The 72,089-nt window shown below is 43.6% G+C and overlaps 1 non-coding gene and 2 pseudogenes across 1 annotated transcript; all 3 read left to right on the top strand.

The window, feature by feature from the left end:
• The first annotated feature begins 26,756 nt into the window (after positions 1-26,756).
• On the top strand, positions 26,757-28,251 carry LOC149168390 (18S ribosomal RNA; annotated as a pseudogene).
• Positions 28,252-40,498: 12,247 nt separating this feature from the next.
• LOC149168389 (5.8S ribosomal RNA) lies at positions 40,499-40,652 on the top strand. Its single transcript, XR_016260033.1, has one exon. It is a non-coding gene; the product is annotated as a 5.8S ribosomal RNA (ribosomal RNA).
• A 246-nt stretch (positions 40,653-40,898) lies between these two features.
• Positions 40,899-43,833, top strand: LOC149168388 (25S ribosomal RNA; annotated as a pseudogene).
• The last annotated feature ends 28,256 nt before the right edge of the window (positions 43,834-72,089 follow it).

Here is a 72,089-nt window from a genome sequence, read left to right as displayed (position 1 = left end):
TATCAAGAAGGCTACTTTCCATGAAGGGAGCAATGACATGACAAACCAGGAGGGAAAGTGATCAATGGCCAGTACCCTGCCAAAAAGAAGTTAAAACAAAGACTTCATGACATCGAAGGAAAGAAGGAGATCAAGCAACTGAAGGACCTACAAAGAAGATGTTGTTGATGAATGGACAAGTCCCTAGCCAAGAGGGAGTTCTAACAAGTTCCCAACTACAAAGGAGCTTGGGCATGTTCCTCATCAGAAGAAACTTGGGCATGTATTCCTCAATCAAGGGGAAGAGATAGACACAACATTCTTGTCTTCACTTAGCAAGAAATAATGGGAGGATTGGGTGATCATCTGGCATATTATGCTCTTTGAGGATGTGTAGGGCATCCAAGACAAGAGTAGGCAAGAGAAGCGATATTCTTTGAGGTCTGGGAACCCATGACAAGAATTTTCCTAGAAGGTCATAGTCAGGGAACACTTGGGTGGGTATGTACCTTGAGAGACAATGACTAAGGTGTTTATAAGCCATTGGCCTTGCCAACATTGTGCTCTGATCTTATGAGAGATAAAGCTGTTATTCAAGGCCTTGCTATGAACAATGTTGGTTAATATGGTGCTATAACAAATGGGTTCCCAATCCGGTTTCTCTTATGTGAATTATTCAATATTGAAAAATAGCCAAACACCTAGTAATTATTTATGAATACCTCCCTATTTAAGAGGGGGTGTTGAAGAAATTATAATTGTGTTTGGTCTTCATAAATGTACTTTGGATATTTTTATTTATTCAAGAAAAGAATATATATATATATATATATATATATATATATATATATATATATATATATTATTTATCATTGAGTTTCTTGCTCATTGAAATGGGCCTAGCACATGTTAAAGTGTTATAGGTGAGTCGAAGAGTCAAAAGAAAACGTTGAAGACCTTAAGGGCATGTTACACCAGGTATATTTATGTATTAGAGTCAAATATATTCCTACCCTTGTGGCTTCGTTTGGGTCATGCACCCATTCAAACCCCAAATTTCATTCAGGAGGGCTGGGTCGTGCCGTTTGTGGGTGCCCGGGCACACGTGGCCATGCCGAAAATACTAAGTCATGACCGCTCATGTGTCTTTTGCATGTTCATGCGGCCCATTTGCCCAACGCTCCCTTGTGCCTTTGTTTGGGTCATGCACCCATGGAAACCCCAATTTTCATTCAGGCGGGTCGGGTCAGCTTTCCTAGGGCAGGTTGGGCAGTGCCGTGGCGTGTGTGGGAGCCCGAGCACATGTGGCCGTGCCAAAAATTCTAAGTCATCACCACCCGTGTGTCTTTTACACTTTCGTGTAGCCCGTTTTCCTGACACTCCCTCATTCCTTCATTCTGGTCATGCACCCATAGAAACCCCAAATTTTGTTCGAGCCATGCATACATGGAAACCCAAAATTTCATTTGGGCAGGTCAGGTCGTGTTGTGTGTGGATGCCTATGCAAATGCGTTTATGCGAGTCAGGTCAGGTCGTGTTGTGTGTGGATGCCTATGAAAATGCGTTTATGCGAGTCAGGTCAGGTCGTGTCGTGCCATGTGTGGGTGCTCGGGAACATGTGGCCATGTAAAAAATACGAAAACATGACTGCTTCTGTGCCTTCTGCACGTTCGTGCGACCTGTTTTCCTAGCTCTCCCTCGTGCCTTCGGTCGGGTTGTGCACCCATGGAAACCCCAAATTTTGTTCAAGTGGGTCGGGTCGAACCATGCGTGGGTGCTCGGGAATGCGTGGCAGTGCCAAAAATGCTAAGTCCTAACCCCATGTGTGCCTTCTACATGTTCGTGCGACCCGTTTTCCCGATGCTCCCTTGTGCCTTTGTTCGAGTCGTGCACCAATGGAAACCCCAAATTTCATTCGGGTTGTGCACCCATGGAAACCCTAAATTTTGTTCGGTTCGGGTCATGTCATGTCATGTCATGTGTGGGTGCCCATGCAAACGGGTTTGGGTAGGTCGGGTTGACTCGGCCAGGGCTGATCAGGTCATGTCGTGCTGTGTGTGGGTACCCGGGCACACATGGTCATGCCAAAAATGCTAAGTCGTGACCGCCTGTGTGCCTTTTGTACGTTCGTGTGGCCCATTTTCTCGATGCTCTCTCATGCCTTCATTTGGGTCGTGTGCCTAGGGAAACCCCAAATTTCATTCGGGTCGTGCACCCATGGAAACCCCAAATTTTGTTCAGGTAGGTCGGGACGTGTCGTGTGTGGGTGCCCTTGCAAATGCATTGGGGCGAGTCGTGTTGGGTCAGGTCGTGTTGTGTCGTGTGAGGGTGCCCAGGGCACATGTGGCTGTATCAAAAATGCTAAGTTGTGACTGGGGCTGGGCTTTGTGCACATTCATGTGGCTCGTTTTCCCGACTCTCCCTTGTGCCTCTGTTTCGGTTGTGTGTTGGAGCCCATGTAAACTCATTCGGGTGGGTTGTTTGCCATGTAAACTCATTCGGTCTAATCATTTGCCCATGTAAACTCATTTGGGTGGGTCTTTTTCCCATGTAAACTCATTCAGGCAGGTAATTTGCTATGTAAACTTGTTCAAGTGGGTTGTTTGAGGGCACCCATGTAAACTTGTGCGGGTGAGTCGATTTCCATGTAAAATCATTCGAGCAGGTTGATTGAGGGAACCCATGTAAACTCGTTCAAGAGGGTGGTTTTCCATGTAAAATCATTTGGGTGGGTCATTTGAGGGTTGTTTGCCATGTAATCTTGTTCGAGCGGGTCGTTTGCCATGTAAACTCGTTCAGGCGGGTCATTTCAGGGTGCCCATGTAAACTAGTTCGGGAAGCTCGTTTGCCATGTAAACTTGTTCGGGCGGGTCATTAGAGAACAGGCGTGTAAAATCGTTCAGGTGGGTCGTTTGAGGGTGCCCGTGTAAGCTCATTCAGGCAGGTCATTTAAGGGTGGCCGTGTAAACTCATTCGGGCGGGTCATTTGAGGGTGCCCGTGTAAACTCGTTCGGGTAAGTCGTTTGAGGGAGGTCGTGTAAACTCATTCGGGCGGGTCATTTAAGGGCGGCCATGTAAACTTGTTTGGGCAAGTCGTTTTCCATGTAAACTTGTTCAGGTGGGTCATTTGCCATGTAAAATCGTCCGGTAAGGTCGTTTGGGGTGCCTACATAAACTCGTTTAGTCGTGTCATTCAGTGTGAGGGGGCACTTGGCCACACGAGCCCGTATAAAAATGCTAAGTTGTGACCTAGGGTGGGCTTTCTGCATGTTCATGCAACTCGTTTTCCCCACTCTCCCTTGTGCCTTCGTTTTGGTAGTGTGGGCACCCATGTAAACTCGTTTGGGTGGGTCGCTTGAGGGCGTCCATGTAAACTCGTTCAGGCGGGTAATATGAGGGTGTCCGTGTAAACTCATTCGGGCAGGTCATTTGAGGGAGTTCGTTTAAACTCATTTGGGCGAGCCACTTCAGGGTGTCTGTGTAAAATCATTCGGGCGGGTCATTTGAGGGTGTCTGTGTCAACTCGTTTGGGCAGTTCGTTCAGGCAGGTCGTTTGAGGGCATCCGTGTGAACTCATTCAGGTGGGTCGTTTGAGGGCGTTCGGGCAGGTCATGCGAGGGCGTCCATGTAAACTTGTTCGGACAGGTCGGGCGAGGGTGTTCATGTAAACTCATTCGGGAGGGTCATTTAGTGTGAGGGCATGCCCAGGCACACGAGCCTATATAAAAAATGCTAATTTATGACCCGGGGTGGGCTTTGTGCACGTTTGTGCAACGCATTTTCCCAACTCTCCCTTCTGCCTTCATTTCAGTCGTGTGGGAACTCATGTAAACTCATTTACGCAAGTCATTTGAGGGCATCTATGTAAACTCATTTGGGCGGGTCATTTGAGGGTGTCTAGCTAAAGTCATTTGGGCGGGTCGTTTGGGCAGATTGTTTGAGGGCATCCATGTAAACTCATTCAAGCGAGTTGGGCTAGGGTGTCTATGTAAACTCATTCAGGTGGGTCGGGTGAGGGCTTCCATGTAAACTCATTCAGTCGGGTCGTTCAGTGTGAGGGCACGCACGGGCACACGAGCCTGTATAAAAAATACTAAGTTGTGACCTGGGGTGGGCTTTGTGCACCTTCGTGTAGCTCGTTTTCCTAACTCTCCCTTGTCCCTTCCTTTGGGTCATGTGGGTGCCCATGTAAACACGTTTGGGCAGGTTGTTTGAGGGCGTCCGTGTCAACTCGTTCGGGTGGGTCGTTTGAGGGCATCCATGTAAACTCGTTAGAGCGGGTCATTTGAGGGCGTCCATGTAAACTCGTTCAGGTGGGTTGTTTGAGGGCATCTGTGTAAATTCGTTAGGGTGGGTTGTTCGGGTTAGGAAAGGGTGTTCGTGTAAACTCGTTTAGGCAGGTTGGGCAAGGGCGTCCATGTAAACTTGTTCGGGCGGGTCGGGCAAGGGTGTCTGTGTAAACTTGTTAGGTCGGATCATTTAGTGTGAGGGTGTGCTCGGGCACACGAACCTGTATAAAAAATGCTAAGTTGTGACCCGGGATGGGCTTTGTGCACATTCGTGTAGCTCCTCTTCCCAGCTCTCCCTTGTCCCTTCGTTTTGGTCATGTGAGCGCCCATGTAAACTTGTTCGGGTGGGTCATTTGAGGGCGGTCGTGTCAACTCATTCAGGCGGGTCGTTCCGGTAGGTCATTCGAGGGTGTCCGTGTAAACGCGTTCGGGCAGGTTGTTTAGGCAGGTCAGGCGAGGGTGTCCATGTAAACTCGTTCGAGTGGGTTGGGTGAGGGTGTCCATGTAAACTCATTCGATTGGGTTGTTCATTGTGAGGGTGCACCCAGGCACACGAGCCTGTATAAAAAATGCTAAGTTTTGAGCCGGGGTGGGCTTTGTGCACATTTGTGCAGCTCGTTTGCCTAACTCTCCCTTGTCCCTTCCTTTCAGTCATGTGGGTGCCTATGTAAACATGTTTGGGAGGGTTGTTTGAGGGCGTCTGTGTCAACTTGTTCGGGTGGGTCATTTTGGTGGGTCATTTGAGGGAATCCATGTAAACTCGTTTGAGCGGGTCGTTTGAGGGCGTCCGTGTAAACTCGTTCGGGTGGGTTGTCTGAGGGCGTCTGTGTAAATTTTTTAGGGTGGGTTGTTTAGGTCAGGAAAGGGTGTTCATGTAAACTCGTTCGGGCGGGTCAGGCGAGGGCATCTGTGTAAACTTGTTTGGGTGGGTCGGGCAAGGGTGTCTATGTAAACTCGTTAGGTCGGGTCGTTCAGTGTGAGGTCGTGCTCAGGCACACGAACCTATATAAAAAATGCTAAGTTGTGACCTGGGATGGGCTTTGTGTACGTTCATGCAGCTCCTTTTCCCGGCTCTCCCTTGTCCCTTCGTTTCATTCATGTGAGCACCCATGTAAACTCGTTCGGGTGGGTCATTTGAGGGCATTCGTGTCAACTCATTCAGGCGGGTCGTTCCGGCAGGTCATTCAAGGGTGTCCATGTAAACTCGTTCGAGTAGGTTGTTTAGGCAGGTCGGGCAAGGGTGTCCATGTAAACTCGTTCAAGTGGGTCGGGCGAGGGTGTCCATGTAAACTCATTCGATTGGGTCGTTCATTGTGAGGGTGCACCCAGGCACACGAGCCTGTATCAAAAATGCTAAGTTGTGAGCCAGGGTGGGATTTGTGCACGTTTGTGCAGCTTGTTTGCCCAGCTCTCCCTTGTCACTTCATTTCGGTCGTGTGGGCACCCATGTAAACTTATTTAGGTGGGTTGTTTGAGGGCGTCCGTGTAAACTCTTTCAGGCGGGTCATTCGAGCGAGTCATTTGAGGGCATCCATGTAAACTCGTTCCGGCAGGTCAGGTGAGGGTGTTCATATAAACTCATTCAATTGGGTCATTTAGTGTGAGGGCACGCCCAAGCACATGAGCCTGTATCAAAAATGTGAAGTTGTGACCCGGGGTGGGTTTTGTGCACATTTGTGCAGATCGTTTGCCCAACTCTCCCTTTTCCCTTCGTTTCCGTCGTGTGGGCACCCATGTAAACTCATTCGGGTGGGTCGTTTGAGGTCATTCGTGTAAACTCATTCAAACAAGTCATTTGGGCGGGTCATTTGAATGTGTCCGTGTAATCTCATTTGGGCGCGTTAGGTGAGGGCGTCCATGTAAACTCGTTCAGGCGGGTCAGGCAAGGGTGTCCATGTAAACTCGTTTGGTCGGGTCGGGCGACGGCGTCCGTGTAAACTTGTTCGGTTGGGTCGTTGAGTGTGAGGGCGCACCCGGGCAGACGAGCCCATTTCAAAAATGCTAAGTTCTGACTTGGGGTGGGCTTTGTGCACATTCATGTAGCTTGTTTTCCCAACTCTCCCTTGTCCCTTCATTTCAGTTATGTGGGTGCCCATGTAAACTCATTCGAGCGAGTCATTTGAGGGTGTCCATGTCAACTCGTTTGGGTGGGTCATTCAAGCAGGTCATTTGATGGCGTCCATGTAAACTCATTCAGGCGGGTCAGGTAAGGGCATCAATGTAAAATCGTTCGGGCGGGTCAGGTGAGGGCATTCGTGTAAACTCGTTCGGGCGGGTCAGGTGAGGGTGTCCATGCAAACTCATTCGGTCAAATCATTCAGTGTGAGGGTGTGCCTGGGCACACAAGACCGTATCAAAAATGCTAAGTTTTGACCCGGGGTGGGCTTTATGCACATTCGTTCAAAGCATTTTCTAGGCTCTTCGTTGTGCCTTCATTTCGGTCGTGTGGGCGCCCATGTTAACTCATTTGGGTGGGTCATCTTAGGGCGTCTGTGTCAATTCATTCGGGTGGGTTGTTTGAGGGCATCCATGTCAACTTGTTCAGGCAATTCGTTCGGGCAGGTCATTTGAGGGCGTCCGTTTCAATTCGTTCGGGCGAGTCGTTTGAGGGTGTCTGTGTAAATTCATTTGGGTGGGTCGGGCGACGACGTCTGTGTAAACTTTTTCAGGCGAGGGTGTCCATGTAAACTCATTCGATTGGGTCATTTAGTGTAAGGGCACTCCCAGGCATGCGAGCCCATATAAAAAATGCTAAGTTGTGACCTGGGGTGGGCTTTGTGCACATTCGTGCAGCTCGTTTTCCCGACTCTCCCTTGTCCCTTCATTTTAGTCGTGTGGCTTCCCATGTAAACTCATTTGGGTGGGTCATTTGAGGGTGTTCATGTCAACTTGTTCAGGCGGGTCATTTGAGGGCATCTGTGTAAACTCTTTCGAGCAAGTAGTTCGGGTGGGTCGAGCGAGATCGTCCGTGTAAACTTGTTCGGGCGGGTCAGGCGAGGGTGTCTATGTAAACTTGTTCGATCGGGTCGTTCAGTGTGAGGGCATGCCTTGGCACACGAGCCCATATCAAAAATGCTGAGTTGTGACCCAGGGTGGGCTTTGTGCACGTTCATGTAGCTTGTTTTCCTGGCTCTCCCTTCTGCCTTTATTTTGGTCGTGTGGGTTCCCATGTTAACTCGTTTGGGTGGGTCGTTTGAGGGTGTTCATGTCAACTCATTTGGGCATGTCGTTTGGGCGGTTCATTTGAGGGCGTCCGTGTAAACTCATTTGGGCGGGTTGGGCGAGGGCGTCCGTGTAAACTCGATTGGGCGGGTCGGGCGAGGGTGTCTATGTAAACTCATTCGGTTGGAGCATTCAGTTTGAGGGTGTAACTGGGCACACAAGCCAGTATCAAAACTACTAAGTTGTCACCTACGGTGGGCTTTGTGCAATTTCGTGCAGCTCATTTTCCTGACTCTCCCTTGTACCTTGGTTTCGATCGTGTGGGCGCCCATGTAAACGCGTTCGGGCAGGTCGTTTGAGGGCATCCGTGTCAACTCGTTCGGGGGAGTCGTTTGAGTGGGTCATTTGAGGGCATCCATGTAAACTCAATTGGGCGGGTCGTTTATGCGAGTCGGGCAAGGGTTTCCATGTAAACTCATTCGGGTGGGTCGACTGAGGGTGCCCGTGTAAACTCGTTCGGTTTGGTCGTTCAATGTGAGGGCGTGCCCGCACACATGAGCTCATATAAAAAATGCTAAGTTGTGACCCGGGGTGGGCTTTGTGCACGTTCATGCAGCTCGTTTGCTTGGCTCTCTCTTGTGCCTTTGTTACGGTCGTGTGGGCACCCATGTAAACTTATTCAGGTAGTTCATTTGAGGGCATCCATGTCAACTCATTTAGGCTGGTCGTTTAAGGGTTGTCGTGTAAACTCCTTTGGGCAGGTCGTTCGGGCAGGTCGTTTAAGGGCATCCGTGTAAACTCGTTTAGGTGGGTCAGGAGAGGGCGTCCATGTAAACTTGTTAAGGTGGGTCAAGTGACAGCGTCTGTGTAAACTCATTCAGGTGGGTCAGGCGGGTCAGGCGAGGGCATTCATGTAAACTCGTTCGGTCAGGTCGTTCAGTGTGAGGGCGTGCCCAAGCACATGAGCCCGTATCAAAAAAGCAATGTTGTGACCTAGGGTGAGCTTTGTGCATGTTTGTGTAGCTCATTTACCCGATTCTACGTTGTGCCTTCATTTCGGTCGTGTGTGGGCATCCATGTAAACTTATTCGGGCCGGTCATTTGACGGTGCCCGTGTAAACTCATTCAGGCGGGTCGTTTGTGGGCATGTTATAGACATATTTGGGCACTGCAACCCCAATCACATATGTCCATAAACCAATGCCTTCTAAGCCCCTAAAAGTGTTGTTTCATACCCTAAAGGAGCAACGTCAGTTGATTACATCATCTCCCAGAAGTTCTCCATAAAAACTACTCAGAACTGGTCAAAGTAGGACCATACAAACTGCCTAGTGCTAAGGGTGTGATGCATCTCACCTGCCACATGCAAAAAGTGTGATGCGTACTGGAAAGCCCTTCTGTAGGGTGTGATGAGTGAGAGTAGACAAATGGCACAAGTAGTTTGCTATGTGGAAACCCTAAGAATCTTCTAGAAGCTGCTCATTTGACACTTGCCTCCCTGAATTTGCCCAAGGATGAGTAAGAGATCATGAAATATCCAAGTGGAACCAAGAACTATTAGAGAGATGACACTAATAAAAATCACAAAAGCTGACTCACCCCCTGCAAATATCTATATATGGATCCCTCATCCCAGAGATCCAGAGGTTGGAATTTCGTAATTTGCAAAGAAGTGTTGTTGGTTTCTCTTTGAAGACATTGTTGGGTGATCTTGCTTTTTATGAGGTGAAGAGGGCTTTCAAGCTGGAAGGATGGCGCTAGGTCAGACCAAGTGGTTGTAATCCTCCCTTCTACTACTTTTATCAATAAAGCTATTTGAGTTTTCCTCCATATTCTTGTGTATTTCTGAATATTGTGTCGATATACGCATTTGTATGGTCAATATATATATCTGATCCTATATTGTTTATAGTGATAGATCTCTATGCCTTGATGGTATTATGTTGCTATGATTCTACAGGTTCTCTATGAAGCGAGACAAGTAAGGGAGCAGTGGCGAGATTCTATCAAAGAGGAAAGGAAACAAGCAAGGAGCCAAGCGAAAGACTGAGGTTGGTACTCTCTACTTCTTTCTCATCTATCTCTCGTAGAGGAAAATACAAGTAACTTTAGTTTGTTTGTTTCTAAGATAGCTACCCATCTTAGTGGGTCTAGCAGTTCTGAATAGACACTAGATTTCCTGGTAACAAAATGGCGACTCTGTTGGGGAGTGATTAGTTTGATTGCTTGTCTCTATTTGTTTGATTCATAAACCATAGACGGAGCCTGAAGTTAAGCCAGCTAGCCTTTGAACTTCATTTTCTATCCAAGTGCAAAGTAGATCAATGTTGCTTCAGTCAATCTCCGGGTTTGCTTATGAACTGGACAATTGACTTGCAAACATCCTAAGTGCCCTAGAGGTAGCTCAAGTAACCTCATTAGATCAGCCCCTATACTTTGTATTTACTGACTATCATTAGCTCGGCCTAAATCCCTGAACTAAGCTGCAAACTATGACCAAAAACCAAGTTAAAGTATCATCCCTGGACCATCACACCTTCTCTTCTTGGCAATCTGGATGCCTCCCACCTCCCGTGTGCCGTAGGTGAGATGCATCCCTATTTCCCTGTGTTACAGGTGTGAAGATCAGATAAGACTATTTCTGCCTCGAGATTTTGGTTTTTCTTCACTCTCTTTAGCTTTATTCAGGAGTTTTGATGTCTGTGATCAGTAGACCACTATTGAAACCCCTTTTCTTTGCATCATCCAACCTCCATTGTACAAAGATTTGTGAATGTTTTTATGTATTTTTCGCCATTCACAGTTCTCATTCACAAAATAGTAGCTAAATAGAACTGTTGTCTTTTGATTTGAAAGTGTCGCAAGTGTCGTTTTCAATCAAAGAAAAGAATCCTTCTATTTTTGATAGTCTATTACACTGTTACTCTTGTATTTGACCTGAATTAATAGTATTTCAAGTGTCGAAAGTAGTTTTCAATTCAAAATCGCAAAGTGTCATCTTGTCTCCCTTTCATTTTTTGAAAAGAAAATCGTTAGTATTGTCGCTTTGAAAGAAGATATAATTTAGATTTTTACCAAACATTCTTTTTGTCATTCACACATTAAGAAAGCAGAAAACAAATACATGCATGTGCATTTGCATTTAGACTGCTTGTTGATTTTGATTTAGGACAATGCATCTAGTGTGTGCTCTCTGCTCTATGTTGAAAGGATTTCGTTACTCTTTCCTTAGTAACTAGGATTTTCATTGCAAAAAGGAGAGTAAAACAACTGTTTATCATCTTAGATTGCATATTTAGGACTTTTATATCTACATCACGCAGTGAACCTTAAAGGCAAACTTCTTAAGAAAGATAAAATATAAAATAAATTCAATGAACATAAAAATGCTTTGGAACCTAACGCACAACATCTAGAAGTCTAGGCTAGAGACGTATTCTGGCGTCGTAAAGCCTGGTAACTGTCGCTTTCATCATAGGTTGGGTGATTCCTCCTCTTTGAGACGACAAGTGCTAGTACATACTTGTGCTCCCACGTACCGTCGAGTATATATTGGGAGACCACAATAGGCTATATCCTTTATCGTTAGGAAGTCATGTCTGCCGCCCTATCGATCGCAATGCACTGAGCACAACATTCGCGAAGATTAACTGCCATACCGTAAAAATTATTCTACAGTTTTGCGATTGGTTTGGTAATCCCTCTATCTAGATTTCTAGAGAAGTCCCTTTCATTCCTTTTCAAACTCCTTAAATGAAAAGGTCCATCTGAGCACTTGTCACTTCAGGCTCATTAAAAATCGAAGGCGACTAGAGTCATCTTTAGCTTTTTCTCGACTCCTAAAAATTGAAAAAGTAAGTTGTGTCAAAGTGTCTAAAATTTATTTTAAACGGAATAAAATCATTGTTCCCTCGTTGATCTTAGGTTGAGAAAATGGAGTCCACCAACCAAGGATTTCAACTTGGGGAAAGTCCTAGTCCTTTCTCCTCTTGGGGAGATGTTGGTGCACCTCATATGGCCACATTGTCCCTTCCAGGACTGACAATTGGCCTGCAGGTATGGCTTTTCGTGACCTATATCGTTCAAAGCACCATGATTCCTGAGCAATCAAATCAACAACTAGATGATACTAAAGTTACCTCACGACCTTCTACTTCAATTTTTGCTCCCTCTCCTTCTTCCTCTTCGCTTGGTGAAGATAGTAAAACTAAAAACCAAGTAACTGAGAAGAAGAAGAAAGGGAAGGAGAATAAGAAGAAGGAGCCAATGGCAAAAAGGGGCAACCATACATTGTCTAGCGAAAATACACACACTGCACCATCCAAACCTAAATCTCCATGTGTCATCTCAAAGGGGGCCACTATCATCGAGATTGTCCTTACATCCCACGGATCTTAAGGGACTGGTCTCCCCCCTTGCACAATCTGGTGTCATCAACCTTTGACGATCATGTTCAGAGTACACCATCAACCAGTGAAAACGAAGTCACCAGACAGAAAGGAAAATCTAAATTTCCTTGCAGACTATGTGAAGGCGATCATGCCCTCCACCGTTGTCCCTTCCTAGATGAAGCTAAAAGAGTCTTGGATAACCGTCCTGCATCACCGCAGCGACTCCCTCCTGGATACAAGAAACTCTTGCCAAGTCCATTTCTGGTTGAAAATCCGATTGACACACCTTTGTTTTCAATCAAAGTGCCTATCATTGAAGATAAACCCTCTAAGTCCACATCAGACCAAAGTCAACAGCTCGAGACAACAGTCGACCCCATCTTATCTTCAGAGGATTCACCTTCAGATGATATAGTCACCAAAGAGAATGAGAACGGCACTGTTCAAATTCTTTTCGTAAACATAGACTTCGATGAACATAGGGGAAATCTACCCATTCGTTTACCGCAGGAAGGAAGTTCGTCAGAGATGTATCTAGCTGTTTATTCGGTCCAGCCTCCAAGAAACCTATTTGTCTCCTTCGATTGGAATCTACTAGGCAGACCCTGTTTACCATCTAATGTACCATTGCAAATCATAGTGCAAACTTACAAAATGGTCATGGTTGGTACCATCATAGATGAAGGGGCTTCTGTGAGTATCCTTTCCTCAACTGCTTGGAAAGCGCTTGGTTCGCCATCGCTTTTGCCTGAGATGTGATATCTGACAGGCTTCGACAAAGGAACTAGTCGACCATTAGGGATCCTTCCAAATTTTCCTATCACTTTGAGAAGGAAAACCATTTATCTGAATGTGATAGTAGTGCAAGGACCTTTAGATTACAATATTCTCCTTGGGCATGACTACATTTATAGCATCAGAGCTATTGTTTCCTCACTCTTTCAAGTGATGTGCTTTCCGCGTGAAGGAAGAGTGGTCCAGCTTGTAGACTAGCTTTCATTCCCTGGTTCACACATAACTAATAGTCAAATGCCATACCTAACAAGTCTTTTTGTGCAAGGAATGTCTCATCAATCTCCAGTCCGTCCACTTGACAAACGCGAGTGATTCGGTGGTTGTGACTGAAACCCAGGGGGAATGCACCCTGGTCTGCTTCGACAGGAAAACTTTAGGTATAGGGTAGGTTTCCACAGAGGATATATGACTAGTCTGACACACCCGTCCGTTTAGGAAAATACGATTAGACTAGAATAAGATACCTCCGTTAGAAGGTATGCCTTTCCCCACAGAGCAAGTGTTCTGTCTCCAAATTGAAGGGTAACTTGGGTATGCATTTCCTGAAAGAGCAAGTGTTTTGTCTGTGAATTGAAGGGTAATCTGGAAACTCTACTTCGCTATACCTAGGGGCATGCAAACCTTTTTGCATGAAAGTGAAAAGTGACCATCTATTTTTCTAGTTTTTTTTATTCTTAACCCTTTAAACTCGTAGGATTGGTCATTCCTAGCTTACGTAATAAAAGGAGTCGGAGCATAATTTCGAATCGTATAAGCTCCCTAAAAAATGAACCTATCGATGAGACATCCTTATTATGCGACTGGCACGAGCAGTTTTATGCGAAGTTCAAGCTCGTTAAAAATTAAACCTAGCAATAAGCATATGTTCCACCAAAGTTTAAGCTCATTAAAAAATGAACCCACTTCCGGTAAATAACCATTGTGAACGCATTATCATCAGCTTTTGAGCCTTGGTCGTGTTCTTACTATCACATCCACTCTGTTCTAGCTGATCATTTGCCTCCATTTGATTGTTTACCCCTTTTGAGGAACAGATACGACGAGTTATTCTGTTAGCCATCTTCTTAACACTATCGTGATTGGAAAGTTCCAACCCTCACCTGGAACCAGCTGGTACCCGAAATATCACTCGTTCCTCAAAAATTGAGTCTCCTTTAAGCTCTTTTCATCTGACTCGTAAAATATGAAAATATTGCCGAGAAATTGGCCTCTCCAGCTTGTTAAAGTGATTGGGAGTGCCATCCATCCTCTAGAATTTAATATTTTTGAATGTGAGGGATTATTACACAAAAATATCAAGCGTTTGTCTTGTTCAGCTCGTTAAAACTATCAAAAAGTCATCCCTTTCGCATTGTTTTATACTTTTTCAGACTTAAGGGATTATACTACAAAAAAAGGGAATATTGGAGTTTCCTTTCTATCTCTTTTCAGATTCTCTAAAATTGAAAAGGACTGAGTTATCCTTGTCATTAACACGTTAAAACAATAGCGACAAGCATGTCCATTCAGACAAGAGCAAGTTTCACTGTCGCTATGCTCATTAAAACATAGCGATGGGTTTGCCCGAAGGGAAAATTATAGAACAAGCATATGTTATTCTCCTCAAGTTTTGCAAAAATAAAGATGTACTGGTCAGAAATGACTGGGGAAAATTAGGAAGAAAACTTGAAGAAACTTTATTGGTAGCAGGTCGCTCTTGAACATGACATATTCACTCCATCACCATGATTGAGTCGGGTTGGGTTATTCCGTTCAACAGTCACATCACCATTGGTCCATCGTACCATCCACTTTTTGGGTTAACGCTACCAATCTATTTCAGTGTTGCCGATATGTTCAAGAGAAGTTGCTCATAGAACTCACCTACCCAGCTTGTGTCTCATCTGCTGCAATACCTTCACTCTTCATTATTTCATGACTGCCACCATGAACCTTATATCATCAGACCATTTTCACCTCTACAAAATCATTTGCTCCATTCCATGTCATATATGTGGGACCAATCAATTCCCTCCTATGATGGGTCACTTCCTATCGACATCAGCTCATTATCCAAGAAGTTTACCTAGGAACAACCCTTTCAATACTTTGAAGCTTGCATGCCTCAATGGCAAGTTTCTCACTTCCAGCGACAAGTTTACATTAATGGCCTTCGACAGAAAGATTTTGCTTGGTGTTCGACATCGACTCATGTATTCACACCACGTGAATTGTACTACAGTACTGTGAGGGTCATCATCATCATTGGTGATTCCTCTCGCGTCTGTTAACAACTTACATCATTGGCTGGTAATCAGGCGATGTCCTTCCATGTTCGACATCAGAACACCTTTTCACATGGATATACTTGTACTTTCGGGCGAAGATTGAACGCATTTTGGAGACCCCAGATCTAGTTTCATCAATCCGAGCTGGGATATATTCAAGAAAATAAAGACATCAAATGTACATCATTGTTGCACAGATAATCATCCAAACTAAGGGATGATGGCTCTACCAGAATCATCAGTTTGCACACAGACGGTTGTCTTTCCTATGTACATGAAAATGAATTTATCAAGTTGAGCATGGGAATGCCCGCCTCAGCCAGATCATGAAAATATTATGAAGATAATGTATTGTATTGTATCTTATTACAGGTCACCTTCCAGTTTGAAAAACCTTGGATCCTCATTATAAATCATTTCACCTGACATCAAAAGATTTACGACCTCATGCTTTAGGGGGCAACTATTATAGACATATTTGGGCACTGCAACCCCAATCACATATGTCCATAAACCAAGTGCTTCTAAGTCCCTAAAAGTGTTGTTTCATACCCTAAAGGAGCAAAGTCAGCAGATTACATCATCTCCCAGAATTTCTCCATGAAAAACTACTCAAAACTGGTCAAAGCAGGACCATATAGACTGCCCAGTGCTAAGGGTGCGATGCATATCACCTACCACATGAAAAAAGTGCAATGCATACTGGAAATCCCTTATGTAGGTACAATGAGTGAGAGCAGACAAATGGCACGTCATTTGCTAGGTGGAAACCATGAGAATCTTCTAGAAGCTGCTCATTTGACACTTGCCTCCCTGAATTCACCCAAGGATGAGTAAGAGATCATGAAATCTCCAAGTGGAACCAAGAACTATTAGAGAGTTGACACTAATCAAAATCCCAAAAGCTGACTCACCCCCCTGCAAATATCTATATATGGATCCCTCATCCCAGAGATCCAGAGGTTGGAATTTGGTAATTTGCAAAGAAGTGTTGTTGGTTTCTTTTTGAATACATTGTTGGGTGATCTTGCTTTGTCTGAGGTGAAGAGGGCTTTCAAGCTGGGAGGATGGCGCTGGGTCAGACCAAGTGGTTGTAATCCTCTATTCTACTACTTTTAACCTATCAATAAAGCTATTTGAGTTTTCCTCCATATTCTTGTGTATCTCTGAATATTGTGTTGATATATGCATTTGTATGGTAAATATATATCTGATCCTATCTTGTTTACAGTGATACATCTCTATGCTTTAATGGTATTATGTTGCTGTGATTCTACAGGTGCTCTTTGAAGTGGGACAAGTAAGGGAGTAGTGGCGAGATTCTGTCAAAGGGGAAAGGAAACGCACAAGGAGCCAAGTGAAAGACTGAGTTTGGTACTCTCTGCTTCATTCTCATCTATCTCTCGTAAAGGAAAATACAAGTAACTTTAGTTTGTTTGTTTCTAAGATAGCTATTTGTCTTAGTGGGACTAGCAGTTCTGAATAGACACTAGATTTCACAATAACAGGGTGGCTGTGGAAACTTGTTCGAGCGGGTCGTTTGAGGGTGCCCATGTTAACTTGTTTGGGCATGTAATGCCCACGAGTTTCGGTTGGAAGATGGGAGAGGGCACACTAGGTGAGGGCGTGGATGAGCGAGTCAAGTTACAGGTTGCACAAAGTGAAACGGAGCAAATGTGATGAAGTTTGCGTGTGGTATGTTTATATCGTGTGGGTGGTCCCGAGCAGCTTGACAAGCAGGCGAGCTGACGAGCGAACCGACACATGATGGGAAGTGGAACGTTGTAAATAGGTGGGCTAACAGTGATAAAACATGAATAGGCCTACGGACGGATGTGGAATGAAGGTTGGCTGGATGCCCAAACGGTGGAGCGAGTGGGCATACAAATAGGAGGATGAGTTGTGGTGGAGGATCATCACACTTGGAGTGAACATTCAAGTGAGAAGTGCGAAGTGCGAGCAAGCCTTCGGCGATTCTGTGGAAGAGTAGGCTATGCAGATGTACCCGCACAATGAGTGAATCAAATAGGGTGTTCATGCAGGGCTGAATGGCGGGCGAAACGGGTAGGGCGTTCATGCAGAGTTGAACAAGGAGTGAACCAGGTAGGGAATTCATGCACAACTGAATGATAGGTGAACTGGGTAGGGCGTTCATGCAGGGCTGAACAACGGGCGTGCCAGGCGACTCAGTGAGGGCGTCTGTTGGATGAGCTAAATGGCCGGTTGGTGGTTTGTGCAAGACCACATAGTGAGGGCATCAACCGAACAAAAGGTGGTTGAACAGGAGGTCGTGAATGGGAGTTTGTGTAGGCAGAACTACATGCGGCCCACCGAACAAAGGGAGGTCAAAACTATGAAAAATAGTTCAGGCAAGTGATGACACGGGTGCATGTGCACCCGCTGAATGAAGGAACGATTGTGCTAAATGATAATGTCAGGTAGGGTAACATGGTGAGGGAATTTGTTGAACGAATAGAGAGCGAGCCGGGTGAAGAAGTGCGACGAGTTGTGAACAAACGCAACTGATGTGTGAACGTGTCGGGTAGGTGTGCATGGTGACACAGGTGGGCGCCCAAGTTGGGCAAATAGTATGACAAGATGAAAAAACATGTTCAGGGGCGAATGAAGAGTTGGGCAGAACGTGCAGTGACCATTCAGGCATGCCGATGAGCTGGGCAACCGAGTTTTCCGAAAGTTGAAAAATTGGCTAAGTGTAAATTTGGGGTTTCCTCCAAGATTTAACTTATACTTGAAATTTATATATATTGATATATGGGCAGACTCACATCGAGGATTTACCCTCCCTTTATACTATTGTGAATTTCTATATGTTAATGCTATTATGATGAATGGTTATGGTTTTCATCATGTATAAAGTATAACTAATACTTGGTAACCAAAAATAAACTAAGTAAGAATGTTAGGCGTAGTCCACGATCATAAGTATTGGTAAAAAGAAAGTGGTCAGTGGTGCCACACCTCGCTATAGTGCGATTGGAAGAGTACCGCCAGTGTAGGGGTGTGACAGGTGCTATCAGAGCTAATGATCAGGATAAGAAGTGTGAACACTTCGTGACAGGTTTAGCAGAGGTGAAGCTTTGTGCTTGGGCCAAGCTGAACGATAAGGCATGGCAGGTTTGGAAGAATGTGAAGGGAAGCTCTTGCTGACCTTATACAGGTTGAGGTGGATGAAAGAAGAGAACACACGGATTTGAGATAAACTTGAATTCTTGGAAAGGAATGTTGAAGACGAACTTCTTCGAATTGTTTGGACCATGGAGTAGGATGAAGTTGCAAATTGCGATGAGAAAGAAGAGGAAGCCATGATAGTTGAGGATGTTGTATATGTGACAACGATGGAGGATGAACTTGAGATTGATCAAGTTGAACCAGGATCGTGTAGTTTGCAGACATGGGTGGATGAGGATACTCACATGGAGGAGCCTCATGATGAAGTAAGTACTACTTATACTTGTGTTTCAGTTGAGCATTTGGTAGATGAACCATATGCAGGGAAGATCAAAATCAGTTTGTCGATGCAAGGGGGGATCTTAACATGGATGTCTATGATGAGACCGTGTATGGAGAAGCAAGGACCATTCATTGTTGCAAGACTTGTTGGGGTTGTTTTTGACCTTACGATAGAAGGTACGAAGGCTCGTGACAAGGGAGGAACATGATGATCGTTGCAGAAGAATGGGTCATGCTTTAGCCACATGGAGAATTAGCTAAGTGTCTGGTATGACTCATGGACATATTAGAGAAGGGCACACACTTGAGTATGGTAATACTTGGGTGGAATTCTCATGGCTGAGACCAAGAGGAAGTCTTGGTGGAACCTTTAGTGGGGGAGCCATGGTGGAAGAGACTCATGTGATGATTACATGGTTGGGTGACCAAGTTCACAAGACTGGAATTTGCAGGCTTGGATGGGGCTAACCGATTGTTGTGATGGGTCTACTTAGTTGGACAACATGGGAAACTTGAGTCATGGAAATCAGGTTGGAGACATGGAGCATGGCAGTCTTATGGAGGGACATTATGCAGGAGCACTTGTAGAGGTGTCACTTATGGGCATCTAATGAGGAGTGCTAAGGCAGGGATGTTATGCACGTGGATTTGCTAGTGTGACATGGGGATGTTTTATTTATGAGCCGATGGAGAGGTTGTGCACTTTTGTACAACAAGGCCATAGACTTGGTTGAATTTGTGAGCAGACTATGGAGCATTCCTACTACATGGAGAGCTGCGGAATATTGCAGATACATTTGGGTCAAGACTTATATGCTTGTTGGGGATGTTGGTTGGAGATGACTCATGGAGCTCATGATGACATGAGGTTGTGACTTTTGAGGACTTCATATATGGTGGACTTAGAGGATCTGATGCATTGAGGAGCTGAGGTCAGGAACTTTGATGCAGGTTGGGGTGCATACTTTTGAGTACATGTATGGGTGTGCTTGAAAGAGTGACTTGATGTGGAGGATCGATATGATACACTTTGGAGTGATGGAGTTACAACGATGACGATGCCTTGGTGGCAACACTTGGGCATGGGTTGAGCTGAGACTTGACCACTTTTGACACATGGGAGTTGATTGATCTATGATCATGGGTAGCACATGGATAGCATGTTGCAGACGAGATGAACTACCTCATGGACCTGAGCATGGCTTACAATTATATGGAGATGGATTCTTGATCGAGTTGATGATGTGGTAGGATGTTCTAAGAAATGGATGGTAATGGCATGAGGATGTGCATTCTTATGATTTGAGCGTGATAGTTGCACTCATCACCCAACTAGTTTGAGTCATGAGGGATGTTAATGTATAGAGATATGTTAGCATTATGTTGGAGTATCATGGAAGCAGTTCACATGATGACGATACATGATGAGGTCGACACCATATGTTGCAGTAGGCATGTAGCTTGAGATGGAGGGTCTAGCCTTCCACGATGGTAGCAGCATGTGGAGATTGTGACGAGGTGGTTGATGATCATGGATTGAGGAAACTTTTCGATGTATGACATACCGATGGAGTATATGTCTTGGTATGGAGAGATTGCCGAGGATGACAATGATTTCAAGTGGGGGAGATGTAACACCCAGGAGCTGTGGTTGGCAGAAGAGCGAGTCAAGCCGCAGGTCACACGAAGCAAAACGGAGCAAATGCGATGAAGTTTGAGCATGGTATGTTTATATCGTGTGGGTGGTCCCGGGCGACCCGACAAGCGGGTGACCCAATGCGCAAACCAACACATGATGGGTGGATGAACATTGTAAATGGGTGGGTTAATGGTGATAAAACATGAATCGGCTTATGGACGAATGTGGAATGAAGGTCAGCTAGATGCCCAAATGGTGGAGTGAGAAGGCATACAAATAGGATGACGAGTTGTGGTGGAGGATCATCACACTTGGAGCAAACATTCAAGTGAGAAGTGCAAAGTGCGAGCAAGCCCTCGGTGGTTCTGTGGAAGAGTAGGCTATGCAGATGTGCTCGCATGATGGCTGAACTGGATAGGGCATTTGTGTAGGGCTGAACGACGGGCGAACCGGGTAGGCCGTTCGTGCAGAGCTCAACAACGGGTGAACCAGGTAGGGCGTTCGTGCAGAGCTGAATGACAAGTGAACTGGGTAGGGCATTCGTGCTGGGCTAAATGACGGGCATGCCAGGGGACTCAGTGAGGGCATCTGTCGAACGAGCTGAACAACTGATTGGTGGTTCATGCAGGATGACATGGTGAGGGCGTCAGCCAAATGAAAGGTGGTTGAACCAAAGGTAATGAATGGGAGTTTGTGTAGGTCAACCGAACGAAGGGAGGTTGAAACCATGAACAAGAGTTCGGGCGAGTGGTGACATGGGTGCATGTGCACTTGCTGAACGAAGGAATGGTTGGGATAAACAATAATGTTGGGCAAGGTAACATGGTGAGGGCATTTGCTGAATGAACGGAGCAAGCCGAGTGAAGAAGTGCGACAGGTTGTGAACAAAGGTGACTGATGTGGGGACGTGCCGAGTAGGTGTGCACGGTGACACGGGTGGGCGCCCAAGTTGGGAAAACAGCACGACGAGCTGAATGAACATGTTCAGGGGTGAATGAAGAGTTGGGCAGAATGTGCGGTGACTGTTCAGGTGTGCCAACGAGCTAGGTAATTGAGTTTGCCGAAAGTTGAAAAATTGGCTAAGTGTAAATTTGGGGTTTCCTCCAAGATTTAAATTATACATGAAATTTATATATATTGATATATGGGTAGACTCACATCAGGTAGTTGCCCTCCCTTTATACTGTTGTGCATTTCTATATGTTAATGATGTTATGATGAATCGTTATGGTTTTCATTGTGTATAAAGGATAACTAATACTTGGTAATGAAAAATAAAATAAGTACGAATGTTAGGCGTAGTCCATGATCATAAGTATTGGTGAAAATAAAGTGGTTGGTGGTGCCACACCTCACTATAGTGTGGTTGGAAGAGTACCACTAGTGTAGGGGTGTGACAAGGGAACTAGTTTGAGGGAGTCCGTGTAAACTCGTTCGGGCGGGTCTTTTGAGGGCATTTGTGTAAACTCGTTTGGGCAGCTCATTTAAGGGTGCCCATGTAAACTTGTTTGGACAGGTCATTCAGTGTGAGTGCATGCCCGGGCACACGAGGCCGTATCAAAATTGCTAAGTTGTTAACCAGGGTGGGCTTTGTGCACGTTCGTGTAGCTCGTTTTCCCAGCTCTCCCTTGTGCCTCCATTTCGGTTGTGTGTGGGCACCCATGTAAACTTGGTAAGGTCAGGTCGCATCGTGTCGTGTGAGGGCACCCATGAAAACATGTTCAGTTGGGTTAGGTCAGGTCGTGCGAGGGTGCCCATGTAAATTCGTTCGGGTGCGTTCTTGCTTTTCGTGTGAAAAGTGGGCTCGTAATTGAGATGTTTGTTCAGGTTTTCCTAAAGGATGGCCTTGGATCATTTTTAGGGTGGTTGATTCGCATCTACTCTGCATCTCCACTTGGTAGCACATGAGTGGTAATGTTGGCCATGCTCGTCTTGGTCAGTGGGTCAGCTTTTCGTGTGAAAGGTGGGTTGTTAATTGAGTTTTTTTTTTATGTTTGCCTAAAGGATGGCCTTGGTTCAACTGTATGGTGGCCGATTTTCATCTTCTCTCCATCCCCACTTAGTAGCACATGAGCGGTAATGTTGGCCATGCTCATCCCAGGAGGCATATGTGAACAATTCCCATTCTGCTCTCCAAGTTCTTGGAGTTGTATGGGTTGTTGTGGTGTGGCTCCTGGGCTCATCTTGGTCCCTCGTGCCCATCCAAATGATACAAGTGATAGGTTTTCATTTTCTGTGAAAGGTGGGTTGGTAATTGAGTTGTTTTTTCAGGTTTTCCTGAAGAATGGCCTTGGGTCATTTGTAGGGTGGTCGATTTTCATCTTCTCTCCATCCCCACTCAGTAGCACATGAGTGGTAATGTTGGCCATGCTCGTCCTAGGAGGCATATGTGAACAATTCCCCTTCTGCTCTCCAAGTTCTTGGAGTTGTATGGGTTGTTGTGGTGTGGCTCTCGGGCTCATCCTGGTCCCTCGTGCCCATCCAAATGATACAAGTGATAGGTTTTCTTTTTGTGTGAAAGGTGGGTTGGTAATTGAGTTATTTTTTTGGGTTTGCCTAAAGAATGGCCTTGTGTCATTTGTAGGGTGGCTGCTTTTCATCTTCTCTCCATCCCCACTCGGTAGCACATGAGCGGTAATGTTGGCCATGCTCGTCCCAGGAGGCATATGTGAACAATTCCCCTCTTGCTCTCCAAGTTCTTGGAGTTGTATGGGCTATTGTGGTGTGGCTCTCGGGCTCATCTTGGTCCCTCGTGCCCATCCAAATGATACGAGTGACAAGTTTTCTCTCCGTGTGAAAGGTGGGTTGGTAATTGAGTTGTTTTTTTGGGCTTGCATGAATGATGGCCTTGGTTCATATGTAGGGTGGCCGATTTCAATCTTCTCTCCATCCCCACTCGGTAACACATGAGAGGTAATGTTAGCCATGCTTATCCTAGGAGGCATATGTGAATAATTCCCCTTCTGCTCTCTAAGTTCTTGGCATTTTATGGGTTGTTGTGGTGTGTCTCCCCGGCTCGTCCTAGTCCCCTCATGCCCATCCAAATGATACAAGTGATAGGTTTTATTTTTGTGTGGAAGGTGGGTTGGTAGTTGAGTTTTTTTTTTTCAGTTTTGCCTGAAGAATGGCCTTGGGTCATTTTTAGGGTGGCCAATTTTCATCTTCTCTCCATCCCCACTCGGTAGCACATGAGCGGTAATGTTTCCCATGCTCGTCCCGAGAGGCATATGTGAACAATTCCCCTTCTACTATCCAAGTTTTTGGAGTTGCATGGGTTGTTTTGGTGTGGCTCCCAGGCTTGTCCTGGTCCCTCATGCCCATCCAAATGATACAAGTGATAGGCTTTATTTTCGTGTGAAAAGTGCGTTGGTAATTGAGTGGTTTTTTTAGGTTTGCCTGAAGGATTACCTTGGGTCATTTGTAGGGTGGCCGATTTTCATCTTCTCTCCATCTCCACTCGGCAGCGCATGAGTGGTAATGTTGGCCATGCTTGTCCTGGGAGGCATATGTGAACAATTCCCCTTCTGCTCTCCAATTTCTTGGAGTTGTATGGGCTATTGTGGTGTGGCTCCCGAGCTCGTCTTAGTTCCTCGTGCCCATCCTAATGATACAAGTGATAGGTTTTATTTTCGTGTGAAAGGTGGGTTGGTAATTGAGTTGTTTTTTTCAGGTTTTCCTAAAGAGATGGCCTTGGGTCATTTGTAGGGTGGTTGATTTTCATCTTCTCTCCATCCCCACTCGGTGGCACATGAGCGGTAATGTTGGCCATGCTTGTCCCGAGAGGCATATGTGAATAATTCCCCTTCTTCTCTCCAAGTCCTTGGAGTTGTATGGGCTATTGTGGTGTGGCTCTTGAGCTCGTCTTGGTCCCTTATGCTGATCCAAATGATACAAGTGACAAGTTTTCTTTCCATGTGAAATGTGGGTTGGTAATTGAGTTGTTTTTCAGGCTTTCGCGAATGATGGACTTGGGTCATTTGTAGGGAGGCTGATTTTCATTGTCTCTCCATCCCCACTTAGTAGTACATGAGTGGTAATGTTGGCCATGCTCATCCTGGGAGGCATATGTGAACAATTCCCCTTCTGCTCTCTAAGTTCTTGGAGTTGTATGGGTTGTTGTGGTGTGGCTCCCTAGCTCGTCCTGTTCCCATCGTGCCCATCCAAATGATACAAGTGACAGGTTTTCATTTTGTGTGAAAGGTGGGTTGCTAATTGAGTTATTTTTTTGGGTTTGCCTAAACGATGGCCTTGGGTCGTTTGTAGGGTAGTCGATTTTCATCTTCTCTCCATCCCCACTCGGTAGCACATGAGCAGTAATGTTGGCCATGCTCGTCCTGAGAGGAATATGTGAACAATTCCCTTTTTGCTCTCTACATTCTTGGAGTTGTATGGGTTGTTGTGGTGTGGCTCCCTAGCTCGTTGTGGTCCCTCATGCCTGTCCAAATGATACAAGTGATAACTTTTCTTTCTGTGTGAAAGGTGGGTTGGTAATTGAGTTGTTTTGTCAGGTTTTCCTGAACGATGGCCTTGGGTCATTTGTAGGGTGGCCGATTTTCATCTTCTCTCCATCCCCACTAGGTAGCACAAGAGCGGTACTGTTGCCCATGCTCATCCCCGTCCCTCTTTCCCATCCAAATGATAAAAATGTTAAATTTTGCTCGGCGCTCCTGTGAGCCTTAATTTTTGTGGTCATATGGAAACCCCAAAACTCCATCATGCCTATGTCACTATTATGTCCCTCCGTTGTTGCGAATAGAAAATTTTGATTAGGCTGGGTAGCCATGTGTGGCTCCATTGAAATTGGCTCCTCATTATATTGTTCACCTCCTCCCTATTTGGTGGGGAGGGTTTTGCTTTTCGTGTGAAAGGTGTGTTAGTAATTGAGTTGGTTTTTCGGGTTTACCTCAAGAATGGCCTTGGGTCATTTGTAGGGTGGCCGATTTTCATCTTCTCTCCATACCCACTCAGGAGCACATGAGCGATAATGTTGGCCATGCTTATCCCGAAAGGCATACGTGAACAATTCCCCTTTTTCTCTAAGTTCTCAGAGTTGTATGGGTTGTTGTCGTGTGGCTCCATGTGACGGCTAGCCTCTTCATTGTTCGACTATTTATGGTGTCAGTTTCTTCTACTTGTACTCTTTCTGTGTGGGCATTGTTGGTTGAGATGCATACATTTAAGAGGAATGTGGAAGGGTTTTGTTTGTAAACCATCTACCCTCCGTCTTGCTTGCTTTTTCCATTGGGCGATGTGAAGCACTCTTATCTTTATTGTAATGTTAAGGGTTGGCATTCCTTTCAATGTGCACATCATCCGTGGTTGTGTTGGCTTTGAGGTTTTGATAGATGTGTTGGCCCATATCTTTGATCAAGTGGTCAACTTTTTCCTTGCATAGCACATGTGTGGCAGGATTTTGTGGTTGGAAATGTTAAATCATAACGTTTATGGGCATTTGTTGTTTCAATTGTGTATGCGCTCATGGTCCAATGGGAAGGAGGCTTACTACGTCGATAGTTGGGGCTATCTGCAAGAAGGATTTTGAGATGGAACACTTCAACCTCCCTCTTCTGCGTGGAGGTGGTCGTAGGTGAAAATTATTCATTGTCCAGTTGGTAAAGCTGTGGGAAATCTCCTAGGTTTCCTATACGTAGGGTGCGTGGGGTACAGAGCTGCCCGATCCCTCCTCTTGTTTGGATATGTTCTTGTATTGTGTAGTGAGCCTCTTAATTTTCATTTATCTCCTTCCTCTGTCATCGCATCGTGGTGGCTGCAGGTGGTCAAGTGATCAAGGTCCATTGTTGCTACTATCTAGGTGGACTCCTAGGTGGCCTTGGTGTGGGGCGGGGAGGGTCGGGGGGCATTTCTAAGAGAGGTTGTGGGCTCAATTGGTCTTGTTTTATTTCCTTCTGTTTCCTTTGCATTGAGGCTATCACAGGTGATCATGCGTCAAGGCCCATCATTTTTGTTGTCCGGGTGGACTCCTAGGTGGCCTCTGTGTGGGGAAGGGAGGCATTTCTAAGGGAGGTTGCAAGCTCGGTTTGGCTTGTATTGTTTCCTTCCCTTGCCTTTGTGTCGAGGCTACCCTAGGCGATCATCTAATCGAGGTCCATTATTGCTACTGTCTGGGTGGACTCCTAGGTGGCATAGGTGTGGGGCAGGGAGGTTTGTATGGCCTCTCTATGATAATATTTGCGGTTAGTCATCCTCTTCTTATTTCCTTCCTTTTCCTTCTCATCGAGGCTACCGCAGGCAATCAGGAGATCAAGGTCCATCATTCCTGCTGTCCGGGTGGATTCCTAGGTGGTTTCAGTGTGGGGTAGGGAGGGTTGGGGTTCATTTATAATATAGAGGTTACGTGGTTGGTCATTCTCCATTTATTTCCTTTGCATCGAGGCTACCGCAGCCGATCGGGAGATCGAGGTCCATCATTGCTACTACCCAGGTGGACTCCTAGGTGGCCTCAGCGCAGGGCGTGGACGCTTTTGGAGGCATTCCTAAGGGAGTGGGTGAGTTATCACTCGTTTTCTTGTTGGTTGGGGTATGGTTGTAAAGTATGAAGTGGCCTTGGTGCATTGTGGCTTGGTAGGTCTACCCATTTGTTCACCATGTCCTTGTCATGTTGCGTGTGCTTCCTTCTTGGGATGCAAGAGGTGCAAGGCATAAAAATTTTACATGATATTTTGATATCTCTTTGACTTGATGGGTGTTCAGGTTGGATCTTCATAAGAGAGTACCCAGAATTCCCTTTGAAGTGGGAGGGTGCTACCTGGTTGATCCTACCAGTAGTCATATGCTTGTCTCAAAGATTAAGCCATGCATGTCTAAGTATGAACTAATTTAGACTGTGAAACTGTGGATGGCTCATTTAGTCAGTTGTAGTTTTCTTGATGGTACCATACTACTCAGATAACTGTAGTAATTCTAGAGCTATTACATGCACCAAGTCCCAACTCTTTGGAATGGATGCATTTTATAGATAAAAGGTCAGCGCGGGCTTACCCACTTCTCAGGTGAATCATGATAACTCAACAGATCACAAACCCCTTGTGCTGGTGATGCTTCATTCAAATTTCTGCCCTATCAACTCTCGATGGTAGGATAGAGGCCTACCATGGTGGTGATAGGTGACAGAGAATTAGGGTTTGATTTCAGAGAGGGAACCTGAGAAACGGCTACCACATCCAAGGAAGGCAGCAGGCGTGAAAATTACCCAATCTTTACATGGGGAGGTAGTGAAATAACAATACTGGGCTTATCAAGTCTGGTAATTGGAATGAGTACAATCTAAATCCCTTAACGAGGATCCATTGGAGGGCAAGTCTGGTGCCAGAAGCCGTGGTAATTCCATCTCCAATAGCATATATTTAAGTTGTTGCAGTTAAAAAGCTCATAGTTGGATCTTGGGTTGTAAAGGTCGGTCTGCCTACTCGGTGTGCACCTGCCCTTCCATCCCTTTTGTTAGTGGCATGCTCCTGGCATTAACTAGCTTGGTTGTGGCTTCAATGTTGTTACTTTGAAAAAGTTAGAGTGCTCAAAGCAAGCTTATGCTCTGAATACATTAGCATGGAATAACATGATAGGAGTCTGGTCCTATTGTGTTGGCCTTCGAGACCGGAGTAATGATTAATAGAGATTGTCGGGGGCATTCGTATTTCATTGTCAGAGGTGAAATTCTTGGATTTATGAAAGATGGACCACTGCAAAAGCATTTTCCAAGGATGTTTTCATTAATCAAGAATGAAAGTTGGGGGCTTCAAGACGATCAGATACCGTCCTAGTCTCAACCATAAATGATGCCGACCAAGGATCGGTGGATGTTGCTCTAAGGACTCCACCAGCACCTTCTGAGACCTCAGCGATGGAAGTTTGAGGTAGTTACAAGTCTGTGATGCCCTTAGATGTTTTGGGCCACACACGTGCTACACTGATGCAGCCAATGAGTTTTTCTTCCTGGTTCAAGGGGGTCGGGAAATCTTCTCAAATTTCATCATGATGGGGATAGACCATTGCAATTATTGGTCTTCAATGAGGAATTCCTAGTAAGCGCGTGTCAAAAATTCGTGTTTACTACGTCCCTACCCTTTGTACACATCGCCCATCGCTCCTACCAATTGAATGATCTGGTGAAGTGTTCGGATTACGTCGATGATGGTGGTTCGTCACCGTCGACGTCGTGAGGAGTTCATTGAAACTTATCATTTAGAGGAAGGAGAAGTCGTAACAAGGTTACCGTAGGTGAACCTTCGGTAGCATCATTGATAGCAGGGGTTTTCTTTCTTGGTTTGGGTTGGTTGGGTTTCGATTGTAATATGGGACCATGTGGTGTGTCTCTAGGGGAGTGGGTTTGGTGTTTGGCAGGAACATTGTTAGTTACTTGTCTTGAGGTAACGCTTGTTTTTTTGTGTGTGTGCTTACAAGACATGCTTGTGCTTGTCCCACCAATCCTTTGTTTTTATTTCCACCAATGTGTTTCTATAGGGGGTTCGGAAGCATGTTTCTTGGGATCCCTTCCGATGATCTATTCAGTCGGGCATGGTTGCTGCAGTTGAGGTGCTTGGGAAATATGATGGATAAATTTAGACTCATTTGTAGCAGTGGTGTTTAGTATTTTGTTTGTTGGAAGGCATGGGCCAAGGGTGTAGGTTTCCATAGTTGGTTCTCTCAAAAAGGTGGCGGTGGTTGATGTGTTGCTTAGGTGAGCGTTTTTGTTGGTGGTTGGGTCGAGAGAGTGGTTGCGTGCTTGCCTGGTAGCTCAAAGCTTCCATGAGAGGAAATTGTCGAAGTGAGGTCAATATGGGATGGATGAAGAGCAGTTCAACCAATTGGCCTGGCCACCCTAGTCCTCCCGATCGTTCCTCGATATGCCCTTGCGGAAGGGTTGGGTGTCCAGGTAATGAAAAACCACTCCCTCTGTTTGAGCTCCATCGAGATCATAGTTTTCCCCACCAATGGACATGAGGGTGGCAATCTTATCTCATGCCTTTGTTGTCGAGGGAATTCCTTGTCCTATCATGAGCCACTCCCCTTCTAAGGAAAAAAGAAGTAACGGGTTGTGTCTTTGTTCCTCCCTTTGGATTGTGGTTTTTTTGTGGGACTTGGTCATTTCTTTGTTTAATGGTGTGCACTTTCCGAATGTCCCTCTCTTTAGTGGCCTTGCACCATCAATGTATTTGTGGCCCATTGATTTCTTCAGCATTGAGTGTCGACCCATGACAACTCCTCTTTAAAGTTTGATTTCTGACCCTCGTCGACTTTCTCGCTGGAAAGGTTGTTGTGTGTTTTGTACATGGAGGGGTGCAATAGCAGGGTGGGTTTGTTATTATCAGTATATTTTCCGTTTGAAGCCTTGTGTCACTTTGGGGGGTTGCTTACCTCTCAGTAACATGCTCCAGACACTGGTCTCATCATGTCCCTTGTCTTTTCTAGTGGTCAATTTTAGGTTGTGATTTATTTGCTTGGTTTTTTGATTGTTGTTTTTTATGTTATAACCTATAAAGGGTGTTGTGCCTTAATGTATGTGGGAGGGTGTGAAGAGGTGGGATGGCTTTTGATTGGGTGTCATGTTTGATTTCTTTTTGGTTAGCAGACATCTACTTGACGTGTTGTTAAGCTTCTCTCTTTTCTTGGGATCTTTGTTTCTTTGGTATTGTTTTCCTCCCTTATTCCTATTGCCCCTAGCTTAATGGAGAAGAGGTGGGATTGTTGTGGATTTGTGTTCGAGAAGGACGAAAAGTAGTGCGAGTTCTCGGGGTGCCCACCCTAGTACTTCTCGATTGTCGTCCCCTACAGTTCCCCCCTTTTTGTGAAGGCACGGGCTTTGGGAAGCTTGTTCTCTGTTTGAGCCTCCCCTTGTCAGCAAGTATCCACGTTTGAAATCTCTTGATTTCATGTTGTTTAATCCCCTTCTTTCTTTTTACCCCTAGCTTTATAGAGAAAAGGTGAGATTGTTGTGGATTGGTGTTCAGGAAGGACAAAAAGCAGTGCGCGTTTTGGGGGTTGCCACCCTAGTCCTTCTCGATCGTCGTCCCCTGCAGTTCCCCCCTTTTTGCGAAGGCACAGGGTTGGGGATGCTTGTTCTCTATTTGAGCCTCCCATTGTGAGCTTGTAAACACGTTTGATATCTCTCTTTCTTTCATTTTGTTTTCCTCCCTTCTTCCTGTTACATAGTAATTTGTCATCGTTTGTCACCGTCCCTGTTACCCCTCTCCCGCATACTCGAGGACTCATTCCAGGACCTGTGAGAAGTGACATGACCTGAAACCACTTGCATCATATTCCTCTAAGTATGAGCTTCATATGCCCTGAAGACATCTCCTGCAGAATACCTATAAAAAGACATATTTTTGCATTAGCGCGGTTCCACAGTGTACTGCTCGCGCCAATGGGGGAAATCCTCTAAAGAGGGCGCGCCATTGGTGCTCTGTCTTAGAGTCACACTCGCGCCAACCGAATTGAGTAAAGTTTCTAACAAACAAGCTTCCGAAGGTTCTCCTTAACTCATTCACCAACTGAATCTGTGTTGAGCTAGGATGGTTTGGCTTTGAATCTCCATAGAAGGGAAGTGGTTTGCCAACTTTCATGGAAGCTTCTTAGTGATAAAGCCAATCCCATGAATAATGTGGTTGATCCTATCTCTTTCCTCTCTATCTATAAAAGCTTGTCTCTATGCCTTGAGCAAGTTAGTTCCAACATAGTAATAGAGAATTCTAGGAGTTCAAGAGTTTGAAGCTGAAAGAGCCTTCTTTGCACCCATAAGGCAAAATCTAAGTGAGGAGATTCCTGTCACCCAAGAGAGAGAGGCTTGTTTCCCATCCCAACAAGCTTTGCAAGACTTGTGTAGCTGACTACCCAGCCAAAGGAGGATTTGACGTCAGAACTATAGTTGTATTCTTCTTTTTTATTTATCAATAATAGATGACTATCATTATGGTTCCACTCTCATTGTCCTATGTTTGATGTTGATTTATATCTTTTCTAACTGATATATAATTACATCTATTGGATTTTATGCTTGTATTTGTGTTGTACTTTGCATGTGCAAGTGTCTAATCACGAAGATCGTAGGGATCGTGACTGACTGAGGCAAAGGAACGAGAGCGACGTCTCTTCTACGAATATTAGCATTGGAATCCAAGTAGGTTCTCACCATCCACTTTTAATTTGCAATTAGGAACTTGCGTGATAGCATTGTTTGATTGTTGCTAGACCCGGTCTGGGCTAGTAGGGATCGTCTCTGTCCGCAGAGAGGATTTACCTCCAAAAAAAATTGGCGACTCTGCTGGGGAGTCTTGTCTCTTTGGTTCTCTCGTTTGATTACTTAGATAGCTTTCTAGGTTGGATTTCTTACTGTCTCTTGCTTACTGGTCTACCTAGATACTATTAACCAAGCCCTAGACTGCTTGTCTTATTTTTGACCTAGCAAGAATGATTAGCGTGCTTTTTTTGCCTGATAGTCGTGCCAATTGGCACATGTTGCTCAAAGACAACCCACACCAATCCCTTAAAAGCGCGAGTGGCTACCTGACAGTCATGCCAGACCTGTCAACTTTTCCAGTTTGCTTGTTTTCAAACCCTTTGAGCTTGGATTTGTATCTTGCCACGTCTTTTTCAGTTACTGGAGTGTGTTTGATCCTTGTTTGACTGGTTTTCGACCTTCATCCTTCGGGTGTTTGCCTCTTTCCATCAATTTCACATTTCAACCCTAGGGCATCTAGTGGCTTTCTGCATCGAGGCTTCCATAGGAGTCTTAGGTCCTTTGATCGTCCAGTTGACTTTGTGATTATTCTTTTGCATTTGCTCAGTAGTTCTCAAAGCTTTTTATTGTTATTCAAGTGATTTGCTTGGATTTCGCTTGGCTTCATTTGGGCTTAGATCACATAGCTCATAGAGGTCTTTGTGTTTTCTTCTTGTTTTGAAGGACTGTCTTGGTGTTTTGGGGATTTGATTGCGTTCTCATTGAGTGAAATTTGTCTCTTTTACTCGGTGTTATTATCTCTCAAAATTTGTTTAGTGCACTTTGCCATTGAAAAGAAAACAAACAGTCTCTTTTGCGTTGAATTAGTTAATGGGAATTATAGCTTTTCATTGATTAGTGACTTTAAAAAAAAAAAAAGTTTCGTTTATTGCCATTAGCTGCATTAGAGTGGTTCTTGATTGTTTGTGGTCATTTTGTTCTTTTGAAAAATTCTCAACTCTCTCGTAGTTAGTGTTCATCGAACGAAATGATATTCTTTGGCATGTGCTTGCATTTAGGGAATTGTGAGAGATTACATACGGTAGGACTTGGAAATCGAAACCTAATCAAAGATCAACCATAAAATGAACTGAATGAACTTAAAAACGCATTGGAACATAACGCTCACTGTTTAGAGGTCTAGGCTAGAGACGTGCTCTAGCGTCGTTAAACCTAGTCACTGTTGTTTCACATTACGGTTGGATGATTCCTCCTTTTGTGACTCGATAATGGTCTAGCACGGACTTGAGCTCCCACGTATTGTCGAGTATATAGGGGAGACCCCACTAGGTTATCATCCTTTATCCACAGGAAGTCGTGTCTGCCGCATTACAAGCCATAATGCACCGAACACAACATTCGGGAAGATTGACTGCCGTACGAGAAGTCCTTGGTTTTCATATGACTGCCAAGGTGTATATGCAGTTTTACGGATTTGTTTGGTAAACCCTTTTGCCTAGTTCTCCAGAGTAGTCACTTTTGGTCCTTTTCAGACTCCTTAAACGAAAAGGCTCATCTGAGCATTTGTCACTTCAGGCTCACTAAATATTCGAAGGAGACTAGAGTCACCTTTTTGGCCTTTTCTCGACTCTTAAAACATGAAAAGGTCAAGTTGTGTCCTTGCGTCTTAAAATTTATTTGGCCGCGATTAACATTACCTGGTTAGATCTTTTGTGCGTTAGTTTGAGTAGGGTCCTTTATCGTTAGATTCCCTTAGGTTTTGTTTGAAGTTTGTCATCCTGGCTGAACCATCGATCCCGTCTCCCGTTCTAAGTGATCAAGGGTCTCCGTTTTCCGTTGCTCCTGAGGTATCGGTTGTGAGTGATACTCTTCCTATTATCCCGAGTATCCAACCGATCAACTCTCGTGCTCCGGACGACGAGGATTACGAAATTCATTGGAACCCTATTTGGGAGCCTGAAGAGGACAATATTCCTTTTACCCCTCCTGGTGTTTCGTCTCCAATGTCTACCTCTCACATGGATGAGACATCTCCTAGAGTGAGTGAGACACCCGTTTTGTCGAATATCGACACTCCTATTCTAGCCACTTCTCCGGTACCCTCATGCTACAAGTCGTTGAGGGATAATATAAGTGCCAGGATCCCCATCTCGGCGTTGACTCCATCCTCCGCCGATGTCTAACCCTTGAGGAAGCTGAGAGAGTCCTGAATGACTGCCACTCTGGCGCCTGTGGTGGTCACATGTCCAGATATGCCACAACTCAAAAAATCCTTCGCGCTGGTTATTTCTGGCCCTCCATCTTTAAGGATTGCATTCTTGCCATCCGATCGTGTCATGCGTGCCAGATATACCAACGGAAGATGCGTGCGCCACCAGCTCCACTGCACCCTGTAGTCACCATTGGCCCTTTTGCAAAATGGGGCATTGATTATATGACCTGTAAGCCTCGCTCGGCCGAGGGCATGGGTTTATCATCGTTGCTGTCGGTTACTTTACAAAATGGGCCGAGGCGATGCCCACATTTACCGAAGACGGTCACACAGCAGTGCAGTTTTTGTTCAATCATGTTATTACACGGTTTAGAGTTCCGCAGGCCATCATCACGGATCACGGAAAGCATTTCTGTAATCACATGATGACCAAACTAACAACCCAACTAGGCTTACGACATGATAGTTCTACCCCATACTATCCTCAGTCCAATAGTCAGGTTGAAGCCGTTAACAAGATTTTGGTTACGATGCTTCAACGAATTATTGACATGCATAAGTCTAATTGGCATCTGATGTTGTTTCTGGCCTTGTGGGCCTACCAAACCTCTGTGAAGGACGCCACTGGTTTCAATCCATTTCAACTAGTTTACGGATTGGAGGCTACCCTTCCTATAGAATGTGAAATTCCTTCGTTAAAAATAACCGTTTAGTTGCTTCCCAACACTACTCCGGTAGAGGAATGACTTATTTACCTAGAACGGCTGGATGAGACCCGTCGCCTAGCCTCTCTAGCTATCGAAGATCAAAAGAAGAGAGTCAAAACTCACTTTGACCATACCATCCATCCTCGTTCCTTTGTTGAGGGAGATCTAGTCCTGCTATACGACCAAGAAAATGACAAGTTGGGGGCAGGCAAATTCGAGCCCATGTCACTAGGCCCTTATATTGTAAAGAAAGTGTTGCAGAAAGGGGCATATGAGATAGTTGACTACGAAGGTAATCCTCTTGATAAGCCCCGCAATGGGATGTACTTGAAAAAGTACTACGCATGATTCCATGCACTTCGATTTATACATGTGTGTGTGTGTGTGTTTTCATGTTTTTGGCTTGGTGTGAAGGCGTGATTGCCCCTTATTGTGTTTTTGCTTCTTGTGCAGATGTCAAGTGCACCTTATGTTGGTTTCGCTGATGGTGCCTACCGCAGCACTCGCAATTTGTCCTCTGCGGCGTGGGTGATCTACGATCCTCACGGTGCATTGATAGATCTTCAAGGTGTGAGTTTAGGCTGTATTACAAACAATGTTGTTGAATATAGTGTTGTTATTGAATTATTAGCCGAGGCAATTAATCTCGGTATTCGTACATTGGTTGTTAACCTAGACTCTCAATTTGTCATCCATCAGCTCAATGGGCGATATTCCATTAGAGACCGTCACATTTTAAGGTTGTACTTACGTGTCAAATTGTTAGAAAGGAATTTTGACTTCATCACATATCAGCATATTCCACGACGATTAAACACATTATCTAATGCATTGGCTAATCATGTATTAGATAGAAATTTGCCTAATTTATAATCAAAACATTATACAAGCAAGCACATAAAAGCACAATAATAAACCATAAGCATATGTATATATATTTGTGTGTCGTAATGTTTGCACCGCATGCATTACATAGTTCAAAAAATAATACATGTTTATTCTGATACATCCCGGGATGACATCTCCCTCAAAAGTATGCATAAAAGAAGCCTAGGAGTCTAATCGTGGTGGTGCTCATGATAGCACGTCATCGCGCGCACCAATCGTCTCAACAGACGATGAATGCGAGTTGGCACCCCCACTGTGTGCCTCTGGTATGCAAAAGGGACGTCCGCCAGTCTAGCGTAACCCGGAATCCCTCGGGTGAGTCCCTCGAGATTCTGCACCAGCTCTTCCCCCATGGCACCCGCTGCTTGAGGATCAGCTGTGGGCTGGACCCCCCACGCTATAGGAGACAAGCTGGTTGGCCCCTCTGGGCCAACATCTGCATATATATACAACTGTCATCAGAACATGCATGTATTGAAAAAAATGAAAAATACATAAAACATAAAAAAAACAATGAGATCATACCCAACTCCTCGTCTCACTCCTCTCCCTCTGGCAGTGGGAGGTCTGGATCCCCGATGAAATTATTCCCCACGTATGGCCAATCCTCCACTACGATCAGCTGATGACGGAGCCATATGAAGAACTCGGGCCGCCAGGACATCTGCTGGCCCCCTCCTCCTCTGGGCATCAGTGCTGCCCAGCGAGCCATCCTAGGCTCTCGTGGCAATGGATCAGCCACTATAGCTCCCTGAATCTGAAAGAGGGGTAATCCTTCCAAGCAGAACGACACCACAATTGAGCCATACCCGAACTGTTTCACTCCTTCTCGCTTACACTTTGTATGTTGCCTTTTGATATTGGTGGTCACCACTATAGCCCAGTAAAAAATGGTGGGGCTAAGGCATTTTGTCGCTAGTAGCAGATGATTCTTGCTCGCCTCATGGGGCGCCTGTACCCCGGCTGCACGAGTGATGGTGAACAGTATCACCTTGAGAACCAAGTCCCGAACGGTGGCAATATCCACCTTAGCACTGTTTTTCCCAAATTGTGCCCTTGGACACACTCGGCCCATCACCTCACCCATCTTCTCCCTGGAAGGTCTACTTCCGGTCAAGATAGGACTTTCCCCTCTCTGTGACAGTCCAGTAATGAAATACACATCAGACACGTCCAGCTCTAAGGTTTGGTCCCGTAAGCGAAATACTTGGTCATCAACATCCCAAGCATCAACTATGAACTGCAATAACTCGGGCTGAGCTCGTAGATAAGATGTGAGGAAGAATTTCTTGAGACCACAGTCTTTTAAAGCGTTCATGCATCCCTTTTCCTCTATAGCCAAGGCATCTATGGCATCATGTTCCTGTTCTTTCCATTCCACCACCATTTTTGCTTGTTTCTTGCACCCACAAGGATGAATAAATCATTATTAGAACACTGGTAAGCTTACAAACCAGACAAATTTCAAATGCAATTGGAAAATTCCCCGTAAAAATTAGGTTGCGCGGTTGGCACGACTGTTTCTAAAATAGTCGCGCCAATGGCACGGCCCCTTTAGGCAAATCACCCCATTAGCGCGGGTCCGTGTCAGATACCCGTGCCAATGGGGCGCGGCCCTAAAATTTAAAATCCTCCTTGCAGAGGCTCAATTAGGCAACAAAATGCATAAAAGAGGTATGGAAATGGAGCTAAGGGAAGCGTCTCTTACCTGGAACCGATGAAATCCTGAATGGTTGCATGGATTGGCCGTAGTCACTGTCCGAAGTTTACTCCCCAAATGGACCACTACTATTCATGAGGTAAAAAGTAAAAGTAATTCTATTTTTTACCATTTTCACCATATTTATCACCTTTTTTACTTGTACTTAGGTTTAAAAAGTTGTTTGTTGAATATTTTAATATATTTTTGGTCGAAAATGGATTTTACGCTTGCTTCTTGTGCAGCGACAGGTCTTTTACGCAACTTCGATGGTGAAATGAGTTGTATTTTATACTTTTTCAGACTCGGTAAATACACGAAAAAGTCACTGTGGAGTCATCTTTCAGCTCTTTTCTGACTCGCTAAACATGAAAAGATCGCTGAGTTATCCCTCTTGACTCATTAAATGTAAATAAGAGGTGGTCATCTTTAAACTCTTTTCCGACTGTGTCAAAAATGAAAAGATCGTCAGAACCTTGTCATTTCAAGTTCGTTAATGGTCACGAAACGACGTGATATCAATCGCTTTTTTACTTTTTCAGATCGATGTCACTACATATGAAAAGTACTCCTCGATCATAATGATCGGGCGGTTCTTTCGAGCATTGCTTTATACTTTTTCGGGCTCAAGAGACACAACTTTATGAAAAAGACCCCCGTGGAGTTCACTTTTTTGTTGTCTTTTCAGACTCTCTAAACAGGAAAAGACGCTGATTTCTTCCTTTGTCAGGCTCATTAAAACTTAATGACATCGGATTCTATCGTAATGACGCCTTACAAGCATATGCTATCCCCATCAAGCTTGTCATCAAAAAATAATCGGGGTACTCGCCAGAAATGGTGGGGAAAATGGAATCATAATCATTATTGCGTCGGTAGTATGTCGCTCTTGAACATGGCACTTGCCTGCATTCGTGTCTGGGTGGGGACATCTCATCTTGTTTTTTTGCTTGCCTCCGTGGGTTTGGGTGATCCTATTTGACCTCTCATCTGCTCATTGCTTTGTCACCATGACCTCTGCTCATTTGATGTCAAATACTGCCAAGTCCACTATCGTGCCGCCGATATGTTCAAGAGAAGTTGACCTCTGCAGAATTACAACCTCCCTCTGATACCTTGCATAATTCTGATTCACCACAACATTCTTCCTTTGTCTTGTGTCAATGATGTGGGAAACACTATGGCCCACCTTTGATCAAGGTCACTTCCTATCGACTTCAGCTCATTATCCAGGAAGCTGATCTAGAGACTCCCTTCCGGTGCCTTGGAGCCTACATGTCTCAATGGCAGGTTCTTCGTGTTCAACGCGAGGTTTTCATCATTGGCCTCCGATCGAATGATTCTGCAGGTGTTCGACACCAGCTCATTAATTCACACACCATGTATTGTACCTATAGTACCTTGAAGACCATTGTCATTATTGGTGGTACCTCTCGTGTCTGTTAACAGTTTTCATCATTGACTGGTAATCAAATGATGTTCATGCATGTTCGACTTCAACTCATGTATTCACATGCCTGAACTTGTACTCTGTTTGGGTCGAGATAGAGCGCAAGACCCTGAATTTTGTTTGTTGGAATCCAGGCTGCGATTTGTGGCTTATTATGATCATTACATGACTCATTCACTGGATGGCTGCGACCATGCCTGAGTCTATTTATCGATCCTCGCTGGATGGCTGCGCCCATACCTTGGATCTAGATTATTGTGTACTCTATTATGGATGGTTGTGCCCATACCACATATATCATGTACTTGAGATATCAGTTGTACTTCTTTTCGGAGGTTCTCCAGCGGCTGTATTTTCAGTTACGCATGTTCTTGTAAAGCATTTCACCCCTCTCTCTCCCTCGGGCCTCATGCTTTAGGGGGCATCTGTTACATAGAAATTTGTCACCGTTTGTCACCGTCCCTATTAACCCTCTCCCACATACTGGAGGACTCATTTCGGGACCTGTGAGAAGTGACATGACCTGAAACCACTTGCATCATATTCCTCTAAGTATGAGCTTCATATGCCCTGAAGACATCTCCTGCAGAATACCTATAAAAAGACCTATTTTTGCATTGGCGTGGTTCCATAGTGTACTGCTCGCACCAATGGGGGAAATCCTCTAAAGAGGGCGCGCCATTGGCGCTCTGTCTCAGAGTCGCACTCACGCCAACCGAATTGAGTAAAGTTTTTAACAAACAAGCTTCTGAAGGTTCTCCTTAACCCATTCACCAACTGAATCTGTGTTGAGCTAGGATGGTTTGGCTTCGAATCTCCATAGAAGGGAAGTGGTTTGCCACCTTTCATGGAAGCTTCTTAGTGATAAAGCCAATCCCATGAATAATGTGGTTGATCCTATCTCTTTCCTATCTATCTATAAAAGCTTGTCTCGATGCCTTAAGCAAGCTAGTTCCAGCATAGTGATAGAGAATTCCAGGAGTTAAATAGTTTGAAGCTGTAAGAGCCTTCTTTGCACCCATAAGGCCAAATCTAAGTGAGGAGATTCCTGTCACCCAAGAGAGAGAGGCTTGTTTCCCATCCCAACAAGCTTTGCAAGACTTGTGTAGCTGACTACCCAGCCAAAGGAGGATTTGACGTCAGAACTATGGTTGTATTCTTCTTTGCTATTTATCAATAATAGATGAATATCATTGTGGTTCCACTCTCATTGTCCTATGTTTGATGTTGAGTTATATCTTTTCTGACTGATATATAATTGTATCTATTGGATTTGATGCTTGTATTTGTGTTTTACTTTGCATGTGCAGGTGTCCAATCACAAAGATCGTGGGGATCGTGACCGACTGAGGCAAAGGAACAAGAACGACATCTCTTCTATGAATATTAGCATTGGAATCCAAGTAGGTTCTCACCATACACTTTTAATTTGCAATTAGGAACTTGTGTGATAGCATTGTTTAATTGTTGCTAGACCCAGTCTGGGCTAGTAGGGATCGTCTCTGTCTGCAGAGAGGATTTACCTCCACAACACTTCCTTTTGGACCCTAGCTTTACGGAGAAAAGGTGGGATTGTCGTGGATTAGTGTTCGGGAAGGATGAAACACAGTGTGAGCTCCCAGGGTGGCCACCCTAGTCCTTCTCGAACGTCGTCCCTTGCAATTCCTCCCTTTTTTCCAAGGCACGGGGTTGGGGAAGCTTGTTCTCTATTTGAAGAATCCCCTTTTGAGTTGGTAGCCATAGTTGATATCCCTTTCTTTCATGTTGTTTTCTTCCCTTCTTCCTTCTGGCCCCTAGCATTACGAAGAAAAGGTGGGATTGTTGTGGATTGGTGTTTGGGAAGGAAAAAACATAGTGTGAGCTCCCGAGGTGGCCACCCTAGTCCTTCTTGATTGTCGTCCCCTTCAATTCCCCCCTTTTTGTGAAGGCACAGGGCTTGGGAGGTTTGTGCTTTGTTTGAGCCTCCCCTTGTGAGCCAGTAGCCACGTTTGATCTCTATTTCTTTCACGTTGTTTTCTTCCCTTCTTCCTTTCGGTCCCTAGCTTTATGGAGAAAAGGGGGAATTGTTGTGGATTGGTGTTCGGGAAGGATTAAAAGCAGTGCAAGCTCTCGGGGTGGCCACCCTAGTCCTTCTCGATTGTTGTTCCATGCATTTCCCCCCTTTTTGTGAGGGCGTGGGGCTCGGGGAAATTGTTCTCTGTTTGAGCCTCCTCCTGTGAGGGGTGTAGACACCTTTATTTCTCTTTCTTCCATGCGTTTTTCTTCCTTTACTCCTTTTGGCCCTTAGCCTTACATTTGTTGTGGGGGGTTCCCCTATTCAGTGTTGTGGCAGATTTTTCGATAATACGTGGAAATGACTCTCGGAAATGGATATCTCGGCTCTTGTTATGATGAAGAATGTAGCGAAATGTGATACTTAGTGTGAATTGTAGAATCCTGTGAATCATCGAGTTTTTGAACATAATTTGTGCCTGAGGCCTCGGTCAACATCACATCTATCTGGGCATCGTATCCCATTCAAATGCGCTCCCTAAAATATGTTAGGGAGTAGCGGAGCTGGTCGTCTGTGCCCAATGTGGTGCGGTTGGCTGAAATACCTCAAGCGATGTTTCGTGGCATGCGTCAGCGAGTGGTGATATTGTCCGCTTGGATGCGCAGTCGACGTTAGCTAATGCGGGCTTTGTGTAGCATCGCTCAAACTTACTTTTCTCTCTCTTGTCCTCCCATCAGGTAGGGCGATTTAAATCCAACTTTGCAACCTCAGCTCAACGAGAACACCTGCTGAGTTTAAGGATATAATTAAGCAGAGGAAAAGAAACTTACAAGGATTCCCCTAGTAGCAGTGAGTGAATCGAGAAGACCCCATCATGAAAATCGAGTGGCAGCATCACCTGAATTGTAGTTTGTAGAAGTGTCCTCAGTGGCGAACCTGGGCCAAGTCCCTTGGAAGGGGGCATCTAAGAGGGTGACAGCCCCATTAGGCCGAGACCCTGTCGCATCACGAGGTGTTGTCGGTGATTTGGGTTGTTTGGGAATGCAACCCTAATTGGGTGGTAAATTCCATCCAAGGCTAAATACGAGAAAGAGACTGATAGAAAACAAGTACCGCGAGGGAAAGATGAAAAGGACTTTGAAAAGAGAGTTAAACAGTGCTTGAAATTGCTAGGAGGGAAGCAAATGGAGGTTGTCGATGTGTCTCGATCGGATGTGGAATAGATCAAGCTGGTCTGCCACTCAACATGAGGTGCAAACCAACACAAGCTACTACATTGTCACAAGTTTGGGTGGATTACTACCTATCGGTTTGCCATTGCGGTGGTCTAGGAATGAAGCTTGTGCCCTTGTGGTGGCCCATGTGAACTTGTACGCTCATGGTGTTGGTTGGCATGGTTTCCATTTGACCCGTCTTGAAACACAGACCAAGGAGTCTAACATGTGTGCGAGTCAGTGTGTTTGAAAACCTGCGAGGCGTAAGGAAGCTGACGGGAAAGATCCCCTCTCTGGGGGGGTGCATCATTGATCGACCTTGAGATTATACAAAGGGTTTGACTACGAGCACACCTGTTGGGACCCAAAAGATGGCGAACTATGCTTGAGTAGGGCGAAGCCAGAGGAAAATCTGGTGGAGGCTCGTAGCGATACTGACATGCAAATCATTCATCTGACTTGCGTATAGGGGCGAAAGACTAATCGAACCATCTAGTAGTTGGTTTCCTCTAAAGTTTCCCTCAGAATAGCTAGAGCTCACGAATGAGTTTTATCTAGTAAAGCAAATGAATAGAGGCATCGAGGGTGTAAGGCCCTCGACCTAATCTCAAAATTTAAATAGGTAAGACGATGCGGCTTCTCCATTGAGTCGCGCCATGGAATCCAAAGCTCCAAGTGGGCCATTTTTGGTAAGTAGAATTGGCGATGCGGGATGAACTGAAAGATGAGTTACGGTGCTGAATTGCGCGCTAACCTAGATCCCACAACGGGTGTTGGTTGATTAAGATAGCAGGATGGTGGTGATGGAAGTTGAAATCCGTTGAGGAGTGTGTAACAACTCACCTTCCGAATCAACTAGCCCCGAAAATTGATGGCGCTAAATCGACCATCAAAGCAATTGTCTGGCTCTAATGAGTAGGATGATGTGGAGGTCATTGAGGAACCTCGGGCATGAGCTTGGGTGGATTGGCCCCTAGTGCAGATCTTGGTGGTAGTATTAAATATTCAAATGAGAACTTTGAAGATTGAAGTGGGGAAAGGTTCCATGCGAACAACACCTGGACATGGGTTAGTCGATCCTAAGAGATGGGGAAGCCTTATATCAAGGGTGCACTATGCACAAGCATCGAAATGGAATAGGGTTAATATTCCCAAATAGGGACATGGCAGCGGGAAAAAATGTTAGGAAATTCGGAGACGTTGTCGGGGGCCCTGAGAAGATTTATCTTTTCTTTTTAACATCTTGCCCACCCTAGAATTGGTTCACCTGGAGATAGGGTCCAACAGCTGGAAGAGCACTGCACGTCTTGCAGTGTCTGGTATGCCCTCGACGACCTTTTAAAATATGGAGGACCGAGTACCGTTCATGTCCGGTCGTACTCATAACCACATCAGGTCTCCAAGGTGAACAACCTCTGGTCAATATAACAATGTAGGTAAGGGAAGTCGGCAAAACAAATCCGTAACTTCAGGAAAAGGATTGGCTCTAAGGGTTGGGCCTAGGGGTCTGCGATTTTGTGAATTGACTTGAGAGGTGTAGAATAAGTGGGAGTTGTTTTCAGCGCAAGTGAAATACCACTACTTTTAACGTTATTTTACTTATTCTGTGGTGTAGAGATGGGGCACTGCCCCTATTTTTAGCCTTAATTCATGTTTCGACAGGTTGATCAAGGTGGAAGACATTGTTAGGTGGGGAGTTTGGCTGGGGCGGCACATCTGTTAAAAGATAATGCAGGTGTCCTAAGATGAGCTCAACGAGAATAGAAATATCGTGTGGAACAAAAGGGTAAAATCTCATTTGATTTTGTTTTTCAGTATGAATACAAACCGTGAAAGCATGGCCTATCAATCGTTTAGATTTTTGAAATTTGAAGCTAGAGGTGTCAGAAAAGTTACCACAGGGATAACTGGCTTATGGCAGCCAAGCATTCATAGCAACGTTGCTTTTTGATCCTTCGATGTCGTCTCTTCCTATCATTGTGAAGTAGAATTCATCAAGTGTTGGATTGTTCACCCACCAATAGGGAACGTGAGCTGGGTTTAGACCATCGTGAGACAGGTTAGTTTTACCCTACTGATGAACTGCATTGCAATAGTAATTCAACTTAGTACGAGAGGAACTGTTGATTCACAGAATTGGTCATCGTGCTTGGTTGAAAAGCCAGTGGCGCGAAGCTAATGTGTGTTGGATTATGACTGAACACCCTTAAGTCAAAATCCATGCTAGAAGCAGTGCATGTCACTCTTTGATTGTATCTCGACCTGCAGTAGGGGCGTTGCTTTCTCACCCACAGGGGCCCATGTCATCTGGAATCCACGACCATGAAGCATCTTAGTAGAGGAAGCTTTGAAGTTCAATTCCAAACGGTCATTGAGAATAATCCTTTATAGACGACTTAAATATGTGACGGGGTATTGTAAGTGGCAGAGTGGCCTTGCTGCCACGATCTATTAAGATTCAGCCCTTGGTCACCTTGATTCAGAGCTTTGCTCTTGTCACAAACAAATATGGACAACTGTCCCGCTCTCGCGCCTTTGCCTCTTCCTCCATACGATAATTTTTTATTACTTGGGGGTGGGAAATTTGGGGTTTCCATGTCGAGATGGAAAAGGCGTTGAAGCCCGGGAAAATTGGGATTTCCATGTCGCACTCCGGCACCCAAAATTTTGGGGTTTCCATGTCGTGCCTTGGTGCCCAAAATTTAGGGTTTCCAAGTTGCGACGAAAAAGGTTCTCAAGCATGGGAAAAATTGGGATTTCCATGCCACACCCCAGCGGCCAAGCATGGGAAAAATAGGGGTGTCCATGCCGCGTCTTGGTGCCAAAAATTTGGGGTTTCTACCTGGCACCTAAAATTTTGGGCTTTTGCCTGGTGCAAAAAAAATTGGGTTTTCCATGTCGCGCCCAAAATTTCAGGTTTCCACCCAGTGCCTAAAATATGGGGCTTCTGCCTGGTGCAAAATTTTTTTGGGTTTCCATGTCACACTAGAAATTTGGGTTTTCCACCCAGCGCCTAAATTTTGGGGCTTCCACTCGGTACAAAAAATTTGGGGTTTCCATTTCGTGCCCAAAATTTGGGGTTTCCAAGTCGCACCCCAGCACCTAAACCTGGGGAAACTTGGGGTTTCCATGTTGTGCCACAACCAAAACTGGTGGCGACCAAGCCTGCGAAAACTTGGGGTTTCTATGTCGTGCCCTGGCACCCAAGCCTGGGAAACTTGGGGTTTCCATGTCACGCCACGACCGAAACCAGTGGCATCCAAGCCTAGGGAAACTTGGGGTTTCCATGTCGCACCCTGGCGCCCGAGCCTGGGAAACCTAGGGATTCCATATCATGCCATGGTCGAAACCAGCAACGCCCATGTCTAGGGAAACTTGGGGTTTCCATGTCCTGCCCTTGATGGAACCGCGAGTTTCCACATTTTACGGCACGATGCAAACGCAAGGTTTTCAACAATGCCCCAATGCAGGGAACTTGGGGTTTCCATGGTGATGTAAACCAGCTCACAAATCTAGGGAACTTGGGGTGTTTCGAAACCGCTACACAAGTCTGGGGAACTCGCGATTTCCATGTCGCGGTGCAGCCAAAACCACTGACAGAAACCACCCAAGTCTGGGAAACCTGGGGTTTCCATGTTGTGGCACACCCTAAATCACCAGAGAGTCTATGGAACTTCAGATTTCCATGTCGTGGGGTGACGAAAAGCCACCAAAGTCTGGGGAACTCGGGGTGTCGATTGCGTGGTGCGATGGAAACTACTACCCGAGTTAGTGGACACATGAGGTTTCCATTTTGGGTCACGAAAAAAATTTCTACCCAAGTCTGGGAAACGTGGGGTTCCCATGTCGCTCACGCTGTGGCTAAAACTACTACCCAAGTTTGGGGAGCTTCGGGTTTCCATGTCATCACACGATAGGGAATGACTGGCCAAGTTTGGGGAGCTTCAGGTTTCCATTTCATCGCGTGACAGGGAACGACAGCCCAAGTCTACCAAACATGGGGCTTTCCATTCCGTGGCATGAGAAGAACCACCCAATTATGGGAAACTCGGGGTCTTCTATGTCCCATCACAATAGAAACCGTGACCTCAGTGCAGGGAACTCGGGTTTCCATACCATAAAATGACAGAGAAACGTCCAAGCCTGTGAAACCTAGGGGCTTCTATTTCATGGCATGAGGGAAACCGGCTAATTCTGGGAACCTCTGGGGTCTCAATCTCCCCCCCAGGCGTAAACTACGGCCTTGGTGCGGGGAACTTGGGTTTCCATGTTGCAACATGACCGAAATCACCCAATTTTATGGAACTCATGGTTTCCATGTTTCGGAACGATGAAGAAACGCCCAAGTCTTGCAAACTCAGGGTTTCCATTTCATAGCAGGGTGGAAATCGATTGCTTGGTTTGTCTCTAGAAATTGGGGTTTCCATGGCTCGTTGTGACGGGAGCTGTCAAGGTGTAGGGAAAGCAGGGTTTCCCTGCCCCACCATGACGACAGCTTCCCAAGTGTGAGAAATCTAGGGTTTCCATGTCCCATCGCGCCAGAAACCTCTACCACATACAGGGCGAGGGGGCCTCAGGTGTCAAGTATTCGAGTCGGGAGCACCCAAGAGAGTTGAAATATTGAGCCCATATTACAGGCACCCGTGTTCAGTTATATGCGACTCGTGTGAGAATTCGGTTATATGCGAAGACTTGGCATGACATTTTCTTATGCACAATGGTGATGGGCACACTCATAGTGGGCATGCCATGTTGGGCAAGGTGCACACCCCTTGATATGTGCATGATGGGTGAGTCACCAACGTAAGGTGTACGGGCGACCCTTGTTGGGTGCCCTGATGAAAGAGGTGACCATGTGCAAACGTGTTAGGACGTGGGCAAGTGTGAAATGTGCGATGACAGGTGTAATCGACTAAGTGTTGGAGTCGACCCATGGGTGCGTTGATGCACATGAAGGGATGCGGCAGTTCATTGGAATGGTGTGTGTCGAGGTTATGTGGCAGGTTAGCTGGGCATGCATGTTGATGGAGCCGACTCTTGTTATCCCCGGGAGACACTGCCCTTGGGCGAAAGGATGTGTATAAGTAAGGAGGATGGTGTTTGACGAAGGGACGTCGAACTCAAACTTCCACATCGCAGAACAAGTGCGAAGGAAGGAGTTGGGCGAAAACATAAGGAAGAGAAGGACGCGGGTAAGAGGGCCACAATGATGGGTAGATTACAGTAGGCAGGTCAGACTTGGTAGTGTGAATAGGAAGACCGAGGCGGGTTACTAACCGGGTAGGCAGGCCGCACTGCGTGTGGCCCATGCATCCTCACTATGGACCGCAACGACAGGCAGAGTTTGGACACTGCAGAACGAAAAGTCGGGTGGACAGGTTCGTAGTTCAGGTGTGGAGTTGTGTCGTGTAGGCCACGGGCAGTGCAACATGAACACACAACATGATGGGTTGAAAGAATAATTAAAGAAGATAAATTGATGGTAAGTTATTTTTGTTGCATTATTAATAACACTTATTGGAAAATTGACTGAATGGTGAAGTAGGTGCAGACTGTGTACTCAAGTATTGATTAAAGGAAATGTACAGCGGTGCCGCACCCGGTTATGTGTGGTTGAAATACTACCACTAGGATAGGAGCATGACATGGGGTCTCCCAGTCCCTCCTCGACAAAAGTCGCCAAATTGCGGGAACTTGGGGATTCCATGTCTCACCTTGTCGAAAGCCTCCCAAGTTCGGGAAATTTGGGGTTTCCATGTATTGTCGCGATGGAAATCACCCCAGGTGCAGTAAACTTGGTGTACATCGAGTCTGCAAGCTCACATTAAGAAACAGGCTCGGTTGGTCAAGAGAATGAAGGTTTCTTCATTGGTAAAGGATCTCGCTAAGGATCAAAGGTTGGAGTCTCTTTTAGATCTAGTCCACCAAGGACTATCAAAAGTTGAAAGAACAACATAGTGTCGGGGAACGAAGTGCCGAAGAAACTAAGTGCAGAGAGGAGGAAGGACTTGACTTATGCTTGGAGGATATTCTTGTCAAGGGTCTAGGGCTTTGCAATGACCAATAAGAAGCTTCAATAAAAGAAATTTAAGAAAGGTTTTTCCTCTCTAAGAGAGAGAGGTTTTTCCCTGGCAAAAGCTTCAATAAAATAAATTTAAGAGAGGGTTTTCCTCTCTGAGAGAGAGAGAGAGGTTTTTCCCTATCTGTTATAGACATTTTTGTGCCCTACAACACAAACCATGAAATGTCCATAAAGCAAGGGCTCCTAAGTCCCTAAAAGTGTTGTTCTAACCCATAAAGGAACAAGGTAAACAGATTACAGCTTCTCCCAGAAGTTCTCCATGAAAAACTACTCAAAATTGGTCAAAACAGGATCATTGCAGTTGCTCCACTGGCTAGGTGCGTTGCATCTCACCCAAATACACTGTGAGGGTGCGTTGCATTTTAAAAGTCCCTTTTGTGGGGTGCGATGGGCGAGAAATGACAAATGGAAGTGTCAATCCGCGAGGTGGAGAGGCAATGGAAGCTTCCAGAACCTTCTCCTGTGACACTTGCCTCATTGAATTCGACCAAGGATGAGTAAGAGGCCCTCAGTCTCCAAGTGGAAGCAAGAACTGACAGAGAGAAGAAACTAATCAAATCACAAGCTGACTCATTCTCCTTACAGATATCTATATATGGATCCCTCATCCCAGAGATCCAAGGGGCTGGAATTTTGCATACTCTAAGGAATTGTTGTTGGTTTCTAGAGACAAACATCAGATTGTTGGGTGATCTACGCTTTTCTTGAGGTGAAGAGGGGCTTCTTTGCTGGGAGGTTGATGCTGGGTCGGAACAACTGGTTGTAACTCCTCCTGGATGTTTTCTTGTTTATCAATAAAAGCTATTTGAATTTTCCTCCATGCTTTTGTAGCATTGATACTTGTTACATTTGTATGGTTAATTTAAATCTGATCCTAAATTGTTTATGAATATAGATCCATGTCTTTGTATAGGGTTATGCTTCTGTGATCTTACAGGTACTTTGTGAAGCTGGGCGTGCAAGGGAGCAGGTAGCTGGGGACTATCAAAGAAGAGAGGGATCGAATCAAAGGATTAGCGCAAGACAGAGGTTGGTCTTTCTATTCCTCTCTATCTATAATTCATAAAGGAAAAACATAAGTAGCTTTTCACTGTTTGTTTCTAAGGCAGTTGTCACACCTTAGTGGGATAGAGCAGTTCTAAATAGACACTTTTCCCTGTAACACTGGCAGAGAGCCAACATTTTGTGTTCTTGTTCTTATGTGTTTGGCACCAGTTTGATGAAGTAAACACACATGCATTAATAAGAAGAGAAGAAGATTAAGATAACAAGATAAATTGTAAAAGAGCTTCACAAATTGTTATCAAGTCTAGAAGAATCCTGATATACCCCATTGCCCCAGATTCTTCAACGTGGTATCGGAGCTAAGGTGACACATTAAGGAAAGGGAATCTCAAGAACATCTGCAAGGTTGAAGCATCAAGCCAAGAAGTCTCAATCACGTCAAGAACAAGAAGGTCTACTGTCTATCATCCATCATGGAAGACTACAAGTCAAGAAGAAATGCCTTGTATAAAGGCTCCTACAAGAAGAACAAATCAAAGAGGGACCTACATCAAGCTACACCATATTGAAAAATGAAAGGCACTATGAGTCAAGTCATCAAGCAAGTCCATTTGAAGAAAGCAACTTGAAGAACATCAAGATCTAAGGAAGGCAAGCCATCAAGTCTTCAAGAAGAAATCAAGTTCACTACATCTAAAACTTTATCAATTAAGTATATGTCCCCTTCTGAGTATACCTCAATGTCTTTTTTCAAGGATAGTAAAAAATTGGTTGGGACCACTACATGTCCAAAGTCCAATGATTTGGATGCCAAGAATATGGACGCTACAAAAGGGATTGTCCTAAACTTAAGAAGGATAACAACAACAAGAGAAAAAGGGAAGAAGCTCATGTAACTCAAGAAGTGAAAGAAGATGACAAGAAGTAAAAGAAGGAAGGTCCTCCTATGACTAATTCAACCTCTTTGCTTAACGTCTTCTTTTAAAGTTTTGAGTAGTATAGGAGCATATAGAAATAGAACAGATTGCATGGTTAAAGATATCTTCTATAATATAGGAGCATAGTGTAGATATAGCTCAAGATATTCACATAGAAGGAGCATAACTATTATAGGGTCTCATCCACAATGAAAAAATGATTGATCATGATCAAAATACTTAGAAGGCCTCCATCATCAAAGGAAGAAACATTTGCAAGGTAAGGGTTTTCAAGATCCTCTAATAGAATCTTCAAAATAAGGTTTGTACATAAGGGGGTAGATGTTTCATTGGGAGTCCCATTGATGGGATTCAAGAAAGGATGATATACAGGCAAGAGCAGATGAAGCAAGAAAGGCTACACCAATCAAGGAGAACTATCAAATAAAGCCGAGATGATAAAAGCATAATCAAGATGAGGTATGTATGCATCAAAGTTTAAGTCATGTCATCATATATATTGTGTCATGGAAAAAGTTCTAGAATCATGATCAAGAATAAAAGGATCTCTTTCGCCAACGATATGCTCGAAGGCATGTACTACAATGGAGTAAAGGTCAACATGAAGAAGTGCTCTCATAAGGAGTATAAGGTGGTTGACTAATCAATCCAAGAAGAAGAAAATGAAGAAAGAGATCAAGCATGTGAACAACATCGCGGTCACAAAGAATAACCATTTGACAAGATTCCTCAACATCTCTCGAAAGAAGGCATGGAAACTCTGACAAAGGAAGAAAAATATCAAAGGACCCTTGACACCTATGAAGGCCTTGGAGATAGTAAGGTGCAGATAACTGATTCAACTCTACAAATATGTCATGATGAAGAGGCCATCCAACAAAAGCACCATTTGATGTTGAAGAAATATCATGATGAAGTCATGAAGGGCCACTAAATCAAAGTATGGGAACAAGCAAGTACAACTAAGCATCCATGTGATAAGTATTATGAAGGATAGACAAGATGAAAAAGGAGTAGCTAGATGACAAAAAGAACCTGATATATATCAAGAAGGCCACTTTCCATGAAGGGAGCAATGACATGACAAACCAAGAGGGAAAGTGATTGATGGCTAGTACCCTACCAAGAAGAAGTTCAAACAAAGACTTCATGAAATTGAAGGAAAGAAGGAGATCAAGTAGCTGAAGGACCCACGAAGAAGAATTTGTTGATGAATGGACAAGTCCCTAGCTAAGAGGGAGTTCTAACAAGTTCCAAACTACAAGGGAGCTTTGGAAAGTTCCTTACCAGAGGAAACTTGGGCATGTCTTCCTTAATCAAAGGGAAGAGATAGACATAAAATTCGTGTCTTCACTTGGCAAGAAAGAATGGGAGGATTGGGTAATAATTTGGCATTTGATGCTCTTTGAGGATGTGTAGGGAATCCAAGACAAGAGTAGGCAAGAGGAGCAATATTCTTTGAGGGCTCGGAACACAAGACAAGAATTGTCCTAGAAGATCATACGCAGGGAACACCTGGGTGGGTATGTACCTTGAGAGACAATGACTAAGGTGTTTATAAGCCATTGGCCTCACCAAAATTGTGCTCTAATCTTACGAACGGATGTGGAATGAAGGTCAACTGGATGCCCAAATGGTGGAGGGAGCGTGCATAAAAATAGGAGGATGCATTGTGGTGGAGGATCATCACACTTGGAGTGAACATTCAAGTGAGAGGTGTGAAGTGTGAGCAAGCCTTTTGCAGTTTTGTGGAAGAGTAGGCCATGCGGATGTGCCCGCACAATGGGCGAACTAGATAGGGCATTCGTGCAGGGCTGAATGATGAGTGAACCAGGTAGGGCGTTCGTGCAGAGCTAAACAACGGGTGAACCAGGTAGGGCATTCATGCAGAGCTGAACGAAGGGTAAACCTAGTAGGGCATTCGTGCAGGGGTGAACGACAAGCGTGCTGGGCAACTCGGTGAGGGTTTCCACCGAACAAGCTAAACGACCGGTTGGTGGTTAGTGTAGGACGACACGATGAGGGTGTCAGCCAAGCAAAAGGTGCTTGAACTAGAGATCGTAAATGGGAGTTTTTGTAGGTGATGCTACGTGCGGCCCACTGAATGAAGGGAGGTCGAAACTATGAATGAGAGTTTGGGCGAGTGGCAACACGGGTGCGTGTGCGCCCGCCGAATGAAGGAACAGTTGCGCGAAACAATAATGTCATGTAGGGTAACATGGTGAGGGTGTTTGTTGAATGAATGGAGAGTGAGCTAGGTGAAGAAGTGCGACGGGGTGTTAAAAATAGCGACTGATGTGTGAACGTGCCAGGTAGGTGTGCACGGTGACACGGGTGGGTGCCCAAGTTGGGAAAATAGCACGACGAGATGAGCAAACATGTTCAGGGGTGAACGAAGAGTTGGGAAGAATCTGTGGCGACCGTTCAAGTGTGCCAACGAGCTGGGCAACCGAGTTTACCGAAAGTTGAAAAATTGGCAGAGTGTAAATTTGGGGTTTCCTCCAAGATTTTACTTATACATGAAATAGATATATATATATATATATATATATATATATATATATATATATATATATATATATATATATATATATATATATATATATATATATATATATATATATATATATATATAGATATACAGACAGACTCACATCGGGGAGTTGCCCCTCCCTTTATACTGTTGTGAATTTCTATATGTTAATGTTGTTATGATAAATGGTTATGGTTTTCATCGTGTATAAAGGATAACTAATACTTGGTAATGAAAAATAAACTAAGTACGAATGTTAGGCGTAGTCCACAATCATAAGTATTGGTGAAAAGAAAGTGGTTGGTGGTGCTGCACCTTGCTATAGTGCGGTTGGAAGAGTACTACCACTATAGGGGCATGATAGGGTGGGTCGTTTGAGGGCGCCCGTGTAAACTCGTTCGGGCGGGTCATTTGAGAGCGTTCGTGTAAACTCGTTCGGGTAGGTCATTTGAGGGAGCCGCCGTAAACTCATTTGGTCAGGGCGTTCAGTGTGAGGGCACGCCCGGGCACATGAGCTCGCATCAAAATTGCTAAGTTGTGACCCAGGGTGGTCTTTGTGCACGTTCATGTAGCTCATTTTCCTGGCTCTCCCTTGTGCCTTCATTTCGGTCATGTGTGGGTGCCCATGTAAACTCGGTCTGGTCGGGTCGAGTCAGGTTGGGTCATGTCATGTTGTGTGAGGGCACCCATGAAAACCCGTTTAGTTGGGTCGGGTCGGGTCATATGAGGGCACCCATGTAAACTCGTTTGGGCGTAGTCTTTCTTTTCATGTGAAAAGTGGGCTGGTAATTGAGATGTTTGTTCAGTTTTGCCTGAAGGATGGCCTTGGGTCATTTGTAGGGTGGTTAATTCTCATCTACTCTCCATCCCCACTCAGCAGCACATGAGAGGTAATGATGGCCATGCTCATCTTGGTCCCTGGGTCAGCTTTTCGCGTGAAAGGTGGGTTGGTAATTGAGCTGTTTCTTTGGGTTTTCTTGAAGAATGGCCTTGGGTCATTTGTAGGGTGGTCGATTTTCATCTTCTCTCCATCCTCACTCGGTAGCACATGAGCAGTAATGTTGGCCATGCTCCTCCCGGGAGGCATATGTGAACAATTACCCTTCTACTCTCCAAGTTCTTGGAGTTGTATGGTATGTTGTGTTGTGGCTCATAGGCTCGTCCTGGTCCCTCGTGCCCGTCCAAATGATACAAGTGATAGGTTTTCTTTTCGTGTGAAAGGTGGGTTGGTAATTGAGTTGTTTTTTTAGGTTTTCTTGAAGAATGGCCTTGGGTCATTTGTAGGGTGGCTGATTTTTATCTTCTCTCCATCCCCACTCAGTAGCACATGAGCAGTAATGTTGGCCATGCTCGTCCCAGGAGGCATATGTGAACAATTCCCCTTCTACTCTCCAACCTCTTAGAGTTGTATGGGTTGTTGTGGTGTGGCTCCTGCGCTCATCCTGGTCCCTCGTGCCCATCCAAATGATACAAGTGATAGGTTTTCTTTTCGTGTGAAAGGTGGGTAGGTAATTGAGCTGGTCTTTTGGGTTTGTCTGAAGAATGGCCTTGGGTCATTTGTAGGGTGCCCAATTTTAATTGTCTCTCCATCCCCAATGGGTAGCACATGAGCGGTAATGTTGGCCATGCTCGTCCTGGGAGGCATATGTGAACAATTCCCCTTATGCTCTCCAAGTTCTTGGAGTTGTATGGGTTATTGTGGTGTGGCTACTAGGCTCGTCTTGGTCCCTCGTGCCCATCCAAATGATACAAGTGACAAGTTTGCTTTCTGTGTGAAAGTTGGGTTGGTAATTGAGTTGTCTTTTTGGGCTTGCCTGAACGATGGCCTTGGGTCATTTGTAGGGTGGCAAATTTTCATCCTCTCTGCATTCCCACTCGGTAGCACATGAGCGGTAATGTTGGCCATGCTCATCCCGGGAGGCATATGTGAACAATTCCCCTTCTGCTCTCTAAGTTCTTGGAGTTGTATGGGTTGTTGTGGTGTGGCTCCCTGGCTCATCCTAGTCCCCTCATGCCCATACAAATGATACAAGTGACAGGTTTTATTTCTGTGTGAAAGGTGGGTTGGTAATTGAGTTGTTTTTTCGAGTTTGCCTAAAGAATGGCCTTGGGCCATTTGTAGGGTGGCTGATTTTCATCTTCTCTCCATACCCACTTGGTATCACATGAGCAGTAATGTTGGCCATGTTCTTCCTCGGAGGCATATGTGAACAATTCCCCTTCTTCTCTCCAAGTTCTTGGAGTTGTATGGGTTTTTGTGGTGTGGCTCCTGGGCTCGTCCTGGTCCCTCGTTCCCATCCAAATGATACAAGCGATAGGTTTTCCTTTCATGTGAAAGGTGGGTTGGTAATTGAGTTATTGTTTTGGGTTTGACTGAGGGATGACCTTGGGTCATTCGTAGGGTGGCCGATTTTCATCTGCTCTCCATCCCCACTCGATAACACATGAGCGATAATGTTGGCCATGTGCGTCTCAGGAGGCATATGTGAACAATTCCCCTTCTTTTGTCCAAGTTCTTGGAGTTGTATGGGCTATTGTGGTGTGGCTCCCGGGTTTTTCCTGGCCCCTCGTGCCCATCCAAATGATACAAGTGATAGGTTTTCTTTTCGTGTGAAAGGTGGGTTGGTAATTGAGTTGTTTTGTTGAGTTTTCTTGAAGAGATGGCCTTTGGTCATTTCTAGGGTGGCCGATTTTCATCTTCTCTCCATCCCCACTCGGTAGAACATGAGTGGTAATGTTGGCCATGGTCATCCTAGGAGGTATATGTGAAAAATTCCCGTTCTGCTCTCCAATTTCGTGGAGTTGTATGGGTATTGTGGTGTGGCTCCTAGCCTCTTCTTGGTCCTGTGTGCCCATCCAAATGATAAAAGTGACAAGTTTTCTTTCCGTGTGAAAGGTGGGTTGGTAATTGAGTTATTTTTTTAGGTTTTCCTGAATGATGGCCTTGGGTCATTTGTAGGGTAGCTGATTTTCATCTTCTCCCCATCCCCACTCAGTATCACATGAGCAGTAATGTTGGCAATGCTCATCCTGGGAGGCATATGTGAACAATTCCCCTTCTCCTCTCTAATTTCTTGGAGTTGTATGGGTTGTTGTGGTGTGGCTCCCTGGCTTGTCCTGGTCCCATCATGCCCATCCAAATGATACAAGTGACAAGTTTTCTTTTCGTGTGAAAGGTGGGTTGGTAATTGAGTTTTTTTTTTGGGTTTGCCTGAACAATAGCCTTGGGTCGTTTGTAGGGTGGCCGATTTTCATCGTCTCTCCATCCCCACTCGGTAGCACATGAGCGGTAATGTTGGTCGTGCTTGTCCCAGGAGGCAAATGTGAACAATTCCCTCTATCTAGATTTTCCAGAGTAGTCACTTTTGTTCCTTTTCGACTCTTTAAAAGAAAAGGTCCATATGGCCACTTGCCACTTCAGGCTCATTAAAAATCGAAGGAGACTAGAGTGATCTTTATCTTTTTCTCGATTCTTAAAAACTGAAAAATAAAAGTTGTGTCAAGGCGTCATTAAAATTAATTGAAAATAGAATAACATCCATGTTCCTTAGTTGATCTTAGGTTGAGATATATAGCAAAAAATCCGGAATCCACCAATCAAGGAATCCCTTTTGACGGGAATCCTAATCCGTTTTCCTCTTGGGGAAATATTGGTGCTCCCTACATGGCCACATTGTGCCTCTCAGGGATTACCATTGGCCTACCAGTATGGTTGTTTTCAACCTCTGTGGTTCAAAATGTCATCATTCCTTCGCAATCGAATTAGCCTCAAATTGATACTAAAGTTGACCCTTCACCTTCTTCTTCATTTGTTTCTCCCTCCCCTTATTCCTCTTCGCTTGGCGAAAGTAGTGATGCTAGTAACCAGGTGGCTGAGAAGAAGAAGAAAGGGAAGGAGAAGAAGAAGAACCAATTCAGCAAGGGGGCAACCATGCTTCATCTGGTGAAAAATTGCACGTTAGACTTTCCTAAGCCAAATTTCCATGCGTAGTTTGTGTAGGTGACCATTTTTCTCGAGACTGTCCTTACTTTCCTCCGATCTTGAGAGAATGGTCTCCCCATTCACAGCATCCTATGTCATCAACTTCTGGAGATCATGTTGATAACACACCTTCAACTAGTGATAGTAAAGTTCATGGATATACAAGAAAGGTTAGATTTCCATGTAAGTAATGTGAAGGGAACCATACCCTTCACCTTTGTCCTCTTTTAGATGAAGCCAAAAGAGTGTTAGTTAATTGTCCTGCATCATTGCAACGACTTCCATCTGGCTACAGGAAACTCTCCCCAAGTCCTTTACTAGTTGAAAAACCGACTGAATTAAATCAAACGTCAGTCGAAACCACTCTCTCTGAAAGTGAATCTTATGATTCTATACTCAACCAAAGTCAACAGGTCGAGGTGATAGTTGACCTAGTTTTACCTTCAGAAAATTGTGCCCTTCCCAAAGAGAGTGAGAATGATACCATTCAAATCCTCATTGTTACTTCATATACCAATGAAATTGGGGGCAATCCACCCGTTCCTTCGCAACAGGAGGAAAACCCCCCAGTTCTCACAACTCGATGGGTTAATTCATCCATTTATTTGGTACCCTCTCCAAATAGTCTAGTTACTTCCTTTGATTGGAATCAACTAGCAAGATCCCACATTCCTTCTTATGTACCTTTTCGGATCATAGTACAAGTTTGTAAAATGATCGTGTCTAGCACTATTATAGATGAATGATCATCAGTGAGTATCCTTTCCTCAACTGCTTGGAAAGTTCTTGGTTCACCATCGCTTACGCTTGTTACATAGAATCTATTAGGATTTAACAAAGGAACCAGTTGACCATTAGGGATCCTTCCTATGTTACCGATCACTGTGGGAAGGAAAACTGTTTTGAACATGATGGTAGTCCCAGGACTGTTAGATTACAATCTACTCCTTAGACATGACTATGTTTATAACATGGAAGCTATTGTTTCAACACTCTTCCGAGTGATGCATTTCCCGCATGAAAGCAAGATTGTCACCATTGACCAGCTTTCATTTCCCGGTCCAAACATAGCTCCAAGTCAATCATCATCCCTAAATGGTCCTTTTACATCAATAGTATCTCTTGAACCTTCATTCCATCCACCTGATTTCCATGAGTAGTCTGGTGAATGTAACAAAGCTTTGGGGGCATGCACCCTTGTTTATTCTACGAACGAACCTAGCTAAAAAGATAAGTTTCCCTATAGGTTATGTGATTGGTATGACACACCATTCACCTTTGTCTATTCTGCGGATGAAGCTAAGGAATTGTTTTGTCTTCTAGATGAAACCATCCTACCTAACCACAATGATATCCATATGGTTACAGGAGACTCTCCTTTTCATCATGCTGGGGGCATGGAAACCTTTTTCATTTTCAATTTTCATTTCCAATTTTTAGTTTTTTCATTTCTAGCTTTTTAGTTTTGTCGTTTCTGGCTTGCGTAAAAATGAAACTAAAACCGAGCATAGTTCCCCCATGGTTCAAGCTTGTTAAAAAATGAAGCCACCTTCAGGTAATTAACCTTTGTGATTTCCATTCTATCAGCCTTTGGGGCCTTGGTTGTGTACCTCTCATCACCTCCATTCTTTTGGCCGATCATACGCTTCCACTTGGTTGTTTACCCTTTTTTGAAGAACAGTTGGGACGAGTGGTCTTATTAGCCAAACTCTCCACAAAGATCACCATGTTTTGAGAAGTTCAAAGCTTACCTGGAACCAGTTGCTAACCTATACACCACTCATTCCTCAAAACTGAGTCTCCTTTAAACCCTTTTCAAACTCATTAAATATGAAAATATTATCGAGAAATTGGCCTTTCCAACTTGTTCAAGTGATTGAAAATATCATCCCTCCTATATATTTTAATATTTTTTTAACTTGAGGGATTATCTCATGAAAAAGTTCAAGCGCTTGTCTTTTTCAGCTCATTAAAATGATCGAAAAGTCATCCCTTTTGTATTATTTTATCCTTTTTCGGACCAAGGGATTATTCTATGAAAAAGAACTTCTGGAGTTTTCCCTTTGTCCCTTTTCAAACTCTCTAAACATGAAAATGACCAAGTTATCCTTGTCGTTAAACTCGTTAAAAAAATAGTGACAAACTTGTCCATTCTAGACAAGACCGAGTTTCACTGTCGCTAGACTCGTTAAAACATAGCGATAAGTTTGCCCGAAGGGAAAATTATAGAACAAGCATATGTTATCCTCCTCAAGCTTGAAAAAAATAAAGAGGTATTGGTCAGCAATGACTGGGGAAAAAAGGGAAAAAACTTGAAGAACTTATGGTAGCAAGTTGCTCTTGAACATGACACTTTCACTCCATCACCATTATTGAGTTGGGTTGGGTTATTCCATTCATTGGTCATCTCACCATTAGTCTCTCACACCATCCATCTTTTGGGTTTAATGCTACCAATCCATCTCAGTGTCTCCGACATGTTCAAGAGAAGTCATTAAGTTGAGAAATCACAATCCAATTAATGCCTCATCCACTGCAATACCTTCAACCTTCATTTTTTCATGGCTGCCATTCATGAACCCAGTGTCGTCAGATTGTTTTCACCTCCAGAAATAATTTTCTTCATTTCGTGTCATAGATGTGGGATACATAAAGGCCCTCTTACGATGAGTCACTTCTTGTCAACATCAGCTCATTATCCAAGAAGTTGACCTAGAAACACCCCTTTCAGGACTTTGAAGCTTGCATGCCTCAATTGCAAGTTTCTCACTTCTGGCGACAGGTTGACATCAATGGCCTTCGATCGAAATATTTTGCATGATGTTTGACATCGGATCACATATTCACACCACGTGAATTGTACTGTAGTACCTTGAGGGTCATTATCATTATCGGTGATTTTCTCACGTCTGTTAACAGCTCACATTATTTGCTAGTAATCAGGCGATGTCTTTCCATGTTTGACTTCAAAACATCTCTTCACATGGATTAAATTGTACATCGAGCGAAGATTGAATGAGTTTGAAGACCCCAGATCTATTTTCATCCATCTAGGCTGTGATATATTTAGGGATATAAAAACATCAAATGTACAAAGACGTTTCACAGATGGTCATCCAAACCAGGGATGATGACTCTACATCTGAAGAATCACCAGTTTGCATCTACAGATGACTATCTGATCTTTGTACATGAAATGAATTTATAAGGATGAGCATGGGAATGCTCGCCTCAGCTAGGTCATGAAAAATTATATTATGATGAATTGTATTGTAACTTATGCAGGTTAGCTTCTAGTTTGAAACCTCGGATCCTCATGATAAATCGTTTCACCCGACATCAAGATTTATGACTTCATGCTTTAGGGGGGAACTATTATGGACATATTTGGGCACTTTAACCCCAAACTTATATGTCAATAAACTAGGGCTCATCAACCCCTAAAAGAGTTGTTTCATACACTAAATGAACATGGTCATCTGATTACATCATTCCCCAAAAGTTCTACCTGAGAAACCATCCATAAATGGCCTAAACTGAACCATACTGACTACTACACTAGCCAGGTGAGATGCATACTAAGTGGTACACTACTCAGATGTGATGCACACTGATTAGGCCTTCTATAGGGTGCGATGGGTGAGGATGGACAAATGTCTGAGACAGTTTTCTAGGTGGTTGCTCATGGAATCTTCTAGAAACTTCTCCTATGACACCTACCTCTCTGAATTCGCCTAGGGATGAGTAAGAGATCCAAGAAATCTCCAAGTGGAAGCAAATGTAACAAGTGGAATGACACTAATCAAAAACCCAGAGATGACTCACACCCTTTGCACACATCTATAAATGGATCCCTCATCTAAGAGTTCTAAAGGCTGGAATATTGTGAATTGCAAGGAAGTGCTCATAGTTTGTAATTGAGGAAAGAGCATTATAGTGTTGGTGTGATCTTGTTGTTTCATGAGGTGAAGAGGGATTGATGCTGGGAGGATGATGCTAGATCAGACAACTGGGTTGTAATTATCCCTTCTATTTAATAAAGTTCTTCAATTTTTCTTCCATATAATTGTGAAATTGTGGATGTTATCATTTGTAAATGCTATTATATGTTCATTATATATCTAATTTTGTAATGCTTATGTTGTAATAGATCAAGATTCTTTGATGGTTATTTGTTACTGTGTTTCTACAGGTACTCTCCAAGTGGGATAAGTACGGGGAGGAGTTGCAAGCTCTGTCAAGGGGGAGAGAGATCAAGCAAGGGATTAAGCAGAAGTTCCAGGTTGGTTCCATTGTCTTTCTCTTATCTATTATGCATAGAATAAATCGTGAATTGCTTTAAACTATTGTTTCTAGGGTAGATGCCAAACATAGAGGGCTAGTCGTTCGAAAAGACACTAGTTTTCCCAGAAACAAATTGGCGACTCCACTAAGGAACGAATAGATGTTTGTTTGTTGTTGTTGTTTGTTTTATAAACTATAGACAGAGCCTGAAGTCATCCAGGTAGCCTTTGAACTACTCATGCTTTGCAATTGCATAGTAGATGAATGCTACTTCAGACAATCTCTAGTTTAGTTTATGAATTAAACATTTGACTTACAAGCATTCTAGATGCCCTTTTGGTAGCTCAGTAACCTATCAAGGCATTGCTCTATACTTTTCTCTTTACAGTCCATTATAGCTCAACTTATCTCACTGAAAACAGTTGCTCATATGAGCCAAAACCCACTTCAGTTGTGCTCCCTGGCCCATCCCACTGTCTGTCACTGTAAGCCAGTATGCATCACACCTCCTGAGTGTGTAAAGTGCGATTCATCCCTGTTTCTATGAAGCCTAGGTGCAACGACTGACTAAACCTATTTCCATTCTAGAAATTATGGTTTTTTTGTCCTTGTTTTCAGTTTTGTTTAGTTGTTTTTGCTACTTATGAACAGTGCCTCATTACTGAAGCCTACTAACATCACATAGATTAGCGTCCATTAGTTTAGGATTAGTGAATGTTTCTATGTATTTGTCCATCATTTACAATACTTTGTCGAAAATTTGCTTAAATCAATCAATCATTTTGGTACAAAAGTGTCGTAACTGTCATTTTGTGTCAAAAAGAGAAGTTTCGTGGATTCTTCCTTCCTTGGATAGTCGATTGAACTTTTCGTCATGCATTTGGTTTGATTTGTTTATATTCAAAGTTTCAAAAGCATTATTTTATTCAAAATTGAAAAGTGTCATTTAGTATTCCTTTCTCTTTTGAAGAAGAAATTGTCGAAAATGTCATTTTGAAAGAAATATTTCAGATCTTTGTTGCATTTAGTTTTCCTTTTTGGCATTTTTACATTAAGGAGAACAAAAAAACAAATACATGCATTTGAATTTGCATTTACTTTGTGTGTGAAAAATGATTTAGGAAAATGAACTAGTGTGTGCTCTTTGCTCTTTGTTTCAAAGAATTGTAATATTCTTTCCCTAGTAGCTAGGATTTTCATTGCTCAAAAGAAACAAAGATTGTTTATCATTGTAGATTGAATTTTAGGAATTTAAAATCAACATCATGTGGTGAACCATTGAAAGGAAATCATTAAACAAGATCAACTCTAAAATAAATTTCAATGAACCTAACAACACTTTGGAACTTAACGCAACACATATAGAGGTCTAGGCTAGAAACATGTTCTGGCATCATAAAAACTAGTAACAATCATTTTCATTGAAGGTTGGGTGATTCCTCCTCCTTGATATGACCAGTGCTAGCATGAACTTGTGCTCCTCGTACTGTCACATACATATTATGAGACCACAATAGGCTTATACCCTTTATCCATAGGAAGCCGAGTCTGCCACCTTATTGATTGCAATGCACTGAACACAGCATTCAGGAAGATTGACTTTCATACATAAGTCCTTGGTAATTTCTCTTTAATTTATCACCAAGGTGTATATTGTAGTTTTGCGATTGGTTTGGTAATCCCTCTGTCTAGATTTTCTAGAGTAGTCACTTTCGTTCCTTTTCGACTCCTTAAAAGAAAATGTCCATCTGAGCACTTGTCACTTCAGGCTCATTAAAAATCGAAGGAGACTAGAGTCATCTTTAGCTTTTTCTCGACTCTTAAAAATTGAAAAAGCAAAGTTGTGTGAAGGCATCATTAAAATTAATTGAAATCGGAATAAAATCCCTGTTCCTTAGTTGATATTAAGTTGATACATATGGCAAAAAATCCAGAATCCACCAATCAAGGAATCCCTTAAGAGGGGAATCCTAGTCCTTTTTCCTCTTTGGGAAATATTGGTGCTCCATACATGGCCACATTATCCCTCCCGGGAATTGCCATTGGGCTACTAGTATGGCTATTTTCAACCTCTGTGGTTCAAAATGTCATCATTCCTCCACCATCAAATTAGCCTCTAGTTGATATTGAAGTTGACCCTTCACCTTCTTCTTCGTTTGTTTCTACCTCCCCTTATTCCTCTTCTCTTGGTGAAAGTAGTGATGCTAGTAACTAGGTGGTTGAGAAAAAGAAGAAAGGGAAGGAGAAGAAGAAGAAACCAATTCAACAAGGGGGCAACCATGCTTCATCTGGTGAAAATCCACACACTAGACTTTCCAAAGCCAAATTTCCATGCGTAGTTTGTGCTGGTGACCATTTTTCTCGAGACTGTCCTTGCTTTCCTTCGATCTTGAGAGAATGGTCTCCCCGTTCATAGCATATTGTGTCATCAACTTCTGGAGATCATGTTGATAACACACCTTCAACTAGTGATAGTAAAGTTCATGGAAAGACAAGAAAGGTTAGATTTCCATGTAATTTATGTGAAGGGAACCATACCCTTCACCTTTGTCCTTTTTTGGATGAAGCCAAAAAAGTTTTGGATAACCATGCTGCATCACTGCAGCGACTTCCATCTGGCTACAAGAAACTCTCCCCAAGTCCTTTATTAGTTGAAAAACTAACTGACTTAAATCAACCGTCGGTTGAAACCACTCTCTCTGAAAGTGAATCTCATGAGTCTATACCCTACCAAAGTCAACAAGTCGAGTTGACAGTTGACCTAGTTTTACCTTCAAAAAAGCATACCCTTCCTGAAGAGAGTGAGAATGATACCATTCAAATCCTCCTTGTTACTTCAGATACTAATGAACTTGGGGGAAATCTGCCCATTCCTTTGCAACAGGAGGAAAACCCCCCACTTCTCGTAACTCAAGGGGTTAATTCATCCATTTATTCAGTACCCTCTCCAAGTAGTCTAGTCACTTCCTTTGATTAGAATTCACTAACAAGATCTTTCCTTCCTTCTTATGTACCTTTTCAGATCATAGTACAAGTTCATAAAATAATCGTGCCTGGCACTATTATAGATGAAGGGACATCAGTGTGTATCCTTTCCTCAACTTCTTGGAAAGCACTTGGTTCGCCATCACTTACACCTGTTACACAAAATCTGTTAGGCTTTAACAAAGGAACCAGTTGACCGTTACGGATCCTTCCTAAGTTACCTATCACTTTGGGAAGTAAAATTGTTCATCTGAACATGATGGTAGTCCCAGGACCGCTAGATAATAATTCACTCCTTGGACATGACTATGTTTATAACATGGAAGCTATTGTTTCAAAACTCTTCCGAGTGATGCGTTTCCCGCATGAAAGTAAGATTTTCACCATTGACCAGCTTTCATTTCCCAGTCCAAACATAGCTCCAAGTCAATCATCATCCCTAAACGTTCCTTTTACATCAGCAGTATCTCTTGAACCTTCATTCCATGAACCTTCATTCCATCCACCTGATTTCCATGAGTAGTCTGGTGAATGTAATGAAGCTTAGGGGGCATGCACCCTTGTCTATTCTGCGGACAAACCTAGCTGAAAAGATAAGTTTCCCTTTAGGTTATGTGATTGGTGTGACACACCATTCACCTTTGTCTATTCTACGGACGAAGCTAAGGAAGTGTTTTGTATTTTGGATGGAACCATCCTACCTAACCACAGTGATATCCACATGGTTATAGGTGACTCTCCTTTTCATCATGCTGGGGACATGCAAACCCTTTTCATTTTCAACTTTCATTTCCAATTTTTAGTTTTGTCATTTCTAGCTTTTTAGTTTTGTCGTTTCTGGATTTTTAGTTTTGCTGTTTCTAGCTTGCATAAAAATGAAACTAAAACCGAGCATAGTTCCCCCATGGTTCAAGCTTGTTAAAAAATGAACCCACCTTCAGGAAATCAACCTTTGTGATTGCCATTCTATCAGCCTTTTGAGCCTTGGTTGTGTACCTCTCATCACCTCCATTCTTTTGGCTGATCATATGCTTCCACTTGGTTTTTTACCCCTTTTTGAGGAAAAATTGCGATGAGTGGTCTTATTAGCCAAACTCTTCGTAGAAATCACCATGTTTTGAGAAGTTCCAAGCTTACTGGAACCAATTGCTACCCTAGACACCACTCGTTCCTCAAAACTGAGTCTCCTTTAAACCCTTTTTAGACTTGGTAAATATGAAAATATTGTCGAGCAATTAGCCTTTCCAGCTTGTTAAAGTGATTGGAAATGTCATCCTTCCAGTATATTTTAATCTTTTTCTGACTTGAGGGATTATCTCACGAAAAAGTTCGAGAGCTTGTCTTTTTCACCTCATTAAAGTGGTCGAAAAGTTATCCCTTTTGTATTATTTTGTCCTTTTTTGGACCAAGGGATTATTCTATGAAAAAGAACTTTTGGAGTTTTCTTTTTGTCCCTTTTCAAACTCTCTAAACATGAAAAGGACTAAGTTATCCTTGTCCTCTTAAACTCATTAAAACAATAGCGACGAGCTTGTCCATTCAAGATAGACTGAGTTTCACTATCGCTAGACTTGTTAAATCATAGCGATAGGTTTGCCCAAAGGGAAAATTATAGAACAAGCATATGTTATCTTCCTCAAGCTAGACAAAAATAAAGAGGTATTGGTCAGCAATGACTGGGAAAAAGAGAAAAATTTTGAAGAAATTATGGTAGCAGGTCGCTATTGAACATGACACTTTCACTCCATCACCATTATTGAGTTGGTTTGGGTTATTCCGTTCACCGGTCATCTCACCATTGGTCTCCCACACCATCCATATTTTGGGGTTAATGCTACTAATCCATCGCAGTGACACTGAAATGTTCAAGAGAAGTCATTCAATTGAGAAACCATAATCTAGTTAATGCCTCATCCACTGCAATACCTTCAACCTTCATTCTTTCATGGCTACCATTCATGAACCCTGTGTCATCATATCGTTTTCACCTCCATAAATCATTGGCTTCGTTTCATGTTGTAGATGTGGGATACATCAAGGCCCCCCTATGAGGAGTCACTTCTTGTCGACATCAGCTCATTATCCAAGAAGTTGACTTACAAACACCCCTTTCAGTACTTTGAAACTTGCATGCCTCAATGGCAAGTTTCTCACTTCCGGCAATAGGTTGACATCAATGGCCTTCGACTGAAAGATTTTGCATGTTGTTTGACATCGGATCACATATTAACACCATGTGAGTTGTACTGTAGTACCTTGAGGGTCATTGTCATTATCAGTGATTCCTCTTTTTCTCTCCTCTAATCTTGAGAGAATGGTCTCCCCGTTCACAACATCCTATGTCATCAGCTTCTAGAGATCATGTTGATAACACACCTTCAACTAGTGATAGTAAAGTTCATGGACAGACAAGAAATTTTAGATTTCCATGTAAGTTATGTGAAGGGAACCATACCCTTCACCTTTGTCCTTTTTTGGATGAAGCCAACAGAGTGTTGGATAACCATCCTGCATCACTACAACAACTTCCATCTAGCTATAGGAAACTCTCCCTAAGTCCTTTACTAGTTGAAAAACCGACTGACTTAAATCAACCATTAGTCGAAACCACTCTCTCTAAAAGTGAATCTTATGAGTCTATACCCGACCAAAGTCAACAAGTTGAGGTGATAGTTGACCCAGTTTTACCTTCAGAAAATTGTACCCTTCCCGAAGAGAGTGAGAATGATACCATTCAAATCCTCTTTGTTACTTCAGATACCGATGAACTTGGGGGAAATCTGCTCATTCCTTCACAACAGGAGGAAAAACCCCCAATTCTCATAACTCGAGGGGTTAATTCATCCATTTATTCGGTACCCCCTCAAAGTAGTCTAGTCACTTCCTTTGATTGGAATCAACTAGCAAGATCCCATCTTCCTTCTTATGTACCTTTTCGGATCATAGTACAAGTTTGTAAAATGATCGTGTCTGGCACTATTATAGATGAAGGGGCATCAGTGAGTATCCTTTCCTCAACTGCTTGGAAAGCGCTTGGTTCGCCATCGATTATGCCTGTTACACAAAATCTGTTAGGCTTTAACAAAGGAACTAGTCAACTGTTAGGGATCCTTCCTAAGTTACCGATCACTTTGGGAAGGAAAACCATTCATTTGAATGTGATGGTAGTCGCAGGACCATTAGATTACAATCTACTCCTTCGACGTGACTATGTTTCTAACATGGAAGCTATCGTTTTAACACTCTTTCGAGTGATGTGTTTCCTACATGAAAGAAAGATTGTCACCATTGACAACCTTTCATTTCCCAGTCCAAACATAGCTTGAAGTCAATCATCATCCCTAAATTGTCCTTTTACATTAGCAATATCTCTTGAACCTTCATTCCTTCCACCTAAATTCCATGAGTAGTCTGGTGAATGTAACGAAGCTTAGGGGGCATGCACCCTTGTCTATTATGTGGACAAACCTAGCTGAAAAGATAAGTTTCCTTGTAGGTTATCTGATTGGTTTGACACACCATTCACCTTTGTCTATTCTACGGATGAAGCTAAGGAAGTTTTTTTCTTCTCAATGAAACCATCCTACCTGTTATCACTTAGAACTGCAGTCAATGTATGTAATGATGTCCAAAAAAAATTCATTATCAAAAAGAGTTGTCTAGTGGTTATGTTCCTATGTGTGTCACTTAGGGATTATGATTTAAAAAGGTATTGATGTGAAACATTGCAAAAAACTGTTAATCATCCTCCATCATAATTGTTTAAGGCATGTCTTGTCTTGTTTGCGTCATTGGTCCTTTTCGCAGTTTAGTAGCGCAGTCTGATTGGCCAATTTGGCAGCGCAATGATGTTTCCGTCTTTTCGTAGCGCGTCATTTACCAGCCATTTCGTAGCGAATTTTGTTAATTTATAACTGTTCGCGCTACGAAATCGGGGATTCGGGGATTTTGCAGCGCGTTTTCTTGAAATGTCAAGTCTGGGGGGATGAGTCATTAGGTCCGTCCATATATTGTCAGTTGATGTCCTCTCCAGGTCATTATGGGTCATCATTCCGCCATGAGGTTCAGAACCACGCACATAAACATCATTCAAAGTGATTTTATGATGTATGGTAGTGTCATGATATTTGTTATTAGTGCGTGAACTGACTTGCTTGTATGACAAGACTATTGAAGCGCAAAGGAGCCCGAGTTTTCATTTAAAAGGAGCTGATTGCAAGTGAGCCTGCATTCCAAAGTTCGAAGTTGCCTTTTGAGTTGAAGCTGCTGTTAGTTCTCTGTCCGAAAGTTTTCAAAGTAAAATGGAGAAGAGGGAACATCGATCCGGTAGGTGCCAAAGAACAGAACCGGAGGGGCTTGATATTACGTTAAAGGATGAAGGTGTAGCAAGAGCTTTTAAAAATGCTGGTTGCTGGAGGTTTTGTGAGAAGTTGTAGGGAGGGCACGCAGAGGTAACAAAAGCTTTTGCATTGAATTTTACTGGTTTAAACTCTAAGGTGTCAATGCTAGAATTCCCTGTATCTCCAGAAGCCATTTCTAATGTGACTGAGATTCCTAGAGGAGGACATGAATGGTTCAAAAATTTCAAATTTGACATGAGCCCCTGTAAGGAATTCTTGAAGGAGCCTTATGTAAATGAGGATCTCACAAAGGCTGTGCCAAGGAGTTACGTGAAGGAACATTTTGCACTGCTCCTTACATGCATCCAAAAATATTTAACATGCGAAGGGAGGTATAACAAAGTTTATTCCTATCATTTTAAACTTTTGTTACATTTCACAGGCAAAGCATCAATAGATATCCCTTTCTACTTGTTCAGAAGCCTCAGTAAAATGTGTGATAAAATTCAACTGAAAAAAGATGACTGTGAAACATCACTGTTTCACCATGGTTTGGTAAAGTTGTTAGTGTTAGATGGTTTGCAGAAGATTGGTAAAGATTGGAACTCCTTTATTTTTATGGCTGGCTTTCAGAGCAAGACAGGCCTTACTCCATTGCCTGTTAGGGAAAGAGAAGAAACAATTGAAGAACCTACTCTTGCTGAGCTTAGAAAGGAGGTGAAAGATCAGAAGAAGTCCAAAACCAAGTTGAAGAAACCAGTGAAGCCTTTGGTAGTCAAGGAGACACCTCAATCATCATCAAAAGAGAAGGTCAAACAGAAGAAGGATGCACCTGGACCAAGTGAAGTTGAAAGGGTATCAAGAGTAAAAACCAGAGGTCAGTTAAGCAAGGAGAAGGGCAAGTCAATTGCTGTTGAAGAAATTCCTATGTCAAAAGCTAGTTTAACTGATTTACTTGAGGCAATTGAACTTGAACAAGATCAGTCAGTGCAGATTGAGCCAATAGAGTTTGAGCAGGACCAGCCAGTGCAACCAATGCACATTGACTTAACCCAATCCTCACCAGAGAGCATGAAGAAATCAAAGGCTTCGAAAAGGTTACTGTTTGAGGAGCCTAGTGAAGAATATGTGTTCAATCCACGAAGGCCAATTACAAGAAGACAAATGAAAGAGGCCGAGAAAGTGCATAAAGAGGAGGCAGCTGTAAAAATGCCCAGTACAGAGTTTCTTGAAGTTTTGACTAAAACAGTGCATGCAGCCAGGCGTAAAGACAAGAATAAAAAGGTTATTATTAGCCAAGGAGGGAATGTCATAGCTATCAAGAACCAGGCAGGAACAACCCAGGAAGAAGTGGCCCAGATAAAGAATGTTTCTAGAGAACGTGCAGTGAGATATGCTAGTTATAGAAGGGCTGTATTAAAAGGCAGCACAAGCCTAGTGAGTCAAGCTGACTCGGGGTCTGATGTATTTTCGTGGACGGTACCAGCACTTAAGCAAGCAAAACTCATAAGAAAGCTGAACATGAGCCTGAGATCAGAAAATAAGGCTTTGAAGAAAGAAGTTAGCAGTTTGAAGAGGAAGCTAGGTAAACTAGCTCACTGATTTAAAAGGAAAGGTGATTTTCAAGTTTTGATAAATTTTGGTTTAAGCTCCATCATTTTGAAACTATTTAGGTCCCTAACACCTGTACAAAATGTCTGAAGAAATCATGAGTTTAAGCAGAAAGCGCTTCAAGATAAATATGTTCTGTTTTGACGAAAACAGCAGTTTCGTAGCGCGCTACGAAACTGCTGTAGATGCTGTTTTATAAGAAAACAATGAATTTGATGATGAAGTCAGCGAATTTTGAAAGGAATGCCTCGAGGACAGGAGGGAGACCATACAAGGCTATCATAGCAATTCAAACAGTGATAGGTGTAAGTTTTGGAGAAAAGGTGAAATATTTTGTTTTTTGCTAAAGTTTTCTTAAAGGTACTTTATGACCGAATTACTAGGGTTCTGGTAGGGTTACCGGAATTTTTGGTTTGTACACCTGTTCAGTCCACAAGGCATCCAGATCATGAGGCATATGGTGTTATGCGTTGTTATTGAAGAATTAAAGAGCTTGGAGCGTGGTCTTTAAGTAGTAAAGAATAATGGGAGACAGGGACCATGAAAACAGGACACTCATCTTTACTAATTAATGAGCCATCTACACAGCTAGTATCCTAGGCCAGCTCGTTCAGTGAATGCTCCTCCAACATATCCCGGCCACAACAGAAAATGTACAGGTGTCAAAGTTCAAGAAAGGCATCATGCATACGAGGAGATAGAGTTAGAATTTCAATATGATTAGGACTCTATGTATTTACAGCACAATACCTTATGTATTTAATAAGTTTGTTTAAAAATAGATAAGGTTAGTTAATGATAGACTATCGAGCTCCCCTCATGCTGGAGGAGGAGACTCAAGATAGTTTTAGTTTTGTTTTCCTATATATAGGAGAAACTCTGATGTAAGTAGGGTTGGAGATTTATGAAAAAACAGAGTTTTTATATTGGCTAATGTAAAAAGACTTTTGACAGTAATAGAAAGATTACTTTTTCTTCCCAAGATTCATCTTGTGTTCAATGCTCAGAATATATGTGTTTTGTCTTTATCCTTTCTGTTTTACAGCTCACTTAACATGCAATCACTCTGAATTCACCTAGTGCTCAGACTTCCTGTGTATGTTTATGAGTTGCGGTTCTTTTTGAGAAATGTTCTGAGTGTTTAAACATTATATGCCTTGGCTTCCATGATTGAGTAGTTAATAGTTTACTGCAGAGGTGTTTGACTCCATGAGCCCAATGGAAGAAGTGTTATTTTGTTGTTCCAACCAGCTTATTTTTGTGTACTGTTTTAAGAGTTAGCCATCTTTTCTTGTTATTAATTCCTATCAAAAATCTGTGAGAGAGCCCTCTCTGACTAAGGAGGCTAAGCCTTAGTCTAAGCTTGGTTTGAAATAGTTGCATGAGATCTTGCTAAGTAGCAGCCCTTAGTACACGATTTTGTGATAACATTTTGGTGCGTCTGCCGGGAGCCTGATGATTACTCATTCCCGAAGTTTGAAGATTGAATTTCTGAAGGTAGCAGGAGTTCAAAATGATTTTCGAGGCTGCATTCTACCTTGGTGACTCCATTGTTTCTTAAAGTTTAAAGGTGGCTTCGAGAGGAAGATATACAAGGAGCAATCCTAACCCAAACCCACCTAGTCTTGTGGAGAATCCTAATATCATCTCAAGGAGTAAACAAAGATTTTCTGATATACCAGGTACTTCAAGCATTTCAAAGTCTTTATTTCCTGAGTTTTCTAGAAGTCCTGAGGATAAACTTGTTGATGATAAAGTTCAAGAGGTTTTATTAAGGTCTGAGAATGAAGAAGAATTGATTGGTATCATTTTGGATCTACAAAAGAGAGGTATTGATACTTCATCTCTAGTATCACAAAAAGATAAAGAGGAGTTTTGGGAAATTGTTACTTCTGAATTGTTATTAGAGGAAGAGGACTTGAAACAGCTCAAGGAGCTTGACCCTTTTGAAATTTTGCTTAGCTCAAAAACTGGTTTACCTCTCCCAAATTGGAGTTCCTTTGTCAGTGGTTTACAAAGCCCCAATAGTCCTTTTCGTACTCATACTTTGTCTTCTGCCTCTGCTAGTCCAAACATCCCTCAGACAACATCTCATACTAGTTCTGGTCCTTCTGGTCATACAGTACCTATTGTCACTGTTCCTCCATTTATTATGGCTGTACCTGCTAGGTATGCTCCTCTAGCTCTCCCTGCTGTTTTGCATGATCTCCCTAGCAAATATGCTGCCAGGATTCCAACATGGGGAGGAGATGAAGACATTACAGCTGAAGAACATGTGGATAGATTCAATGACTTTGCTGATAGAGAAGAGGTGGATGATGAAGATGTAAAATTAAGACTATTTGCTCAAACTTTTATTGGAGAAGTCCGAAAATGGTTTAAAGCCTTGGGAGCTGGTAGCATTCATAGTTGGGCTGAGTTTGAAGATAGTTTTCTGAGGAAATGGGGAAATATAACTAATCCTGTTCAGGCCCTCACTGAATATAATAATTTAAGAAGAGCTCCAGATGAGACTGTTCAAAACTTTTCTAAGAGGTTTAATAAAATTTATAATTCCATCCCAGCACATTTGAAACCTCCTGGAGCCTTGGCACAGTTAAGATATGCTGAGTCTTTTGATTCAGATTTCTCTCTTTTACTCAGAGAAAGAGAGTCTGCTAATTTGGCTGAAATGCAAAATGATGCTATCAAAGTAGAGGTGAATATTCTTGCTGCTAAAAAGTCCAAGATGGCTAAGGCTAAGATAAAGGAAGAGGAGAGGCCTTCTACCTCTGCTCAAGAAGATAAATTTGAAACCATGATGAAGACTATGGAGAAATTGATGGATCAATTAGCACTTGGGAATACTGTTGCTCCCCAAGCACAACAAGAACCTCGGTTCAGGAATCCTCAATTTAGAAGGCCTCAAAATCAGCAAAGGCCAAGAGAAAATAGAAATCAGCAAGCTGATCCTCCTGTGAGACCTCCTTTTCAACAAAA

This window comes from Pinus tabuliformis, chromosome 4_2, assembly GCF_031772625.1.
Source record: "Pinus tabuliformis cultivar Carrire ecotype Pingquan chromosome 4_2, CPIR1, whole genome shotgun sequence".
Lineage (NCBI taxonomy): Eukaryota > Viridiplantae > Streptophyta > Pinopsida > Pinales > Pinaceae > Pinus > Pinus tabuliformis.
This window is presented reverse-complemented; position numbering and strand designations above follow the sequence as displayed.